Genomic DNA, 72,089 nt, shown 5'->3' with positions numbered 1-72,089 from the left:
AGTCTCTGGGTTATGAACCTGTCCCTCCAGCATGTTCTGTTGATTGTAGTAATGAGGTTGAGGTCTCTGGAGCATGTGGTGCAGAAGGATTGGAATTTCTTTAGATGTAGCATTTCTAACAGAGCTGGGTCAGACATGGCTTTATAAGTCAAGCAGAGAATGCTTCTAAGTGTTTAAGGCCTAGGATCCTCTTTGTGAGGTACTTTTGCGGCCTCTGTACTTGTAGTTGTTGCAGGTGTCTAGTGAGGTACATGCCAAATGGGGCATTGTACTCGATGACTGGCCTAATGAGAGAAGAGTAGAGTGAGACAATGACCTCTTTCTTCCTGGATGCAAAACCCTTAGTAATGAGATGTGCCACATAGAAGGACTTTCTGACTACAGTGGCAGTGTGGTGGTCAAAAGAGAGGTTGCTGTCAACCTGTGTTCCCAGATCTCTTATAACTCCTTCTGTGTTCAGTGGACTACCATTGATGTGGCAGTTCATGGCAACTGGTTTTTACAAAGAGGACAACAACATAATTTTTGGCATTGAGCTTAAGGCCGTGGTTCTGACGCCAGTCGTTGGTCTCAGTGAGGTCTTTCTGTAGGATGTCAATATCATGTAGGGAGTTAATAATGGCTCACAACTTGCAATTGTCTGTGAACTTTGTCAACCAGAGTCCCTTTGTGTTGGACTGGACTTCTGAGAAGTAGATACCAAGCAGGAGAGTCACCAGGACCGAACCCTGTGGGACTCCACTCATGACTGGTCGGCAGCCTGACCTGAAGTCAGATACTTTCACACTGTGGGTTCTATCTGTGAGCCAGTTTAGAACCCACCTAGTGATATAGAGGTTGATGCCTAGCTGAGTGAGTTTTTCTATTATTCTTGAGTGCGGAATGGTATCAAAGGCCTTGGCCATATCAAGGTAGGCTGTATGAACCACCTTGCCTTCATCTACAGCTCTGGTGACTGACTCAAAGAAGTCGACCAAGGTTTGCAGGCATGATCTACCCTTCACAAAACCAAACTGAGTAGAATCCAGAGTTTGGAGATTCCCTATATTCTTGTTTATTAGGTCCATGATTATGCGTTCCATAGCTTTGCATATCAGACTTGTCAGGCTAATGGGGCGATAGTCCCCAGGGTCTGTAGTCACTCCTCCTTTGTGGAGAGGGACGACTATATCAGTGCACCATTCGGTGGGGACAAAGCCTGAGGTGAGGCTGTGATTGAACAGGGCACACAGGTGAGGTACCAGTTCACTCTGTAGTTCATGTAGAACACAGCCAGGGATATTGTCAGGTCCCATAGAAGCTATATTCTTGGCATGTTTTAACCTGTGCAGCAGTAATACTGGGTGCCTTGCAATCTACTGGTATTGTGATTGGGCCTTTGGGGGGGGGAGAGGGGAAAAGTTGGCACTGAATCTGCCAGCTAGTATATTGGCAATATCTGTTGGCTCAGTATAGGCAGTACCACTGTGCACTAGTTCAGAGCAAATCTTGGTATTGCCATGGAGGTTTTTACATAACTATAAAAGGCCTTGTGTTTGTCTTTACTATCTGCTGCAATTCTGTTTTCATAGTTAGCTTTAGAGGATTTGATGAGGGATCTCAACTTTTTGTTGTGGCTAATAAGGAGGTTTTTACAGTCTTGAGTCTTCACCTTATTCTGCATCAGTTTCCTCCTTCTGTTGTAGAGTTTGTTTATGGCAGAAGACCACCAGATTCACTTTCTTTTTTTGGAGGAGAGTGTCTTGGTTCTATTGGGTATGGTGAGATCCATGCATTTGTGCATGTGTTCGTATAGTACATTGGTGTATGATTTAGTGGTCATGCAACTATTCTCCATTTGCATGGGTGCCGTGAAGTTAGCCACCTCTGTCCTTAGCAGCCCAAAGTTAACTTTGGAGAAGTTTTTCATGGTGGTTACCTTTGCAGTGGGGGGGGGGGTGGATTTCCAAGGTGATTAGTTTGTGGTTGGATCTAACCAGGCAGGAGATGACTATTTGTGTAGAGCAACGGTCGCCCATGTTAGTAATAACCAGGTCAAGGATGTTGCTACCTCTTGTGGGAGTAAGAACGAGCTGGTCCAGGGCATTGGAATTAATGAATTCCAGGAAACGCTGGGCAGGTGTATTGGTACATGAGTAGTTTTTCCAGTTAATGGAGGAGTAGTTGAAGTTGTCCAGTATGAGTGTGTTAGGTTGGACCCTAGTATTCTCCAGGGTGCTTAGGAATGTGGAGTGAGTGTCTTGGAACATGGTTGGGGACCTATAACAGGCTATGACCTGAATCTCTGACTTGCCCAATGTTAGCTGCACCTGAAGTATCTCTGATGTATTATGTTTTGCTACCAGTCTGGAGGTGTGTGCATCCTTTATGAATATGGAAACACCACCACCTTTGGAGCTTCGGTCCAAGTTTGGGGCCGAAAGGTGTGGAATGAGTTATAGCCTGGTAGTGCAGGGGTGCTTTCTGCTGCCTTGAACCAAGTCTCTGTTACAGCACAAATGTCAATGTTCTCCATTTTAAAGAATGCTTCGAGCAAGTGCATTTTGAGATTTAGACTTCTAGCGTTGAGCAGCATGACCCTCAGATTGCATTTGTTTGTAGCTGTTACGATGGTGATTTGGTCTTTGGAGCACCACCTAAAAAAGGCACTATAGGGGTGGCAAGAGCCTTGGCCAGTATCCAGAAGCCCAAGGGTGACGGATGCAGGCCATCTCTAGCAAAGCATCGAGGTCTATCAATCATGTCATCCCAGGCAGACAGATACTGGATCCCCTTAGAATGACACCAGAAACTTAGCCAATTGCTGAAATCAATCATTTTCTGCTTGCACTGTGGTATCATTCTGGCTGATCATTCTGGCTGATGGTAGAATGCTGCTCAGGGCTAGGGTTGTACCTGTCTGGGCTACATAATCCGAGAGCTCCTCCATGTCTCTTTTCATGTAGTCCAGGGAGGTACATCTCAGGTCATTCACACCCATATGTACAATGACAGAGTCATATTCGTACTTGTTATTGAGGGACTTGAGTGCGTGCTTTATGTGGCGGATCCTGGCAGCTGACAGGCAGCTAACTGTTACTTTCTCCTTATTCAATCTAGTGAGTGGGACATCAGTGTGCCTCACTATCGAGTTACCTATGACTAGTGTGCTGGGCATGCTGTTTTGCCTTAGGGGCTTTGGTTGAGTGGCACACTGTTTAGGAGAGTCATGTGTCTCGTGATTAGTGTTGTGTTGTGGTGGTCGAGTGCATTTCTGCCTTGGAGGTGTCTGCTATTTGGGTAGATTTTTACTGAGAGCCTCCACGAAGATGGGTGTGTGGTTTGTGTTTTTATGTGAAGCCAGTGCTGGTGTGTGTTCTGGTGGGCTATGTGTTCCATGTGGTGTGGTGCAAGTGTTGACCTTCTCCTCTTGACCAGCTATTCTGGTCTTGGCTGTGTGCGTGCTGTGCGTGGCTTCCAATTTGGATATATAAGTGCATCTCTTGCAAGTCTGAGTGTTGGGAGGTAAGAGGAGAGGGTTGTCGGTGTACATGAGGCAGTTGCTACATTGCCTTTGGATGCCCAAGTTCACCAGGTTAACAGAAGAAAGCACAGGGAACTGACCTTTAGACATGCCTGAAGGGCTGGGCATTAATAATAAGTACTGGAGCTGTTTCTTTGTAGAACGTTTAGTGCTGGTAGCACTTTTGTGTGCTACAATAATTGCTACAAGAAGTCTGGTATGGTAAAGTGCTAGACTAATAAGCTAGTACAAGTGCAGGAGAGGAGAGAACTAGCATATCTAATGGAAAAATTGAAGAGCAGACTTTGGCACCTCTCAGAAGCTTATAAACAGTCCTGGATACATCAAATCTGTATCTGGACTTGACTAGTTATAGGAAAGGCAGGAAACAAGTGCAACGTGGGCTTTTAAACCAGAAAGTTAAAATAGTTGGAAAAACTGCCCAAACGGCCAATACACTACAAATTCTGGGCTATAAACCACTTCTCTTGTGGTAGATAGGCTACCTAGAGCCTACCACTCCCACTGATACGATAGAAGGCTTCCCTCCAACACAGAAAGGCTTGGGGGGGTTCAGAAGCTTATATACAGTCCTGGACACAGCAAATCAGTATCTGGACTAAACTAGTTACAGGAAAGGTGGGAAAAGCGCAAATGGGGGCTTTTAGAACAGAAATTGAAGGAGATGGAAAAAACTGCCCAAACGGCCAATAAACTACAATTTCTGGGCCAGAAACAGCTCCTCTTGTGGTAGATAGGCTACTAGTGCTTACCACTCCCACTGACAAGCTAGAAGGCTTCCCTCCAATACAAAGAGGTTTGGTGGGCTCAGAAGCTTACAAACAGTCTTGGATACAGCAAATCTGTATCTGGACTAGACTAGTTATAGGAAAGGTGGTAAACAAGAGCAAGTGCGGGCTTTTAAACCAGAAAGTTGAAGGAGATGGAAAAAAGTCCTCAAACAGCCAATAAACTATAATTTCTGGGACAGATCAAATTCACAGTGTCTTCCAATGCCCCTTATCCATGGTAACAGGCTTCCAAACAAATTATTTACACACACACACGCGTGCGCACACATGTGTACGCACACACGCACACACATGCACACACGGACGCACACCACACACGCGCACTCGCCCAGGTAAGGCTCAAACAATGTACAAATTCCCAAAAGCATTTCTCTTGGCAAGGTACTACTGAAACTATGCTATAATTGTTCGGCTACAGAACCCACTGTTACCATAGACCAGCGGTTCCAAAACTTTGCAAGCTGGAGGACCCTTTTGATAAAGGAAATATTTTTTGCGGATCCCTATAGTTTGGATTTTGTTAATAAATAAATAATTAATATTAAAGCAATATTTGAGTTGCAAAGATTACTTTTATTTATAAAGGATTACGATTTAAACAGACTCCAGCTTCTAAAACTGTCTGATAAGCTAAACATGCACTTGAGTTAATTTCTAGAATGAGTAGTAGTGCATTAAGGCAGTTCCAAATATTAAATGTCATTATTTCTGTGAATATTGCTAAGTTATATTGAAAACACATAATCAGGCACCAGGGCCAATAACTGAACTCCAATCACCTGGGCTGTACTGAAAGCTACACCAAGAGTTCTAGCTATTATGAAAGTAAATTTCAAAAGGACAATAAAAATAAGAAACATCAAATTACTAGCATACCTTCTCTGAACCTAATTGTAAGATCACATGTTTAAGCTTAGTTATGAATTAAAAACCTCCCCAGTCAGCCCCCCACGCAGCCATTGCAGTGTCCTATTACTTGGCTATTTCTCCCCAGTTGCCATAAACATTGTTCTAAACTCTGTGTGCATACTGTTTACTGCTTTACTTCTACAATGACTACAGTTATTTGGATTTCATGTAAAACTTTTACTTCCAATTTTATAGTACAAACACTAATAGACACTTGCTAAAGAAAGAAAAACAGTCTCAAAATGAAAACAGACTTAGCATTACAAATTCTGTGACTTTCAAACTCAGTCACTGAAACAGCATTGAAACCCACATTCAAAGAAAATGCATCTGGCCAGAAGCGGATGAAGTTTACCTTTGGACTGTTTTTGAATCATAGGGCTACTTTGGAACATTTTTTCAGTAAGCAATGAAGCAAATCATATGAACCAATAAGAACATTCCAACCATAAAAGGTCACTCAAACTTCTGTCATTACAATCCACTAATATCAGTCAACATGCACAATCTCTGCAGAAGTAAAAGCCACCTGAATAATTCCACCTTAAACAGATCTGTAACTAAAGATAAGTTTGCTGCTAGCAAACAACTGTATATTTCAGTGTTTCATCTACAAATTCAGTGCCTGCTGTCCTTGAAGAATAAATTGCCTACTATGTTACAGTAAACAATGGTAAGCTGGTAATATCGCATGGATGGCAAACTTCTTCTTTCGGCTTTTTGCAGAATGTCCTTAGGGGTCGCCACAGCAGAACTCTGGTCCGCTAATGATAGGCAGTAATTTTTTTACGGGTGCCGAGGTGCCAGCTCGAGGCCCAACCTTCAACGAAGGCACGCCCAGTCTACGCATGTCTTTCAAACGCCACTCGACTGCGGGGAGGACATGCAGACTCCACACAGAAGGCGCTCCAGCCAAGAATTGAATGGGAGAACCTCTTGCTGTGAGGCAACAATGCTACCGCTGCACCACTGCGGCTTGCATGGATGGCAAACTGAAAGGTCGAAAGTTACCAGGCATCTTATCCAAAGGAGGACATATTCAAGACTGCAGCATCCCACCCCCTTGAAATGCAACACAGTATCAGCAATCCATCTACATGGTGAGGGATTAGAACACACAGCCTTCTGCATCAAAATGCAAATATGCTACCTGTTGTGCTAGTAGCACTGCTTTAAAACTCTATACCACAATGGTGATATCATTTGCTAACTAGCAGCTAGCTAAACAAAAGAGATGCACATTGTAAACAGACTTAGCATGATCAGCAGTAAACTTGTCTTCCCTTGAAGTAAACAGTTCTGTGAAAATGAACTTGAAACTAAATTCCTTGAAAAATGCACGAGACTCAGTTCCTTGAAAAAAGCAGCTTCGTAGTTGGAGTAGAAGGGATTCAGGCTCATATTTCCTGTAGCTAAAGTACTGGATTTGAGCCTAAGCAAACTACTAACCACCTACTAACACTAAGTAGGGCATTTCACTGTCTAACACACACATCTGAATCTCAAGAAATCTGAACAAAACCTACAATAAATAGGGACAGATTATAGGTATTGCTCTTATGAACTTAGAAAATAGGTAGAATAATAGGATTTATGTTAGTAAGCACTTCTGTAATCTGATTCAAAAGGATATGAAGTCAAATTTAAAAGTGAGTCATTACTTAGCAACTTCAATCATTTTCTGAGGAACAGATGAAAACATGGGGCAAAAATAAGGACATTCTGCAAAAACCTGGACAGTTAAGGGATATACTTCCTACCTCTTACACACACACACACACACACACACACACACACACACACACACACACAAGACCATGTGCTCTGGACAAAGCCACAAATAATGGGGGAACATAGTCCCAATTATAGGAATACCTGTTAAATATTGCTCTTACAGACTTAAAAAGTTGATAGAAAAAAAAAGATTTGCATTACTATAAATTTTCTGAAGGATGTGAACTCTAAATCTGAAATGTCTGCCATTATTTTCTGACATCAGTGCTCAATGACTTGCCAGGGATTTACCAGAAAAAGCACAATTTTATGAGAAACAGTCAAAAAAAATGAGGAGGCAAAAATCTGGACATTCTGCGAAAACCTGTATAGTTGAGGGCTGTACTACGGACCTCTTAAACACACACACACACACACACACACACACACACACACACACACACACACACACACACACACACACACACACACACACACACACACACACACACACACACACACACTTCTCTCCTTCTTACACACACAACTCTCTCCCTCTTACTTACACATACACACAGACACACACACAAGACCATGTGCTCTGGACAAAGCCCCAAATAATGGGAGAACATACTCCCAAAAATAGGAACACCTGTTAAATATTGCTCTTACATTCTTACAAAGTTGATAGAAAAAAAAGTTTTGCACTACTATGAATTTTCTGAAGGATGTGAACTCTAAAGTTGAAATGTCTGCCATTATTTTTTTTACTTCAGTGCTGAATGACTTGCCAGAGATTTGCCAGAAAAAACACAATTTTATGAGAAACAGACACACATACAATGCCATGTGGAGAACATAGTCCATAAAATAAACCTTTTAGATATTCAAATAAAAATCCACAAATACAGCAGCACGGCTTCAGCTAGATAAAACTTTAATGTTGACAAAAAACACACAGAGAAGGAAAATACTAAGTAGGTCAGTAAGCGCTTTCACATGGATCCACCATGCTTCCTCAAACTGTCATAACATCACCCACATTAATCATCTATTTAAAGTAAAGACCTACTACAGGTTCTAATAGTTATTAAATCAATTGTCTTAGCAACCACTTCCATAAATTAATATCCACACCCTTCACTTACAACCTAGGTAAAAAACTGAATACATAAAGCTAAAAGCATCTTAAAATGACTACATAAACAAACTGTAAAACACTTGTTATGTGTATATGTATATATATATATATATATATATATATATATATATATATATATATATATATATATATATATATATATATATATATATATACATATATACATATATATATATATATATATATATATATATATACATATATACATATATATATATATATATATATATATATATATATATATATATATATATATATATATATATATATATATATTACTCATGCTATTATAAATATATAATCTATATTAAAACATAAATACTAAATGTACAGTGTATAAATATATGTGAATATTCAACAAATAATTAATGTTTCAACTTCCTATCTTTAAGAAAAGGTTTCAAACTGATGGAATCGTTTAACCCAAAACTCTTTATCGGCTTGTAGCTGTATGATCCATTTTTGTTCAGCTTTTTCAGTGGTATACTTAATGTCTCTCATCCTTGTATCTGGATGTATGACCTACATCACAGTAAACTGAAATGTGTGTTTCTTTCCTGCCTGTGTGGTATACTTGGCTAGTGCACTTCTTGTATCTTCTATTCATGTATAGTACAAGTGCTCACTGATTCTATCTTTTAGCTGCCGATTTGTTTTACCTACATAAAACTTGGGGCATTGTGTGCAACAGACCAAATAAACAACATTACTTGTACTACATTTGGCCGAACAAGAAAACTTAAATTCTCTCAACGTCTCAGGATGGACAAAAACTTGGTTTGCATGTATATAGCTGCAATAATTACACCTATTGCAACTATATGTGCCTGTTCTACTCTGCCTAACATCTTTTATTGATGTTCCTGTTTTATCACATAAGCGTCTCTTAAGTGATCGCATATTCTTATATGTAACTGCTGGTTTGTCACCTACCACACCTTTCACCTTCTCGTTGATAGTCAAAATATGCCAATTCCTATATAGGATGTCCATGATTGCTTTGTTATCTGAGGTGTAGGGAATAGATACCCTGCATTTATTGTGATCAAAATGACTCTTGTTTTTATTTCTTTGGGTGGATCCATGTGAAAAATATGGTTGTCCAATTCCCTGCCTTTGTCCTCTAACAGTCTCAATGGTTTCTTGACATAACCCTATACTATATCCTCTTTGTGAAAATAAAGCCTGTATCTCTTGTTCTTGTTTAGAATAGATAGTGTCATCATTGGTTAGCCTGGATATCCGTAAAGTTAGTCCTCTTAATATATTCTCAAAAATGTGTTGAGGATGCATACTACTTTTTTCAAGCAAACTATTTTTCTTGCATTTCTTCTTAAAGGGCATAGTTATCAATCGCTTATCAACCAACATAAGTTTAACATCTAAAAAATCTATCGCATTGGTTGATTTATACAGAGTAAATTTTAGGAAAGATGTAGTTCCCTGTAAATATTCTATTTACGCTATAAGATCTGATTCTAAACCTCTCCATATGAAAAAAATATCATCCACAAAACGATAATAACTTGACACATATCTAACATACTGTTCATTTGTGTGTGCCAAGGTTTCTTCCCAGTGTGCCGTCACTATGTTAGCATAAGTGTTGGCACACGGGATACCCATAGCTACCCCAGCCCGTTGATGGTAAATGACTCCATCATGCATAAAGATGTTATTTGACAGAACTAACTCCATCAACATACATTGTGTATTGATATCATTCCTATTAAAACTACTATGTCGACTCAGAAATTCTTTCATATATTCTATCCCAATATCATTGGGTATGCAAGTGAATAGAAAACAAACGTCTCTGTGTCTAATACTAAAATGTCTACTATGTTAAGTAACAGTGGATGTAATGTTTTTTCCAAATAAAGGGAAATGGGTTCAGTCAACAACCATTGCCCAATACTGTTGGTCTATATGGTGGATCAATGACTGATTTATGTACCTTGGAATATCCTTTGAAAATAGGGATGACAGGTGTCTCAATGAGGAAATATTCATATAACTCTTTTGTAATGTATCTGCATGCCAAACTATAAGTTCGTTATGTATTGCAGATATAATATTTTTTACTTCTGCTGTTATCTTACAATATGTATTAATGTCTGCCAGCAAAAGCTTCATAGCTCTGTCATAATCTGAACTATTGATTATGACTATTTCTCCACCTTTATCAGCTCGACATATTTTAATAACTTGATTACTCTCTAACTCCTTGAGATCTGTATATTCCTCAGCTGTCAAGTTATAAAATCTCTTGTTAATAAAATTACCACAAGAGTTATTCACGTCAACTAAATCACACTCACATGCTTTCAAAAAGGTTTCTACTTGCATGTCAACGTTAGGTGCAAAAGTGCTTTGATTTTTAAAGTTAAAGCATTGTTCAGTTTGTGGAAAGAAGATTTTCAGCATTATATTTCTACAAAAATTTTTATGTCTACTACAATATCACACAAATTACTCTTAGTTGCTGGAATAAAAGAGAGTCCCTTACTTAGTACTTTCAGCTGATGTTCTGATAACATAAAATCTGAAAGATTGTAAGTGTTTTTTGTGTCCAAAACCTCTTCATCGTCTGGACATTGTTGTGTTTGCTCGAGTATTTGTGTTGTTTCCGGCCTCGACTCTCTGATCTCATTCTCTCTTTCTGGTTGGTTATGGGCAGTGGAAAAGTTAAAAAACTTGTATTCCCTGTATGTTTGGAACCTTCTTTTGGTCTTACTGCCAGTTAATTACGAATTTCATTAGTAGAAGTCACATTTTCCTCCCAATGAACTAATGCCTGCACCTCAACAGTTTTTTTTATACTCTCTGTTGTCCCTACTGGAGGTTCTGCACTTCCGGTATTCATATGCCCCACTTCCGTGTTAGTAAGAATTACTGTTTCTTGTGCATCAGCATTCCCATGGTTACCAAATACATTGTTATCTTGTTTTCTCAGCCAAGAGAAGACATTGCCTGCTTTAAAGTCTCTGATGTCTCTCTCTAATTTGGCAGTCTTTTGAGTTTGTAATTTCTTATCTACCAAAATGGCACCTGAAACTGCTTCTTCTACGACTTTGTCGGCAATCTGTTGTGTAAACCGTCCATATAAGGAACATTTCAGCATACCTAGTTCCTTCCATAAGTCTCTTTCTAAACCCATTGTATGCTCTACTAACATTTTGATGTAACTGAAGCTCGTCTCCATGTTCAACTGCTGCCATTATGTCAACAGTTCTGGATAAAGATCGCCGTATGTTGGCATCTTTACAATTCTTAGTCCATGAGGTATCACTTTGAAGTGAAGGCAAGCCTCAAAGTTCCTTCTCTGCCACTGGTACTTCTTTAATTTAATTAAGCCATCTGCAAGTTCTCTATGCGTTTTTATATATTCCTGCAGATCATAATCAACATTGCCTTTATCACCAGTCCCATTACTTAGTTCCAAAAATAACAATGGGTTGGTGCCAATGTTTATAAACTTTGAAAACAAATTACTATCTTTAGTAGTGCTGTACCTACTTGGATAAAAATCCAATTCAATATCTCGCTCTGTAGCCATGCTCCCTGGCAGTGCAAAAACAAACACAAATAGGAGAAAAAATGTCACTGTCAGGAATAAAGCCTCTTTGTGTCAGTCCATAAAAATCCAAATAAAAATCCACGAATACAGCAGCACGGCTTCAGCTAGATAAAACTTTAATGTTGACAAAAAACACACAGAGAAGGAAAATATTAGTAGGTCAGTAAGCACTTTCACATGGATCCAACATGCTTCCTCAGACTGTCATAACATCACCCACATTAATCATCTATTTAAAGTAAAGACCTATTACAGGTTCTAATAGTTATTAAATCAATTGTCTTAGCAACCACTTCCATAAATTAATATCCACACCCTTCACTTACAACCTAGGTAAAAAAACTTAATACATAAAGCTAAAAGCATCTTAAAATGACTATATAAACAAACTGTAAAACCACTTATTATGTATATATATATATATATATATATATATATATATATATATATATATATATCTTACTCATGCTATTATAAATATATAATCTATATTAAAACATAAAACATAAATACTAAATGTACAATGTATACATATGACATGTGAATATTAAACAAACAATTAATGTTTCAACTTCCTATCTTTAAGAAAAAGTTTCAAACTGATGGAATCATTTAACCCAAAACTCTTATCGGCTTGTAGCCGTATGATCCATTTTTGTTCAGCTTTTTCAGTGGTATTCTTAATGTCTCTAATCTTTGTATCTGGATATATGACCTGCATCACAGTAAACTGAAACGTGTGTTTCTTTCCTGCCTGTGTGGTATGCTTGGCTAGTGCACTTCTTGTATCGTCTATTCGTGTATAGTACAAGTGATCACTGATTCTATCTTTTAGCTGTCGATTTGTTTTACCTGCATAAAACGTGGGGCCTTGTGTGCAACGGGCCAAATAAACAACATTACTTGTACTAAAATTGGCTGAACAAGAAAACTTAAATTCTCTCAACGTCTCAGGATGGACAAAAACTTGGTTTGCATGTATATAGCTGCAATAATTACACCTATTGCAACTATATGTGCCTATTCTACTCTGCCTAACATCTTTTATTGATGTTCCTGTTTTATCACACAAGCGTCTCTTAAGTGATCGCATATTCTTATATGTAACTGTTGGTTTATCACCTACCACGTCCTTCACCTTCTCATTGATAGTCAAAATATGCCAATTCCTATATAGGATATCCATGATTGCTTTGTTATCTGAGGTGTAGGGAATACATACCCTGCATTTATTGTGATCAAAATTACTCTTAGTTTTCTTTCTTTGGGTGGATCCATGTGAAAAATATGGTTGTCCAATTCCCTGCCTTTGTCCTCTAACAGTCTCAACGGTTTCCTGACATAACCCTATGCTATATCCTCTTTGTGAAAATAAAGCCTGTATCTCTTGTTCTTGTTTAGAATAGATAATGTCATCATTGGTTAGCCTGGATATCTGTAAAGTTTGTCCTCTTAAAATAGTCATTTTAAGATGCTTGTAGCTTTATGTATTCAGTTTTTTACCTAGGTTGTAAGTGAAGGGTGTGGATATTAATTGATGGAAGTGGTTGCTACGACAATTGATTTAATAACTATTACAACATGTAGTAGGTCTTTACTTTAAATAGATGATTAGTGTGGGTGATGTTATGACAGTCTGAGGAAGCATGGTGGATCCATGTGAAAGTGCTTACTGACCTACTTAGTATTTTCCTTCTCTGTGTGTTTTTTGTCAACATTAAAGTTTTATCTAGCTGAAGTCGTGCTGCTGTATTCGTGGATTTTTATTTGGATTTCTATGGACTGACACGAAGAGGCTTTACTCCTGACAGTGACATTTGTTCTCCTATTTACCTTTTAAATATTGCTCTTACAGACTGACAAAGTTGATAGGTTTTGCATTGCTATGCATTTTCCGAAGGACACATACTATTTTCTGGCTTCAGTGCTCAATAACTTGTCAGGGATTTGCCAGAAAAACCTCAGTTTTATGAGAGGTACATCAAAACTATGAGGGATATGAAGCAGCCTAACAAAAAAAAAAAAAAAAAGAAAAAATAAAGAAAAGAAAAAGATACCTTAAAAATTCTTGCCTCGATCAGGTCTGCAGAAGGAATCCATCCAGCATCACACAACTATAATAATTGACTGGAGGGAATGTAACAGTTTGTTGCACTTTCCCTCCAAGTTCCAACTGCCACAACTGCCAGATAGAAAACATAGCCACTATGGCGCTATACAGCAAGCAATAACTTGTTCCTTGTCAGAAGCAAACGTGGAAGTTAATAGTTATTCCTACCCTGTTTAAAAAGCAGGGAAAGCAGCTAGTTAGCCACGAATGCGGAAGACACGAAAGAGAAGTGTATTTGTGTTTTTCTTTTTTCTTTTTTAACAGTCACTCTGCAGAATAATAAAGTGGAACTCCGCAGACTCTTAGAATTCATCATACGGACCCCTAGGGATCCGTGGACCACAGTTTTGGAATCGCTGCCATAGACTATTAGTTTAGTCAAATATAACTCATAAAAATGATAAACCCAAAATAGCAATGAGTCACTGATAATAAGTTATTCTCTGACCAACAATTAGATGGCAGTTAGAGACATATGCCACAGCTTGACAACCTAAGTTGATAATAATAATAATAATGATAATAATGATAATACTTACACACATAAATAAATAAATAAATTTCAGACACAAGCTCTTTAAAAGTAAATAACTAAAAACGTTGCTTAGGCAATAAAGAAAGCAGTGCTAAAGCACAAGAAATATGCAGAGGTGATGTCAGTGCACAAGGAAAGAAAAATAATCAGTTGTACAGGTCAGATAATTTAAAGAAGAATTTGATCTACAGCTAAATAAGTACTCTAACTTATCTTCCTGAAGGAAAATAATGGATCCTGAGCAGTGCTAAGTAGTAAAATATTATGCAAGGCAGAACTTAAGATTTTCAATGCAAACGTATATGATGTGGTCATCTCATACACTCTTATATAAAAGATTAAATACAGAATTTAATTGAATATCACTGTGACAAAGATTAGTAATAAAATGTAATGACAAATATTACTTTGAAATGCTATTTTAATGTAAAGTACATAGACATATTCTTGCGTAATAATTTGACAGACAGTAATTAATACATAACCGTATTCTTCAATGAATGTTCATTTATTAAAATCTATTTTCATTATTTATTTTTAACTGGAGATTTGACTACCATATCCTTTAAAATGGCTGTTCTTGGTCTTGTTATTTTCCCTTTGAATGTGAAATACCAAGGTACTAGGAGAAAGATAAATATGAATCTTTTAAGCTTATTTCTGTTCTTTTTAAATATTTTATAGTTTTTAGTTAGATCAGACAAGTACAGCTGACATAACCTACTTAAACTTTAGTGAGGCATTTAACATAGTACTACCTAAAAAGTTAGTAAACTAGTATAGAAAAGCCCTGGAATGGGTCCAAGGGTGGTATCATGGGTAAATCATTGCTTGTACAACAAAACACAGATGGTCACAGTGAAAAGAGCTGAAAAAGATAGTGCTTAGTCGATACCACTGAGATGAATACTAGGTACTGTCCTTTTCACTCTTGTTATAGGAACATTGTAGAAGGTTGAGAATGAAAACGTCTTTCCTGATAACAGAAAGCAATGCCAAATGGTTGATAAACATAGTAAATATAATACAGTAAACAGTGAAACTAAAAGGTCAAACAGCACAGTATAATGCTTTTTAATTATTTATTTGTTTGTTTTAAAAATATGCAATGAAATTAATAGTAAAATAAAGATGCTTCTGAATATGACAAATACATTTTAAATGGTCCTCTGGATAAAAGCATGTCGATTGGTCCTTCCTCTATGAAAATCCTTAAGGGTTTAATGAAAGGTGAACATTAATTTAGGGGGGGATTACCCAGATTTTTCAACCTTCCTTTCCAACATATAACATTTTTTCCCTTCACCCAGTTCAGCTTTCTCTTTCAAAAAGGAGAACAAGCATTCTGAGCAAGGTTCAGGCAAGTTACATTAAAAAAATGTAGCAGAAAGGGTTAAAAAAAAAAAAAAGTTCCCTCTCAGAATCTGGGATAACACAAAAGAATCAGACTGAACATTTGACCCCTCTGAATTCCCCTCTCTCCACACTGGTAACTCCATAAATCTATCCTAGTGTTTAGGTCTTCATTATTCTTTGTGGCTCAGATAACTTCATACAGTTGGGTGTTCATTGTAAAAGGTTACAACTGGCAGTGGGATTCCCTTCCTCAGTTTCAAGGAATTCCTCTGCATCCACTCAATCAAACTGTCCAGTTTCCACATGTCATGAATCAAATGCTGTCTAACAGGGGTATTAAATAGGTTCCTCCAAAGCAAAGAAGAAAATTATTTTATTCAAGAGTTTTTTCTTTGTTTTGTTTCTGGTGTCATAGAAAGAGGGAACATGGAGATCTGTCCTAGACCTTTCATTTGTAAACCTGAGCATCATAATCCCAAAGTTACAAAGGCTTCCTCTATAGTCTCTGTTACCTCTCATTCTTCTTTCCATTTTTTTGGTAACTTTGGATGTAAAAGATTCTTACCATCACATTCCAGTCAAAAGCAAATTCAGACCACCATTTTCATTTCTCTTTATCTGGTTTGCATGTTCAATTTGCTGTTTTGCCCTTTGGGTTATCTACAGACCACAACAGTCTTTACAAAGTGTCTAGATCCTTTATTATCCCATTTTAGGTTGCAGTGTATTCATGTTTTCCCGTATTTAGACAGTTTCCCAATTTTTGCGCTCTTTCACTGCTTGTCAAAAATAATAATGGGTAATAAAGCTATTTCTCAGCTTGGAGTTTCAGGTGAACACTGAGAAATATTTTCTCATCCCTTCTCACAAGATATTATTTCCAGAATGTTTTCTAGATAAAATATTTATGTTGGCTTTCTTTCCTCAAGCCATAGAGGAGAGTCACAGAAAACACTTTTGGTATTTTCAAACCATAAACAAGCATCTGCCAAATAATATCTCAGAATTCTAGTTCTGATGGCCTCTGCTATTTTTATGATTCCTTGGCCAGATTCCATATGAGAAAGATGCACTGATGTGTCAAGTCATTTTGGACTCAACACTAACATTGTCTATCACTTTAAATTCCACTGCTGGGCTTGGTAAAAAGGTAGATTGCTGAATGAATCTGTTGCCTATCAACCCAGATCTTCCCTTCTCCCTGCTAGCTCCCACTAAATTTGTAATGAAAGATGACTCAAACTTTGCTTGGAGAGCTGTGTCTAAGGGAATAAAAGTGCAAGTTCTATGGAACAAACAATTCAAACTAAAACATATAAACAAGGAGGAGTAAGGTCCTACCACACTTTCAGACCTAGGGATCTACCAACTCAGTTAAAATTGTCCCTAGAGGCTATATACATTCCATCAGAGCAAAACATTGTGGCAGACAAGCAGAGCTGGAACAGGACAGGCTTTCAAGAATGGAAGATATAGCTGATGGTCTTCCAGGAATTCATCCATCTGTGGAGAACGCATCAACTATATATTTGCCTACAGTCAAAACAGACAGCTAAAAATTTCTTCTCCAGGACTCCTTGCAGGCTAGCCTAGAAGACAAATGTCTTTTCATTCCCATGGATGGAAATATTTTTGTATAATTTTCACGCATTCCTCTGACAACTAGAGCTTTTTTCAGGATTCAGACAGACTCTCCAAAGATAACTATGCTGACATCCTCTTGGCATAGGCAACATTGGTTCTTTCTTCTTTTGAAAATGACCATGGGAAATTACCACAAGCTTCCTTGTAGAATGGACTTAAACAGTGTGGGAAGAGTTTGATAAATAAGAAAAAAAGCTGGACTTCCAAAACATCAGAAAAACTTTAATAACTCAATCACAAAGCTTTCTGGAAAATCCTTCTTCAGTGTGATACCATTTCATAAAAACTTGTCACAGTTAAATACAACAAATTAAAAAAACTCACAACCACAGCTCAATCAGAAACCATAATCAATTAATAATTTAAAGACATATCACTTAAAACACTATATTAAAAAGCATTACTACACTTTAAAATCTTCAAGTTTTTAAACACATCTGCTTATATTTTAAAACAGGTTTAACACTGTTTGCAGCATTAATCCCTGGATAACATTCTGCTTCCAGTCTAATAATCTAACTATATTCACTTATTTCAAATGTATTATTTATATCTCCACCCCTCACATTCTTAAATTAATATCTATCGCTCTAAATCTGAAATTATGTTGAGATCCGTGCTCAGTCACATGTTCAGCCAGAGCATTAGAACTAATATTTCTTCTAATATCAGACTGATGTTCAATAATCAGATCTTTCAACTTTCTAGGTGATTTGCCTACATAAAAGGCTGAACATTGCAAACATGTAGCCAAATATACAATATTCATAGTATTACATGTAGTAACACGCTTAAACGTAAACTTTCTGCCTATACTTGGTTGTATAAATTCATCACTCATTACAATGTATTTATAGGAACAACAATTGTAGCATGGAACAGTCCCTGGCCTCTTATTCATCAGAGTCTTAATGTTAAATTTCATATCCTTATAATATAATTTTTTCTTTAAATTATCACGGTTTCTATACACAAACATTGGTTTATCTCTTATAATCTTCATTAATTCTGGCATAGCCTCTAAAATTTTCCAGTTACTACATAGAATCTTTTTTACTCCATTTGTCTTCCTGTTATAAATTGTAACATAACATATATTTTTATTTGTATTATTGTTATTACATCCACCAATCTCTTTCCTGTCATGTTTTTAATGGTCACATTGAGTAAAATATGGTTTAGCTATTCCTTGCCTTTCTCTCATCACTTCCTGCATCTGCTTATTCAAAAATTCATCCCCATAACCTCTCTTATTAAACTCCTGCAGCATAACCTGCATCTGTTCAGTACACTTATAATCATCTGTATTTGGTCTACTGACTCTTATTAACTGGCTCTTCACTATACCATTAAATGTGCATGCTGCGTGCATACTGGTTTTGTATAAATATCTATTTATCATTTCTATAAATATTAGTACAAACATCATTACCATTATTTTATAACTTTGCATTTAGAAAGCAAATCTCATTATTAGAAAATTGCAACTTAAATTTAAAAAAAATCTGTAGTACCATTAAGGAAGTTGACAAATTCAATTAATTCTTCCTCATTGCCTTCCCAGATAAAAATATACATCATCTACAAATAATTTAAAGAAAGGTATCCTAGAGGCATATATTACTGGCCCATTATACATAAATTGATTTTCCAACTGGTTTAATGCAATATTTGCGTAAGTTCTGGTGATCAATGTGCCAGTCAGCACCCCTGATATTTGATGATAAATTTGATCATTAAAAACAAAAACATGACTTTTAAGAACGATGCCCAATAATTTGCAAATAGGTTCCCTCTCTCTACCATTCAATTTTTTACTAGCACACAAGAAATCATGCACTGCGTTAATACCATACTCATTAGGGATGACCGTGAATAAAAGAATGATGTCAAGAGTAAAAAATAAAAATTAATTTGAGGATTTAGCAGCATGCCATTCATTAAACCTGGTTAAAAAATACCCAGTGTCAAGTATAAAACTTTTGACATCATTGAGAAACTCACTCATAATAGACTGTAAATAAATAGATAATGGTTCCATAATCCACCCTCTCCCAGACGCTATATAGATATCATCTCATATCCTTATGAATTTTCAGGAGACCATACAGCAGTGGGATCACTGGGCAAGGAACATTAAAATAATTAAATAATTCAAGGGAGATATCACCAATTAATTGAAGTTCATACATTAGCATATTAACTCTATACACAATATTATTTACATCCAACTTGCTAATATTCTTAAAGGTACTTTAATCATTTAAAAATTCATTCATTAGTACAACATAATCCTTCTTATTTATTATTATCACAGCCTCACCCTTGTCAGCTTATTTTATTACAATATCATCATTTTTTTTTGAAGTTCACTTAAAGCCATATTCTCTTCTAATGTTAAATTATATTTTTCTCTCTCTCACACTGATCAAACAAGAGGCGGAGCTGCCATTCACATACGTTATAAAATGCAGCTACCACTGGGCAACTAATAGAAACGAAAGTGCTAGATTTTTTACAAATTTGAGCACTAGATGAATTATCATCTTTAAACATAAGTTTTAAGTTCAAATTTCTAACAAACAACTTTAAGTCGGTTATTGCATCAACTACTGAATCTCTACTTGCTGGAATGAATTGAAGATCCTTGTTAAAAAGCGCATAATGCTCAGAAGTCAAATGAAGATCCGACATATTCACTACCACTGTTTCATCTATTGTTCCTGTTGTCCTGAGTGACTGCGGGTCTGAGAACCACTGTAATTCCATTTTCCTCCCCACCTGTTCTTCTTGATCTTCCCCTCGTGGGATCCCATTTGCGTGCTTCTATCATTTCCAGTAAGTTGAACGACATTGTCATTGGAACCTGACAAAAACCCTCTGCAGAACTCAAATTCCTATTGGCTGCAGCAACATAGGAAGTATTCATATTATTGATTTATGCGATCATACTTGAAGCAGAGTTGATAAACCCAGTATTCAACATCTTCAACTGATTATTTACATGATAGAATTCTAATACCTATCAGTCACCTTTTTTATGGGAATGTGCAGCAGGTATTAAAGGCAAAGAACCCTGCTATTAGATAATCTTATATGGATAAGTAGAAAAGATTTTCTAGTTGATGCCCATCCAAGAACCGTGATTCTATAAAGGCTCAGATTCCTGTGAGTTATCTTCTGCTCTTTCTTATTCATATGTCAAGATTTATCTCTTAGCCATTTCTGCTTGTCTGTCTCTATCACCATCCCTCCTGTGTTACATATCCATCCTCTTAGTAGACAGATGGTTCCTGCATGGGATCTTAATTTTGTTTTAGAAAAACAAACAGTTTCTGTTTGAATCTGCTCTCAAGGCTAAGTTGAAGTTTTTATCTTGAAAATCAGTGTTACTTAATGTTCTAACATGTGCAAGAAGAGTATCTCAGTTACAATCTCTTATGGTGAGTTATCCCTATCTCATATTTCACAAAGACAGGGTAACTTTGAGAAAAAAACAGTATTTTATACTTAAGGTCATTTAAAAATGTACACAAAGCCAAGCTATTCATCTTTCTGTTTTCTTTCCAAAGTATAAAAATAATGAAGAAAGAATTTTTCACATTGTGGCTGTCTCGTGTACTATATTGACTGAAGAAAGTCCTTCAAGATTTCTGATCAACTGTTTCTAAATGGCTATCCCAGGTTATTATTTTTTGTTACTCTCATTATAACAAATAACTTCCACCTAAAGTCAGGGCCTACTTTCCTAGTGCCCTGGCTCTTTCTATGTCTTTTTGGAAAGGGGTAGACTTTAGAAACAGCAACTTGGTCATCTGTGCACACCTGGACTCAGATACAGCTTCCGCCTCCTCACTTATTCAGTAAACTATGGTATTAATCCCATAGTGCTTAAGGCTACTGCAGCAATGATCTAATGATGAGCATAGTATAGCTGCTGAAGTAAACTTAAGATAACAGAAGATATTCAAATGGATCACTGCTGCAATAGCCACTCCCTTCCTCTGTCATCTTCCTTTTTTGCTATTTCTTCCAGGATGCAAGGCCTTTTATTTTTATATTCCTATCTGATAGGGCTCTAGCCTCACTTTCCTATGAGATAAGAAAGCTCTGATGTTTTGGCACCCTATCTACTGGTTTTGTCTGCATGCCTAATGAATACCAATGGCTAGGACACGTGGAAGGGGCCCTAAACTTTTGGAAATCTGGACAGCAGATGCAATCTTTGGCAGAATGTCCCATGTTGCTCAAGACCACTGGAGCAGAGATCTAGTCGAACAAGTTTTGGTAAGTTTACTAGCAGAACAATATGACCAAAAGCTTATCCGACAGAGAGATGGACAGACTAAGTGGGCCAAACTGGACTAGGCATCGAAAATCTATATTTATGCCTGTGATTATTTAACAGGGAACTCTGTAAAAGTAGCCAAAGATAAACTGTGAACTCTAAAAATACTAAGCATTAAATAAAAAAAAATTCAAGTCTCAGATATAGAGCTTTCAAGATGGCTGCACACTGACTAGCAGCTTAATTTCAACTCACCCAGTGTGAAAACAGAAACTCGCGAAAGTGAGCCAGTGAATTTATCTTTTGGGGTAAATTTTAGTTACTGGCTAGTAAGTGCACTGCCTGGATGTTAGCAAAATAGAAATTTAGGGAACCTGAAAGAAAAATCAACTACAAAAGATGATAAGAAAACACTGGCTGGGAAGAAACCTGTAGATGTTCAGAAAAAAAGCAGTTCAAGCTCCAGTTTTGGTGCAAGATGTGACTTCCAGTAATTTAGATGAAAAATATGCCAAATGTCCTCAGAGCTAATTAAAATAAACAAAACACAGATGGAGCATATCAACTCAAATAACAAAAGGCTGGAAAAATGGAAGAAACTTTAAATAGATATTCAGATGAGCTGATAAAACTGCAAAAATCAGTGGTCGAAATGAAGAAAAGTCTACTTGAGTATGAGACTGCTCAAGAAGAGAGCTTTTCAAAAAAGTGGTAAAATTAGAGGACAAAGCACATAGGGAAACTATGAGATTTTCTGCTGTACCAGATACTGGAAGGAACAGACTGCCTTAATTTTGTGAAAACACAAATAAGCAACTAGATTGGTATTCCACAGCAAGAGAGGTTAACTGAAAAGACACATTGTGTGTATTCTCCAAATCTGGCCATGAGATAGCAGCCAAGTCCTCTAATAATAAAGATGCAATCCTATCAGCAGAAAGAGCTAATTCTGTCAAAGTTGTGTCAGAAGGACAAAGTACAAAAAACAAGCATGCAAAAGAGAAGTAAATTTATTTCAGGAATCAAGAAATATCGAGAAGCAGATGTGAGATTCAAGCTGCTTTATCTATCATCAGAATATTTTTTCCTGGAGGGTCAAAGTCATTTTTTGATGCAGAACAGGCTGAGGAGGAAATACAAAAGTTAATCCAACAAAAAGTGAGGTATCAAACAGAAGTGTACTCTGCTTCTTAGTCTTCTGATAGTAAAGCTCATAGAGAGACTATCCCAGTGAAACCTTTTCCAATGTTCCACAGAAAAATGCTTGAGAGACAGAAAAAAGCACAGGAGTTGACTATAAGAAGCAGGAGTACATTGGAAATTAACCAAAAACTTGATCTGAGAGATGGAGATCAACAGAAAGGAAACCAGCAACTCAGAAATGTATGAATAAATGTATTACAAAGCATCAATCACATTTGTGAAATATTGTGGAATAAGTAAATTTGGAAATATTGGATTTTTTTGACTTTGAAGGGGATTGTGAAGCATATGCCCAACTTCAAATCATTAATGTTTGGAAAACATTAAGTAAAGCGGAACAGGAAGAAAATAAGTAACTGTAAGTAAAACAATTGTGTTCTTAACAGCATTCTTATAAAACATGACATATACTGCATGTTATACAGTAAAGTATTTTCAGTTATTTTTGTGTGTTATACAGATATTAAAGTAAACAGGTGCCCTTTTACATCTTCTTTCTTTCTTTCTTTCTACTTGTTTAGTTTTAAGAAATGTAGGCACTGTAATGTAAAAATAGAAGTAAGCCTGGACAAAAGCATGTTTAATATAATATGCTTTGAACTTAGGTTGTTGAAGTGAGAGACAGGTTGTAAAAGTATACAGAGCATGATATAAGTAAAACTGATATACTTTTTCTTACTTTTACATAGGGAAATGACAGGATTACAGCCTTTGGCTTGACATAACATTTTAAGTGGAAGCAAGTAAATAAAAGAACATTGAATGCAATAAAAAGTTTCCCATTAGCAAAAATTATTTGCAGTGCAACATGAGAAGCTTGCAGCTGAAGGGAAATGTGTATCTGGTTCTCATGTTTCTATGGAGACAATCTGATAAGGGAGCAATAAAACAGAATATTTTTCCCCTAATGGATAAAAGATAAATGTTTTCTGAAAATATTAACATTGTTTTGTACATTTTGGAGAGGAAAAAGATAAGACAAAAAAGGCAGCAAGTAGAAGCACAGCCTGTGCCATGCATCTTAGCATGGATAATCTTCATTATATGTTAATTAAAGGCTGTGAGTGTAGCTGTCAACCTGGGACAAATGTTCCTATCAGAAGTGTTAAACTTCATTAACTGAAGATGTACATAGTTTTGTGCTTTGTATTAAATTAAAAGGTTATGGGGTGTTCTGGGAGTGTGCTTGTTTTTTCGTTTTCATTAAAACAAAAAGTCTTACAAGATGTGAGACATGTTCAAATGGATATGAAAAGAAACAAATGTACAAAAGATCAACCTGGCAAACATTAGTGTATGCATGTAACACAAAAGCTGAAACTAGACATTAGAAAAGCTGTTTCATGTTCAAAATAGGAATAATAATTTCTTATCATAATGGCAACACTTTCCATATTATTTTTGAATTTGAATGGTTTCACAGGTATGTACAAAAAAAGAAACATTAGTGAACTATTTTAAAAAATGCAGAGTGCAAATAGATATGTTACTGGAGACACATACGGAAAGAACTGAGCATGTGAGTTTGATAAAGAAAGGATTTCAAGATGGTTATTCAGATGACTATCTGGGACAAATGAAAAGGGGGGTACTTATATTAATTGCTAAAGGACATCCAATAGTGATATAAGAGAAAAAAAAAGATAATATTGGCAGATTTGTAGTAGTAAGAAGCAACTGGCAAGGAAGGAAGATTACGATAGCCTGTATTTATATTCTACCTAAAACTGCTAGAGTGGAACTTAAGAAAATTCTGGGAGAAATAATCATCTTTCAGTAGGGGATATTACTTATAGGTGGCGACTGCAATTTAATTTGCAACAGTGAGGCTGTATCTGGTGGGTCTAGAAGGGAAAAAATAACAAAAGAGAGTAAGTAGATTTTTGAACGACCTTATGAAAATATTTGGTATGGAAGATATGAATAGGAGCACAGAGAGAATTTATATATTATTCCCCAAGGTACAACAATTGGGCTAGGCGATACAGAAATTATATTTCACAGGAACATATGCATTTAATTGAAAATTTTGATCTGGATCTAATAACCATTTCAGATCACACACCAGTAGTAACTAAAATAAAAATGTAAGGTAACGACATAAAAAGGAGACACTAGTGCTTTTCTGCCTGTCTGTTAAAAATGAGTTTAAAGAACGGGTATTGGAGATTATTTGGGAAGATACAAATTTATTCAGAAAATATACAGAATTATTTAGAGGGACTGACAAAGGTTAAAGTATTGCAGTATAAGGGAACCTCACAGAACAGGAAGAACCACAAATGCAGAGTGCTAAAGAGAAAATAAGAGACTACCTGGATAATATGAGTGAGTTTACAAAGACTGCTGTTAATCAACAGTTTTTGATGACATCTCCAGAGCACAAAAGCTTTTAACACAACGGCTCAGGCATCAGAAAGTAGAAAGGGTTGTTGAGCTTAGGGAGACTACTATATCAAGGAAAATAACCAAAGATCCTGTAGCAGTACTGGAAATATTTTGTAAATTTTATGCAAATCTGTATAAAGCAGAAAAATGTGGAAATGAAGAAAAAGTACAAATGGAAATGTTTATGGGATAATTAAATATGTCAAGGTTAGAGGTATATAGGGCTCCATTATTGACAGGAGTTAACGTAAAAAGGATTATGGATAACCAATTTACAGGAAAGTCTCCAGGATAAATGGCATTCATGTGGAAGTTTGGAAGCCATGAGAAATAAAAATAAAATAATAAAAGATCTGGTATGTTTTAACAGTATTTTAAAATGGGGAGAAGCACCAACATCCTGGAAGAAAGCTGTGGTGGCTGTAATACCTACAGATGGTAAAGACTCATCAAATCCAACTTCATATAGGCCCACTTCAATTCTAAACCATGACTAAAAAGTGGTTATGTCTATAATGGCTAAAACAATGGAAAGGGTGATGCTTAAAATGACAGATATGGATAAGTATGGTCTTGTGGAGGGGAGGCAAATATTTGACAACATTAACAGAACAATGATGATCCACAGCGAAGCAGAATGTAAGAAAATACCACTGTTGTTGGTGGGTCTTGATGCAGAGAAAGCATTCAGCAGAGTAAGCTGGGATTTTATGAGTAGGGCAATGAAATCATTTGCATTCCCGGACCTAATAATAAGGTTAATTAGGAGGATATATAAGGGATCAGAGGGAAAAAATAAAGTGGGGGGAACCTCGCTGATAAGTTCTGTTTGAAAAGAAGAACCAGGCATGAGGTTCCTCTCTCCCTTTGTTATTTGCATTATACAGTAAACTCTCAGTTAACCAGAAACTCAAGCAACCAGAAAAAAATAGAAGTAATACAGTACAATTTTCATGTGTTTCACTTTCTGTTTCCACCTGCAGAAACATACCTTATGTTTTTAGAGTTTCAGCATTTTAAAAAGGAAGTCAGGAATAACTCCCCTCTCTCTCCAACCTAAGAACAAGTCAAACCAAACAAATAGTACAGGGTGCAGTATTAGTCAGGCCTATTTTTAACAGTAACTCCAAAGCAGCCAGAAACTACAGTTAACCAGCATCTACCAATCCTCATGGGTGCCAGTTAACCGGGAGTTTACTGTATTTAAGCCACTGGCAAATAAAATAAGGGACTCAGAAATTCAAGGATATAATTGGTATGGTAATCAAGAAAAGCTAGCTTAATTTACAGATGATATTATTTTGTAACTAATAAAACCAGAAAAGGACATCTTAGTGCTGTGGAACATATTCTTTTTAGGATACAAAATTAATGAAGATAAAACAAAGGCAACAGCTGTAAACTATGTACTCACACAATAATTGGTTCAGCAATATCCATATTCATGTGGATATCATTGATAAAATGAGGTACTTAGGGGTAGGGGTTAAAAAGGATTCAGTTATGGCAGCTAAGGATATTTGTGAAGAGACTAAATAAAAGATAATACAAAAACTGAGAAACTAGAAGCTCTGTTTTATGGCTAGCAAGATACAAGCAGTGAAAATATTTTTAGCCCGTTTAGTTTTATAAACAGGTCAGACATATTTTCATAAACCGGAGGAGAAACTGTGGACAATAATTAATAGAGAGTTGAAGAATTTTATCTGGAAGGGGAATAGGGCACGAATCAAGTGGGTTAAGTTAATCCTTTCAATAGAACAAGGTGGTTTGGGGTTACCTGATTTGAAGGGGTATTTCAGAGCTACACAGATAAGGCTCCTATTCATAGCACAAGCAGAAAGCTATTATTTAAATTGGAAAGGGGTGATGATGATGATGAAATGGGAAGAAGCTAAAGAAATAAGGAAAGAATGGGATTTTGGATGTAGATGCTCAAGGAGTATAACACTAACCATACAGAATATCGCATTCACAAAGTAGCAGAAAGTATTCTACACCAACACAGGAATGGAGAAATTAGATTCTGCCAACAGGCATGACTGCAACTAGGGATACGCAAGATAGCCAAGAGGGGGCTGTAATTTACTGGAGAAAACTGGCAAAGGAACCAAGGTATTGGGAACAAATAATTAGTGAGGGATACGTCACAACATGGGAAGAGGTCAAGAGTACATTTGGACTGCAGGCTAGAGATTGCCTTCCCTATCAAGGACTGATATCAGGGTATAGGCAAATAGAAATAAATGGGGGATCCTCAGTGAAACACCAGCACTGGAAGAGTTTTCAGTAAAATCTAGAACAGAAACTGCTGTTAAAAATGAATAATTAGTAGGGCATATAAATAATTCATAATAACTATAGAAATCAATCAGAGGAGGTTAGAAAGGATTTTGGATATAGATTGGATACGCAATTCACAAAGAAACAATGGAAGGATATATTTGTAGCTCTAAATGTGTAACAAAGTCTAGAAGATTTAGTATTTTTGCTTGGAAGTGTTTACATTGGTAATTTTATACCCCAAACTGACTCCAAACGAATTTTCTTTAGGTAGACTGCAAATGTTGGAGTGGCAATAGGGAAACAGGTAATTGGGAACATATTGTGCAATGAGTTGGCAGACTTTAAAAATTCCCTGCAGACTACTCTGTCAGAAATACTGGGTGAGCAAATGGGTGTAACTAAGGAAATGATTTTCTGAGTTGTGATACAGAATTGGAATTCCATGTACATAGTAAGGTCTTGCTGAATTTAATTCTGCTGGCTACCAAAAAAACAATTACTAGAAAATAGAAATCATAATGTAAACCAATCATACTACAAGTAGTGAATACAGTAACATAAATAAAACAATTGAAAGTGGGATCTCTAGAAAGGGGTAGGAGCAAATTGCATAGAAAAACTGGAACTGTGGGAACAATACATGCAGAATAATGTTTTGGAGGAGGAATGAAGTTTATAATGTTCGAATGACAATGAGTTTACAGTAAATTATACGTGATGTATAATGTTTGCAACTGAAAATATGACAGTATGGTATGATTTCATTTCTACAAATATATGATTTCTATATCATAAGTGATAATTCAATAAAGATGTTTCTTGTTTTAAAAAAAATCTCAGATATGGAATTAGTTCTTCAGAAATGATACAGAAAGTGGTGTAAAACAAAAACTCATTACCAAAGTCCATGTTGATGAAAGTATTCTTTGTTTAAAATATCTGGCTGTCAAGTTGTCACACAGATGTCTTGCAATAATGTATGCAGCACTATGTGACAGGACTCAGTAATGGATGTTATGCACTTTTATTGTACCAAACAAAATACAAAACAATCTTCCAGTCTCTTTGTTTTCACCTTTTATATATCTTTTTTCTTTTGAAAACAAACCACTGAGAGCAAAGACAAAGATTGCTACTCAACCCTGTGAACAGGTTCCAGTGTATAGTTTTTATCAGAGATATTTTACACTGCACATTACTAAATGCAGAATATTAAATGACACAATATAGATGCTTGCTTCTTGGTATTCCCGATACTCTCTTCAGTACAAAAAGTATCAGAGTGGAACACACAATCTCCTACAGTGCACAGCAGTAATATTGTATCTTCCTGGTGCAGTCTTCAGATCAGTACAACCATAGGGGACTGCAATTAACCCCTTATTCACAAGCAGACTAAAAAATAATCAGAGACGATAACAGTTCTGAAACAAAGTTCAGACTTAGAACTCTCTCTTCTACCTACTGCTGTGATGTCACTGTAAGGGATCTGCTGGCCTACAGTTAAAGGAAACAGATGAAAGCTAGGAAAGCATGGTCTGATTTTTATTTTATATTACAGTGCAAAAAAATAAAATAGTCTGTTTTCACACTGCCACTTTATCCACTGTTCAGTTCTACATTATCGTATTACATTGCCAGTGAGAATGTCTTTATTTTTGATCAAACCAATTGCTTCTTTATTGAAAATTCTAAATGAAAATGTTAAAGTTCACTGAAATGAAAAGTTCTGCAATAATTTCATGAGTAGATTTTGTACAGTTTCAGCAAGCAGACATAATACATTGAACTTTTTCTGCAAACTGTAGCCCACTTTGGGAGAACCAGCAGTTGTTTTCAAGGGCAAGTTACATAGACGATTGCCAACCATTTCACCACTGACATCAATATCATTACTAAGGTACTGAAGGCTCTAATCCAATCCCATTATTCTCATTACTTTAGCACCAAAGACATACCTTTGGCTTTAACTGAGACATTAAGTAAAGCAAGACAGATCCCCCAGCTTTCTACAGAACATGTACTTCAGCCCATAATAAAAGGGACTGACTCTATATTTGCTGACTAAACCTCCAATTTACAAAGGTCAGTCTAAGCAAATTGAGAAAAGAGCACCATCACTGCCTGCACAAGACACCAAGGTACTATTCAGACTGTAAAGCATGATGAAAATATTGAGTCGTATCTCCTGTTGTAGAAATAAGATTATTTAACAGAAAAAAAGAATATTTAGCAGTGACTCCACCACTTCTAGAAATGCAACAAAAATACCCAAGACTCTGATGTCCCTTGAAAGCTAGTGCAGATATTCTGGTTCTTTAAACTTGGCAGCATGATCAAGCATTTCTATTTGCTTTTAAAAACAGAAAACAGAACAAATACTGCAATAATTACTACAGAATAAAGTTACAGCTTTCCAAGATATCTTTCTATATATTATATGAAAGAACAAATACAATTCTATCGTCACTGACTGATAGGTCATCTTATAAATGCAATTTTTAAGAGCTGTTTTTGTTATATCTTTTACACATCTTAAATTCAGTTTACTAATGTGAAGAGTGTGGAATAAAAGAGAAGTAACCCACAGACAACACATTTCAAGTCATTTTACCTACCCTGGCATCACAGTTCCTTTGCAAACTGAGTACACCTCAGATGTCTTAGTGTGGTATGAATAAATAAATACACAAAGTCCCAAGTAATGTATTTCACCTTTACTTACATAACACACAGTAGTCAGAATAAAGCATTCCAAATTATTTCATAGAAATGAACAATAATCCTGAAAACTAGGTTAATGACTGTTTAAACTAAGTAAATGACTGTTCTTATATACCCATAATTTGTGGTCACTTTGTTGGCAATGTACCCTTCAGATGTCTTACTCTGGTAAAATGTATTTCAGGTTTGTTTCATACAAACGTGCACAAGTATGCATCCACACACAGACACGTACATGCACAGCAGCCACAATAAAGTATGTCAACTTACTTCACATAAGTGCACACTAGTTTAACAAACTCATAATTACCATTTAAGCTGTTCAAATGGCAATGCAGTCAGTTAGTTCCATCCACAGGCAACTTCACTAAATAAAAGTTACAGCCATTTTGTTGGCTGTAAGTAAATTATAAAACATTAAGTTAATTTAATCCTTTAGAAGCCTCCTGTACCCAGTAGTCATAGCAAGCTTGTTGACTATGTACATCTCAAATGTCTGACAGTGATAAATGTAGTTTGTGGCAAACTAAGTTGTCCCGGTCTCACGAGTAAAGGGTAGAGAGGGGGGATATAGATTAGCAATTAATGGGAGGCTTTGCATGTAGGTTAGTTAATGTAATGGTGGGATGAAAGAGTTAAAGGGAATGGGAGAAGTTAAAGGAAGTGATATAAGGGGAGGGAGGGCATCATAGTAGGCTTAAGTGGCAAGGCTTAGGGGAAGTAGGTACATTTTGGCATAAGTTGGTGGTATTACAGCTAGCTCATGTCCAGATGACCTGTAAGTATTCGGGATTAAGGTAGGCCTTGGATGGTGTGGCTGGGACTGAGGAGCGAGCTGGAATTGGTATGTTTGTTTTTTTTCTCTCTCTCTCTGTCTCTTCACTCTGTGTTTAATTTGTAGCATGAAAGGGTTATAGGTAATGGGGGTATGAGGTAGGGAGCCTTTGGGAAAGGCTGGAGTGGCTGTGTAGGTGATGTGAGGTATGGACGGTGCTGTGTGGTGTTTGACTGGAGTGGAGTGGCTTACCTGGTGGAGTGGGTGTCAGTTTCATGGTGGTCCAGTGGTGCTGTGGTTTTTGATGAGGTGATCGTTGGTGGTCTGGTGGGGGTTCGGGGTCATCTGCGGCTCCAGTCACAGTATAGCAGCTCTGGCGGGAGAGAGTTAGGCCCATGCGGTCTGGGGGCAGTCCTGGAACTTGGATACCTGCTTGCGATATGCCTCGTGGTCGTGGGGGATCTGTTCACCCCCTTGGGTTTCCTGCATGTTACCGGTGGTGGTAGTGGTGGGAGATGCTTTAATTCCTCCCTGGTTGGTTTGTGCAGCTGCTCCGTCTTGATCTGCGGTCCCTTTGAGTAATTCGCAGATCGGTAGGCCGTGGGTTTTTTCTGCATGGCTGCCGCTTCGTGCATGCACATTGGTGGTGGTGGCCATTGATGCGAGTGGGCTAATGCTCTTCTGGTAAGCAAGGAGAGCTGTGGGAGTCTGGGATTGCCAAAGGAGAGGCTATCTCTAAATATAATATAAAAAAAAAAAAAAAAAGAAGAAGAAGAAGAAGAGGTTGACAGCAGTACGAGGGGAGCACTGGACTGGCTGGGAAATCAACTATAATGGGTAAGGTACATTTTATGACAATGTTATGGGGGAGGTCTCTCACATCTTGTGTTATAGACTGGAGGACGAAAAATCTTTTTTGACCATCTGTCTTTTAATTTAATTTGACTTTAAACATAAAAGAAAGTTTGTGCTGGGAGCTTAACTTCATGCCAGTACCTATACATGACATTGCTTGTCATTCTCCAGCTGATGTGGGTATGACAAAACAACACCAAGCATGACAGTTCAAAACGTCTGGCCATTGAAGTACTGTTGAGTGGAAGAACTTTGCACTGATCTATTCTCCATAAATATTTATATTATTTTATGAAGTACAGGACAAAATATGAGAAAAACTAACATATTGTATAAAACACTAAACAGCTGACAAGTATGCTTACCTGCAAAAGATACCCATATCAGTCCACTGTCCACAGATTTGCTGAATGTTGCTGATTTTCCTCACATTTCTGCCCTGTCCCTCATAAATTTATAAATTATACAAGGATTAATGATATCAATAATGGAAGACAATAGAATTTTACTCCACTTATTTCTTCAGTAACACAACCTGAACATAAGTCTGCAAAAAAGAAGCGAGAGAAATGAGAGCTAAGGAAACAGTGCCTCCTCCAGTCTTCTGAACTGATGTACGGTGCAAGTGTATAGATACAGGCATACAGTGGCACTATGATTTTATCAATAAAGATATGTGTTTTAATAAAGTATAGAGAACATGCTTGAAGGTGATTATGTCCTGTTACTACAGTTGTTTATGGAAGGATGCGAGGAGGGGATTTGTTGTGTGCATGAATGTGTGCAGTTTGTATGACATGACATACGTGGAAGCTTGTTGCTGAATTGGGTTTAGTTGCAGTTGGTTTGGGCTGTGACTGGTGTTAATTTTGGGGAATTCTGGAATGAGGTTTGGACAGAATGGGTTGGGCGGGATAAGGCAAGTCAGTTCAGGGACAGTGTTAATGTTGTGTGTTTCTTTCATATAGATGGCTAACTTACCGGGATTATGTCAATCATGGCAAGCTATTGTGGCCCAGGCGGAGAGGTTATTTCAGGAGGTAACAATGGAACTGGAGCAAGTGCCAGGTCGGAAGAGGTGGCGCCCCATGACAAGAACCCCTGCTCGGGGAAAAAGACAGCAGACAGCGAAGCAGACGGTGACAGCGGTAACACCAGCTCCCAGTATGTCTCAAGATGAAGGTGCAAGTAATGGTTTTATTTCAGCAACGGCTGGGGAACTGTGTATTGAAGATTGTGGGGGGTGTGAGGATGAAGGAGAACTGCTAGGGGGGATCTCGGGGGGGATTACAAGTGACAGAGGGTGCTCAGACGGGGTTGGCACAGGGAGCCAAGTATGCTGTCGAAGATGCGACTGGGGTGGGTGTAGCTTCCGGGGACAGTTTGGTTGTTGACTCAGAAGGTAGGCTCTGACTTTTGGCTGCGGCCAGGGGACTGGTTAGCCAACGAAGTTTGGGACAAGAGGCTAGAGCAGTCTTTCTGACTCATCACATTCCGGGGTTGGTAAAAGAAAAAATTTGGAAAGGGGAGTATGTGGATTTGTTTGAGATGATCGATGCAGAAGGGGTCCAGCAGCTAGTGGAGGCAGAGTTGCCTATAGTAAGGACTTGCTTGTGGCTTTAGCGATGTTGGGGAGGAAGAGGGTAGGTAAACTTCGCCCTAGCATGTGGGATAATTGGGTAGTCGGCTTTATTTACTATATGGTGGTGCAGCTGGAGAGGGAAGGATCATTAGCCTTGCCTCTTCTAGGATGTTTCCTTAGCATTCTGGAGGCACAAAGGTTAAGGCTGGAGAATGCGTGGCTTTGGTATGACCAGCATTTCCGCAAACAGAAGGCTGTGGAACAGTCCCTACATTGGGAGGTGCGTCACCCGGATATATGGTTAGCTATGATGATGGATAGTTATGGTGGGTTTAATCGTAGGGTGAGTGGGGGAGATGTAGTGGGTGTGTTGGTCCTTTAATAATGATTCTTGTTAATGGGTAGGGTGCAAATTTGCATACACTTGTTCAAGATGTGTAGGGACTCATTCGGACGTTTACTGTGTTCAGCAGAACCTTTCCATGTGGAACACCAATTCTATGGTGCATGAGGGTGGATTCCTCCCCTCACAGGGGTTTCAACCAGCCCGGGGTAGTGGAAATTTTCATGGGTCCCGGGGACTTGGGTTCTTCAGAGGCACTAGAGGCAGGGACACCATTCCCCATTAAGGTGGAGGTCCTGAGGGGTATGCTTTGCTGGTTTCCCGGCTTTGGAATAAAGACAGAGATATTACAACGGTTTCATCCGGGGTTTCCTATAAAGTCCACTGTGGAAGGGGGTGGGGGGGTGGCAAGAACCTGCGTTCAGTTCAAGGTAAAGAGGACATCTTGGAGGTTTTGGTGGAAAAAGAGTGTAGGGCGAGGTGTTTCCTGGGTCCCTTTGACAGTCCTCCTTTCAGTAGTTACAAGTTGTCGCCCTTGGGGTTAGTGCCGAAGAAGCGGCCCGGGGAATTCAGATTGATACATCACCTGTCACATCCGGAGGGGAATTCAGTGAATGATTTTATTGTGGATGAGGAGGTCCGAGTGCATTATGCATCATTGGACAATGCTGTGAAAGTGATCAGGGAAGTTTTGGAGCCATGGTTGGTTAAAGTAGACATTGACTCTGATTTCACTTGTTACCTATTAGGAGTGAGGATTGGCAGTTGCTGGGGATGAAGGTAGGTGATAAGTACTACTTTGATACAGTAGCATGTGTGACCTTTGAGAAGTTCAGTACTGTATTAGATTGGATTTGAAATCAGAGAGTGGGAACGCAGAAGTCAGTACATTATTTAGATGATTTTCTGCTGGTGGGCGATGGAAGGGCAGGAGCACAGGAGGGGTTGAAGGAATTCACGAGCATGTGCGAGGAGTTGGGGGTACTGCTGGCTCAGCATAAGATGGAAGGTCCAGCAAGAGCCTTAGAATTTCTAGGATTAATGGCAGATGCGGAGCAGGGACTTTTTTTCTCTACCCAAGGATAAGATAGAGAGGCTTCGGATGGCTATACGCTTGGTACTGGTCAAGGATAAAATACGGATTTGATCAGTCATGGAGTTGTTGGGGCTTTTGCATTTTGCCTGTCGAGCTGTGCACCCTGGGCGAGCCTTTTGTAGGTCAGTGGCTTATATGTTGAAAGGGGGTAGGAGAAAATATCATTGGGCTAGGGTGACCAAGGTGGTGCGGGAGGATTTGGTGTTGTGGGATGGTTTTGTGCAACAATTTAATGGGATGTCTTTCTGGCAGGCTGACTGGGTGGGGCAGGAGGAATTTCAGTTGTTTACAGATGCAGCCGGGGATGCCGGTATGGGGGCCTACTTTGGGGAGAGGTGGTTTGCAGCTGAATGGGTTCAGAATTGGAATGAGGAATGGAGGCGTGACCTGACCTTTCTAGAGTTGATGCCTACATGGGTAGCTTTGGTGGTGTGGAAGGAGCATTTAAGGGACAAACGAGTAGTTTTTCATTCTGACAATATGGCTGTGGTGAGGGTATTGCAAAAGAAGACAGCTAAGTTGGAATTGTTGTTATTGGTAGTACGTAAACTGGTTTTGCACAGCCTGTTAATATTTTTTTCTTTTACAGGAGTGCACTTGCCTGGCGTTAAGAATGATATTGCTGATAGCTTGTCCCGATTTCAGTTTCTCAAGTTTCGAGGGTTGGCCCAGTGGGTGGAAGATGTGGCAGAAACCCTGATATGTGGAATCTTGGGACAAGATAGCCAGGCAGTTTGTGCAGCATTCCTGGGCTCCTTCTACGAGAAAGGCTTACACTAGGGCTCTTTCTGATTTTAATCAGTTTGTTTTGCAGGTGCCGGAAGGGGGGGTGTGGTCGGAGGAATTATTGTTGGGATATGTGGCTCTTGCTTGGGAGATAGGCAAGGCTTTGCAGATGGTCAAGGTGGATTTGGCTGCTATTAGCATTTTTGCTAAGGTAGCAGGGTTGCAAGATTTCTCAAAGTCCTGGACATTAGGGCAGATGTTGAGGGGATGGGGAAGAGTGGTGGCAGGATGTAGGGACACTCCATGGCCGCTTATGAGGGAAGTATTGAAAGTTTTGCTGACTGTGTTAGGGTTAGTACAGGGTGGATTTTTGGATTACTTCATGTGGGGCATGCTATGTACAAGGTTATATTTTTGCGCCTTCTGTGTTTCAGAGTTGTTAGGTTCATTATTTTGGAAGGATGTTATCGTAGCTGAGGGAGAGGTTACTACGGCATTAAGGAAGGGTAAGACAGATCAAATGGGTAGGGGATTCATGGTGGTGATCAAGCCTGACAGAAATCCTAGCCTTTGCCCAGTAACGTGGGCCAAAGAATTCCAAAGGATGTGGATGGGGAGTGTGGATGAGTTAGTTTTTTTTTGGTGGATGGGAAGGTGGTTCTGAGTAGTAGATTTATAGGTTAGGAGAGTTTTACAATGCATGGGTTTTCCTGCAAATAGATTTGCAGCTCACTCTTTTAAAATCAGCAGGGCCTCAGATTTAGCTAGAGAGGGTAGTTCAATTGAAGTTAAGAGATTGGGGGAGGTGGTCTTGAAATGCATTTTTATCATATATTAGATAATCATTGTCTTGATTAATAACCTTCTTTTCTTCTCTTTTTTTAGGGAAGCATATCATCATTTTGGGGCATTCGTATATCCACTGGGCGGAGAAGCGTGCTTTAGTCAGGGAAGATGAAAGAAATGTGGGTTTATCACATTTAGGGTGGTCAGTGACTTGGCATGGGGTTAGGGGTATTCAGTGGGATAGGTTGTTGCCTGAATTTGAGAAGGCTAAATTGAAGGTAGGGTGTCCTGGCATATTAGTAATTCATTTGGGGGGGCTATGATTTGGGCATTCTTTCTAAGAAGCATTTAGTGGATATTATCCTACAGGACTTGCTGAGGTTACAGACATTGCATCCAGGTATGGAAATTGTTTGGTCAAAGTTAATTCCTTATTTGTGTTGGAGGAATGGACATAGTTATAGGGCGAATGAAAAGGCCAAGAGGTTCATCAATCACAGATTGGCTAGGCAGTTAAGAATTCTGGGGATGCATACCATTGAACACAGAGATTTTGAGGACAGAGATGAGGGTTGGTATCGAACAGATGGGGTTTATCTTAATGAGCTGGGTTTGGATCTGTTTAATCTGCATTTGAAGCTGGTTTTAGAGGGTATGGTTGAGGCTAGGGTTTAGGAGAGGGAAAAGCCTGGGGACCAGGTTGGTGGCAGAGAAGAGGGACAGGATTGTATTCTTCTGTTCCCCCTCTAAGGAAGGTGATTATTCATTGGTTAATGGTTGTTTGGTCAGGAGGTGAGCAAGTATGCTGCCTATTAATTGTGGTGGGTGAGCAGGTACGCTGCCCTGGTGGAGGTGGTATCAGGCTGAGCAGATATGCTGCCCTGAGGTATAATCGTCCAGGGTGAGTAGTTACACTGCCCTGGGGATCATTGTTAATGAAGACAAATGATGTTGTTTTGTGTGCCTAAAGTTCATTGTGTGATAATATTCCATAAAGGTCGTCAAATGGCTTTATGTGTGTGGTGTGGTTTATTTATAGCGGGGCCGGAACAAATGTAGTTTGGGATAAACTAAGTTGTCCCGGTCTCAGGAGCAAAAGGTAAATGGGGGATATAGATTAGAGAATAATGGGAGGCTGTGTGTGTAGGTTAGTTAGTGTGATGGTGGGATGAAAGAGTTAAAGGGAATAGGAGAAGTTAAAGGAAGTGATGTAAGGGGAGGGAGGGACTCATAGTAGGCTTAAGTGGTAAGGCTTAGAGGAACTAGGTACATTTTGGCATGAGTTGGTGGCCCTCCCACCCTCCCGTTTTGATATGGATGGAAGAATTTTGGGTTGTTTAAGGCGGAGAAGAGGGACAGGATTGTCGTCTTCTGTTCCCCCTCTAAGGAAGGTGGTTATTCATTGGTTAACTGTTGTTTGGTCAGGAGGTGAGCAAGTATGCTACCTATTAATTGTGGTGGGTGAGCAGGTATGTTGCCCCGGTGGAGGAGGTATCAGGGTGAGCTGGTATGCTGCCTTGAGGTATAATCGTCCAGGGTGAGTAGTTACGCTGCTCTGGGGATCGTTGTTGATGATAATTGATGTTGTTTTGCGTGCCTAAAGTTCATTATATGATACCATTCAATAAAGGTCACCAAATGGCTTTATGTGTGTGTGGTGTGGTTTATTTATAGGGGGGCCTGGACAACAATATCTTCCATTACACCTATATCAGGTGAACCTGAGCTCATTAATAGAGATGCAGCACTCCAAAAGCAGATGCCCGACATTAGTGACAGTTCAGCTTAAGATTGCCTTTTATGCTGTCAGGGAACATGGAACTGAATTTACTGGCAAAAATCTTGTCTAATTCCATCTACAGTTGTACAGACACCATGCATGTTCAATCATCTGGTGATATCAGGCAGCTGTGCGGCTCTAAACCAAACAGCCAGAGGCAACATAAAACTTCAAATGAGCAAAGCGAAGGCATCCTCTACAAATATAAATATATATATTTTTTACATACACAGGTTTATATGACTTTCATCATGGTTTTAGATGCACCCCTTACACCCCTCTGGAAATTATATATAGCAAATACGAGATCGCAGTACAGTGGGGATCAGGGAATTTGCCCTTTTCTCCACTGTAGTGCAATCTTGGAGCTGGTATATGTAATTTGTAGGGAGTGTGGGGGCTTTGATCCAATTCCTTACTTGCCTGATGACCTAAAAACAGTTGAGTTCACAGTGTCAAGTGAAGAGTTACTGGCAACCCTTGCAACATTGTCTTTTGATTACACATTACTTTCAGATGGTTGCTGGGTTACTTTAAGCAGGCATTCACCTGACACTTGCCTTCAATATCTACCTGGTTTTGAGGATAAGGTTGAGGAGGTAATAAAGTTGGCTTGCGAAGAAATTAATGACTTTGTTACCAGAAGGGATCTTCACATGAATATTGAAATTGTCATCAAAGACCAATTGCTTGAATTAGTTGCTGATGAATACAGGATGGCAGATTTTGAAGAAGGACAAGCTGGTGGTTTTCTTCCAGCTGCCCAATGTATTCATATTGAAAGGCATGATCCACCCAGAAGTTTTAAACTAACACCTCCAGGCCCTTCAGCTGTCTCTACAGAGTCAATACCTCATGAGCTCTTAACCTGGACAGTACCCAGCCCAAGTGATGAAGAGGCTGATTGTAACCCATTGGACTTAATCAGATTTCATGGGTCTACTGTAACAAGCATTACCAAACTGCATGAAAATCATTGTCTTGTTCAGACTGCTCTTTCCTGACAATGAATGTATCCTTAGTGTTGGAGAGGGGCAAGGTAGCTTTTTAGTATATCTCTTGTCATCATGTCCAAATAGCTGGGAAATTCTTAGCGATAAAGTCCCAATTGGCAAAGGTATTACTGCCTATGTGCCTCTAGAGTTGATGGCTTTCCAGGTCCTCCAACGATGCCAGTATAGTTTCAATGTGCATGAACCAAATGACCTAACAATGCCTGAGTGTCAAGCAAGTTTGCCAACTAGAGTGGAAAGGTTCTTGTGTGGAAGGGTACATTCCATAACCAATGATACCAAACATCAAGAACAGACTACTTACTCTGACATTTTGGAGGCATTATTCATAATTTGTTAGCAAAACCTTAGTCAGGGAGGGATGTTAATCTCCAAGTACTATATGAATGCAAATGTGATGAACCTAGAAGGGCAGTGCAAGCTAGTTAGATGTTTTTCCACATGTTACTTAGTTCATTTGGCCTCAACACGAGCAGCATCTACTGAGGTTTACATCATCCTTCAGGGATACTTTCCTTCAAAAATTTCAGCAGCACGAAGTTCAACCGGAGTGTTTTCTCTCAATTGGATATCTGGCTTGTGTGAATTTTGGCTACAATGTATTGCAAGTTATCCTGTCAATGTTATGCACTCAGACTTTGAAAGCGTGTTACTATCATTAAGTCTATCTGAGTAACTTGTCTATGCTTCACTATTTCCCCCTAGGTGGATAGATGACAAGTGTTCTCTTGCTAGAGCAAATTACTTCTTTAGTATTCTCCCTGATGAAGGAGTTGAAGGTTTAACATTAGAACTACCTCGTGTATAAGAGTAGGGTCAAATTGCTGAGAGGAGCTTGAATTCCACATATACATATGGATCGATCACTGAGCATGAGAGTACACACTTGGAGAGAAATGGTGACTTTTTCATGTTTAGTTGCTTCTCTGTCAGAACTTTCAACATACACACTTCCATCTACAGCAATTCTCATGCGATGGTATGGAATTATGAAAAGCTTAACGGATGAAGCAACTAAAGTGTGATTTCCACCTCACTTACAATTTGCCATTATTGAAACAATTAATGACAACCGTTGGTGTCAATTTCGGGTTGTTCTGATCCATCCTCGTGCCACTTTCAGAGGGATATTAACAGGATGCCTGCGAACAGTTGGATTGTTCATTTACTTGAGAATGAGGAACCTATAAGATCCTTGGTGCTAGAGCCATGGGCTCAAGCTTAATGCCAAGAAATGTATACTTATCCCCTTTGGGAAAAGTCATGTACCCACCCACAAATTACCACATAGGTGGCAGTACACTAAACACCGAAAGTGTGATGAGAGACTTAGGGACACAGGTGGACAGTAGTCTCACCTTCGATAACCACATTGCCACAACAGTCAGGAAATCCTTCTATGTGGCACACCTCATCACTAAAGGCTTTTCATCCAGAAAAAAGGAGGCCATTGTCCCACTGTACTCTTCCCTCATTAGACCCATTATAGAGTACAATGCCCAGTTTAGTAAGTACCTCACAAGACACCTGCAACAGCTGGAAAGGCCGCAGAAATACCTCACTAAAAGAATCACAGGACTAAAGCAGATGCCATATGCTGACCATCTAAAAAAAACTCCAGCTATACTCTGTGGCATCTACTCAGAGGTGATCTCTGCTTAACATACAAGGCCATGTCAAACCCTGAGCTGTTGGACATGCTCCACTTAAAGAAATCCCAATCTCTCAGAGACACACACTCCAGGGATCTAAACCTTGTCATCACAATGAACAAAACATGCTGGAGGGATAGGTTCCTTACCCAGAGACTCCCCATACTCAGAAAGAGACTGCCCATACATGTCAAGCAGAGTGCCTCCTTGGCCCTCTTCAAAAGGAACCTTGACGATTGGATGTGAAACAGAAAATTCACCCAGGGGATCACGTCAGTTGCACTGCTAGATAGGGGTCCAGGGAAGTAAATACTGTGGGAAGAAATAGCCAGGGAATGGTTATGAATAGGTTTGTATAGGCCCTAGGGCCGATAGCCTAGTACCAACCTATAAACCTATGAACCTATGAACGTGGGTAGTGCAGGAGGCTTGCCCCCAGCAAAAATGTAGATTTGTTTTTTTCTTTTATTTTAAGTTTACAGAAATTAGATCATATGGTCTCGACCATATGAATTTCGAGTTTCTGAAAACACGATAAAGTCATATAAACCCACCCACACACACAGACACACACACACACACACACACACATATATATATATATATATATATATATATATATATATATATATAGATAGATAGATAGATATATGCACAGTGGATATAAAAAGTGTACACACCTCTGTTAAAATGCCTGTTTTTTGTGATAAAAAAAAATAAAACCACAATAAATCATTTCAAAACTTTTAATGTGACCTATAACCTGTACAATTCATTTGAAAAACAAACAAATTTGTTAGGGGAAAAAATATAAAAAATAAAAAATGTACAATATGGTGGTTGCATAAGTGTGCATACCCTTAAACTAATACTTTGCCGAAGCACCTTTTGATTTAATTACAACATTCAGTACTCTTGGGTACATACCTGCTATCAATTAAAGAGACTCTGAATAACCCCAAATAAAGTTCAGCTGCCCTAGTATTTTCCTGACATTTACACATTTGCCTGCTACAGCAAAAAACATGGTTTGAAGAGAGCTTACAAAGCATCAAAGGGATCTCATTGTTGAAAGGCATCAGTCAGGAGACGGGTACAAAATACAAAAAATATCCACAGCATTGTGATACCATGGAATACCATGGAATACAGTGAAGACAATTATCAAAAAGTGGAGAAAATATGGGACAACAGTGATGCTGCAAAGAACTGGACTTCCTTCCAAAATCGATGAACAGACAAGATGAAAACTGGTAAGGGAGGCTGCCAATAGACCTACAGCCACACTGAAGGAGCTGCAAGAATTTCTGGCAAGTACTGGTTGTGTACTACATGTGACAACAATCTCCCACATTCTCCATATGTTTGGACTATGGGGTAAAGTTGCAAGATGGAAGCCTTTACTTACAAAGAAAAACATCCAGGCCTGGCTAAAATTTGCAAAACAATACATAGACTCTCCCAAAAGCATCTGGGAAAATGTGTTATGGTCTGATGAGAACAAGGGGGAACCTTTTGGCCACATTTCCAAAAGGTACATTTGGTGCAAAAACAACACTTCACATTGCCAAAAGATCACCATCCCCATGGTGAAGCATAGTGGTGGCAGTATCATGCTTTGGGGTTGGTTTTCTTCAGCTGGAACTAGGGCTTTATTCAAGGTGGAGGGAATTATGAACAGTTCCAAATACCAGTCACTTTTGGCCTAAAACCTTCAGGCATCTGCTAGAAAGCTGAAAATGAAGAGGAATTTCACCTTTCAACACGACAATGACCACAAGCATACCCCCAAATCAACAAAAGAAGAAAATTAAAGTTTTGGAATGGCCCAGCCACAGCCCAGATCTAAATCCAATAGAAAACCTGTGGGGTGACCTGAAGAGGGCTGTGCACAAGAGATGCTCTTTGGAGTGCCTTTGCAAGGAAGAGTGGGCAAATATTGTGAAGTCAAGATGTGCCATGCTGAAAGACTCCTACCCAAGAAGACAGAATGCTGTAATTAAATCAAAAGGTGCTTCAACAAAGTATTAGTTTAAGGGTGTGCACACTTATGCAACCAGCTTATTGTACGTTTTTTTATTTTTTATATTTTTTCCCCTAACAGATTTATTTGTCTTTCAATTGAATTGTATACGTTATATGTCACATTAAAGGTGAGAAAAGTTTTGAAATGATTTATTGTGTCTCATTTTTTTATATTACAAAAACCTGGCATTTTAACGGGGGTGTGTACACTTATTATGTTATTTTCATTTCTTTCATTCTTTCAAATAGCAAATGTATTTTATTTTATACAGATAAAGATATACAATTATAGTAGGTAGCAACCATGGTTGTGCACTGATAACTGTTCAGCTGAGGGGAGTATTTATAGCTTTTGTGGGATGTGCTCATGAGGTCTAGGTGTGAGAGAGAGGCACTGCTTTTATAACACATGCAAAATGCATGATCACACACACTACATGAATGGGAGGCTAGGCACAGATTACTTACACAATAAGGTAATAGATTAAGAAAAAAATATGTTACTACTAGCTGACTATTCAGACAACAATTGTGAGAAGATCCCTTTAAATCATTTTTGGTAAACAGAAATTATACTTGTGGCCATCGTGGATTGGCATATACTATATTACTTTATACATCTTTCTACCTTCCTACTTTTATATATTTAAAAAAATTATAGCTAAGCAAACCATAGGGACAGAAAAGTGGGTGAGAGTAAGGAATAGTTGGGGTTAGGGCATGAGGAAAATGCTAGCTCTTGTTGTTTTCACTATTTGCAAGATGACAATGTTGGAGGATTTCCACAGGAGGCAGAAGACAATAGCATTGCAGGCAGCAGCTTTATTTCAGAAGGCTGTGCTACAACAGCTGGCCGTGCAGCCAGAAGAACTGCCACCCAGCATAGGATGGACAGGGGGCAAAAGCAGGAATAATTGGCGCCATGGGGAAAGTGTAGGAGAAGAGGAACTGACACTGGCAGGCCCTGGCTTTCCCCAGTTGCCCTTCGAGCAAAGGAAAGAAGGTCCAAGAGTATTTATAAAACATCGCACATTTCAGGTGCTGTTAAAGAGGAGATCTAGAGATAGTAATTTGTCGATGTTTTCATCCTAACTGATGCATATTGCGTTTAGAGCATCACAGAGGCAGAGGCACAAGGGGCTAAGGATTGGATAGATACCCTACAAGCATTAAATAGGAGACAACCGAGATATGTCAGGCTGAGATCATGGGCCATTTTGGTGTTAGGGTATATGTATTATATGGTGGTGATTTTAGTGAAAGATTTTACACAGGGTTTGCAGCTGATAGCTTACTTCTTGATGATTATGCCAGGAAAGAAATCAATTGTTTCATGCAAGCTTTGTGGATGGATAAATGTATTCTTACCAAATCCCTGGTACTGTTTAATGCTCAAATTCCTGGATGTATACCTAGGGTTCAGTTCCCACTTCTCAGGAGTTTGCTAACAATACCAGGAAATTAATTACTTAGAAAATGAGAGTACACCTTCAAATTATAGAATTTATAAACAATGACACTGTTGTATATCAAAAAGAATTATCTTTATTTAACTATTTCTTTATTAGCAAAATAACATCTGATTATATTACAACTGGATAAAACTGAATGATTTAATAGATAAACATTGATTCTTGTTCTGTTATCAGTATGATTGTATCTAATACAAGTTATAAACGCATATATTTCATAAAAATTAAAAATATTTAAAAAAACAAATGTTCAGTACCAGCTATAACAATTTACTTGGCATTGAAAAACATACCTTTCTTGAAGCAAAGGCATGCACCACAATAGCTTTCCCAGGTTGCATATCTTCTCAGTTTTGCAAAATATTTTCAAGAAATACCTCCCCAAGGCCCATTCACACTTTAAATGAGAGAAATACACTGCATATCTTCAGAAAAAGGCAGTGAAGTGCTTCAAAAAATGAAGCGTGGAAGGGTTGGGATATGCTGCCACCAAGCACACAAAAATGCGACGATTAAGCAACTTTTCTTTTTCTATTCTTTCTTATATCTCCACAGCCCTGGAGGAGATACGGTATAATCATGAATAGCACCAGGTGAGAGTAGCCAGCCTGGTGTAGCGTGCTTGCAGTACAAACAATAGAATAATAAGCAATAATAAAAAATATAACCATTCATTAATTAAATAACATATTTAATTTTGATAAGATTAACACAGTCAGGAGTCATCAGTCCATACTTGGTACATAAACACAGAGATTTTAATGTCAATATATTACACCAAACTACTGAAATGGAAGAAATTGTAGTACATCAATAATGCATAGAGTGGAAGGAACAGTAGTATATCAATAATGAATACGTTGGAAGTAAAAGCATTGCTTGTCACTGGAACAGCAGCTGTTTTTATTTATTGCTGCAGCTTGCAGATTGTTTATGATACCTAATTTCCCAAAGTAAAGCAGTTATTAATTCATATCACAGGAAAAGCAGTAAAAACAAGTACCATCAAGACATTGCCAGTATCCACTCATTCCATTACTAAGTAAAAATATGTAACACTGATTCATAGCCATTTCTGATTAAATTAATATATCATATGTAGGTACTAGGCTGACCTAGCCCTAATTGCCAGTTGCCCCAAAGCATTGTCTGGTTAAGTGACTTACTCAAAGTCACACAATTAGCAAATGAGGGTTGATGGAATCAGACCATGTATCACAGGAACTGCATAGCCTTAACCATCTGCTCAAACTTCCACACACAAAAAAAAAAAAAATACAATTTCTTCAGATAACTTGAGTCCATTTCCTGTTTCTATTTCTCTCTCTCACTTATTTATTTTTCCCTTACTTTTACATTATTTTTTTGTACAGATCCAAAACAGTCCAAGGCAGCTAAGTTCTCCCAGGTGAGGGAATGCACTTCACCTCCCACTGCCCAACCCCGGGATGTCTTCACATGGTGGAAGTGGTGCCCCCATCCCTGTGGGCCTGGCACATGGCAACCTAGTAATCAATAAACACCATGGGCTTCAGGTCCTGATTCAGGAAGCAGTTGAGAGGGCTGTAAAGAGGTGCCTGCACCCACTTTAATCTCCTCTCCAGTGGATACAAGACTCATTGAGCTGGTTGGCTAAATATATTCTGCTACTGGGCACCTCCCTCACACACCACTGAAGTCCAGCTTCAGGTCCAGCACAGAGTGGGAATAACTGTGGTCCTTCAGACTGGGCAAGGGCTGTCTGCTAACCATTTGTCTTGCTACCTTGCATAAGCTGCCATGCACATACTCACCCCCCTCCACCACTTCACCGCAATCACTTAACTGATTTACCTTTTATGTAATACTCCCTCCACAGTGTAGCTTTTCAGCTGGGTAAACACCTTACTGCAGGTATTTCCAGCTGAGACAATATGTCTAATTGGCATAGGCTGCTGTATTAGTAGGCCCACCACAGTGGTGCTATAGAGCAAGTAGGATCACTGCGGTAGGCCTATCCATTAATCAGAAAGATCCATCATCAGTGGTAACAGTGTGTTAGCTTTTACTACTGGCAGCAGTCCTTTCTGAATTCCAGCACATAGTAGATGATATTGTTAGTAAAGCAGGACAGAGGTTGGAGTGGAGAAGTTTAAAAGTTAGGTTGGTCAGCAGGAGGTGGGTTCAAGCAGGAATGGAGCAAACAATCAGCACTCTGGAGGGTAGTGCACTGATGTGCTGTAAAGGCAAATGTGATGAACTGACAGATTTTATTGCTAGTTGTCTGACTAGAGTAAGCAGTGTAACCATAACTTAGTGAAGCAGTGAGAAGTGAGAAGAACATATTCCAGCCTGAGTTTAAGGTTTAGTGCACGCGACTTGGTGTATGGTGAGGAAGAGGGAGAAGAATGCCTCAGGAGGTGCTACTGACTATAGTCTAGAGAATGGTATCGCATTCTGCCTCAACACTTTGAAAATAGTCATGGACATATTTTACTTTTGAATATAAGACCTGGGAAGTAATAATTACAAGCATGTTCATAGGTAAGTACTAGGCTATCTGCCCAGGGGCATTTATAAGCCTTGCCACAGAGTGATGGCTTTCGCCTCCCCATTAGATTAGTAACCTGGGCCTCTGCCTAACAGGGCTCCTGAAGAGATCCCAGGGTAGAACTAACGATTACCCATCCACTCATCAAGATTTCTCTTGAAAAGGGTCAGAGAGGAGCTCTGTCGAATATGGATTGGGATTCTATTCCAGAGTGAGGGGAGTTGATGGGACAGGAATCTATCCCTCCAGTATGCCCTGTTTATTGTTGTGCATAGGTTCAAGTCACTAGAACGAGTGGTTCTGAGGGATCTCGTTTTTTTGAGGTGAAGTATGTCTATTAGTTCAGGGTTTGACATGGCCCTATAGGTCAGGCATAGGTCACCTCTGAGAAGATGGTAAGCGACTGAGAAGAGCTGGAGCTATTTTAGTCGTGCTTCATAGGTTAATTGTTTAAGGCCCTTAATCCTCTTAGTGAGGTACTTCTGTGGTCTTTCTAGTTGTTGCAGGTGTCTACTGAGGTACATCCCAAATGGGGCATTGTACTCTATTATGGGCCTAATGAGTGAGGAGTAAAGGGGCACAATCACCTCCTTGGATCTGGATGAGAAACCCTTTGTGATCAGGTGTGCCACATAGAAGGATTTCCTGGCCGTTTTGGCTGTGTGGTTCTCAAAGGAGAGCATGCTATCTACTTGGGTACCCAGGTCCCTAATTACTTCTGTATTTAGTGGATTCCCATCTATGTGGTAGTTTGTAGGTACTTTGTTTTTCCCAAATGGGATTACTATGCATTTTTTGGCATTTAGCTTGAGGCCGTGACTTTGACACCAGGTGTTTGTCTCTGAGAGACCCTTTTGCGGGGTGTCTGTGTCAGCTGGAGAGTCAATTACTGCACCCAATTTACAGTCATCTGTGAACTTGGTTAGCCACAGTCCCTCCACATTTGCCTGTACTTCGGAGAAATATATACCGAACAGGAGGGGTCCCAGGACTGACCCCTATGGGACTCCGCTTGTAACTGGTTTAGAGTCAGACATGGCACCTGCCACTCTTACCGTGTGGGTTCTGTCTCAGAGCCAGTTGGCAACCCATCTTGTGACACGGGTTTCATATTTAAGCTGGTGAGTTTGTATATGATTCCTGAATGTGGCATGGTGTTGAACACCTTAGCGAGGTCCAGATATGCTGTGTGGACCACCTTCTCTTTATCTATGGCCTTGGTGACTGTTTCGAAGAAGTCGACCAAGTTCAGGAGGCAAGATCTGCCTTTAACAAAGCCGAACTGGGTGGGATCCAGTGTCTGGAGGTTCCCAATGTCCCTGCTAATGAGCTCCATGACAATGCATTCCATGGCTTTGCAGACCCAGCTAGTCAAGCTTATAGGGCGATAGTTCCCAGGGTCAGTTGTGGCACCACCCTTTGTGGAGTGGTACGACTGTTGCTGTACGCCATTCTTTGGGTACATAGCCTGTAGAGAGGCTGAGTTTGAATAGTGTTTTGAGATTGGGGGGTTAGTTAATTTTGCAGCTCGTGTAAGACACAACCTGGGATACCATCTGGTCTCATTGATGCTGTGTTTTTGGCCTTTGCAAGGGCTGTCTTTACTTGTGTGTCTGAGATATCTGGAGCGCCACATTCTACTGGGATGGGTGCAAGCCCCTTTGGTGGAGGGGGGGTGAAGTTTGCACTGATCTTGTCAGTCAGGATGTTGGCAATGTCAGTTGGTTCAGTGTATTTATGGCCATTATGCACTAGCTCGGAGCATATCTGAGAGTTTGCCCCTAGACTCTTGACATAGTTAAAGAAGGCCTTGTGGTTATCCTTAGAGTCATTGGCTATTTTTCTTTCGAAGCTGGCCTTGGATGATTTAATGAGGGAGCATAGTTTTTTACTGATGTTAATAAGAGATGCCTTCTTATTTTGGGTTTTTGTTCTATCTTGCAGGAGTTTCCTCCTTCTGCTGTAAAGTTTATTTATGGCCGAGGTCCACCAGACTGGCTTCCTCTTTTTTTGAGGAGTTGGTCTTGGTTTTACTTGGGATGGCTCGGTCCATGCATTCTTGAAGGTGTTCATAGAATGCTCTTGTAAAGGATTCTGCCGATGGGTCATCATTTTCCATTTGATTGGGAGCTTTGAAACTTCCCACCTCAGTCTTGAGGAGTGTGAAGTTGGCTTTAGAGAAGTTTTTTTACCTTGATTTCCTTGACTGTGGGGTGGGGGGGGGGGGTCAGGATGTGGACGTCCGGTGTGATTATTTTGTGATCTGATCTTACCAATGACGAGTTTACCTCAGGTGTGGAACATAGGTTCCCCATGTTGGTGATGACCAGGTCCAGTATGTTGTCACCTATTGTGGGAGTGGTGACCAGCTGTTCCAGGGCGTTTGAGTTTATAAACTCAAGGAAGCGTTGGGTTAGGTCATTTGAGTAGTTTTCCCAGTCAATGTTTGGATAGTTGAAGTCACCCAGTAGCATGGTGTTGGGTAGAATCTTCATTGTTCTCAGGAATGCTGCATGAGGGTCCTGAGACAAGGTGGGAGATCTGTAGCAAGCTATAAATTGAACAGTCAATTTACCCACTGTCAATTGCACTTGAATGGTCTCAGATTCCGCGTGCTGTGCTACTAGCCTGGAAGTGTGGGTGTTCTTGATGAATATGGACACACCCCCTCCTTTTGTGTTCCGATCCTGGTTTTGGGACCTAAAGGTATGGTAGGAGTTATAGCCTGGTAGTGCTGGGGTGCTCTCTGGAGCCTTGAACCAGGTTTCTGTCACTGCACATACGTCAATTTCTTCCATACTAAGGAGAGCCTCGAGTACGTGCATTTTGAAGTTTAGACTTTTGGCGTTGAGCAGCATTACCCTCAGTTTTTGTTTATTATTGTTGTTTATGGAGGCAGGTTTGTCTTTTGAGCCTTGCCTAAAAAAGCAGTATTGGGGCGGCAAGAGTCTTGGCCAGTATTCGAAAGCCATGTGCTATGTTATTAGGTCAGACAGATTGCCAGGATGCTCTCTGGCTGGTGCCTGTCATTTTTCTCACTTGAGAAGCAGCATTTAAACTCAAGCAACTTCATTCCACATAATTTAAACAAGTGGTGTGAAGTAGTGAAATACTTTTATGATGACTGACTTCTCTTTTTTAACAGTAATTTTAAAACAAGACTTGCTGAGCTTATTTGGTCTCCTTAATGCATAGTGATATATCTTTTTTACTTCATCTCACTAGAGAACTGTAAATGTACATGCAAATGATCCATGAAAGCAGAGAGACTTTATTTATGCTCCAGATGAAAAAGTATAGGTAATATATTATTTTCTGTGCTATTTGCTAACAGTAATAAATAACTGTCCCTCAAGTCAGTCTTAAGTATTGCTTTTGATTGACTTGAAAGCCTGCTTTTCAACTTGAGATTGAGGCATTTTACTGCAAAAAAGATAGCCTTTTCTTAGAAGCCCTATGTCTTTATAAATGCTGGTCTGGGTTACTGAATATTCATTTTTCCTAAAACTAAAGCTCTGAAAAAATTTCATATACCAGAGTAGTGTTTTTATTTTCTTTCTTTTATTTTTCTTTAATGAGTTATTATATGATAAAAAGAGGTTACAAAGTATATTAAGGATGCGGCGTGGTCACCCCTTTATTTTGGCAAGCCTAACAACTTTGCTTAGAAACTGAGGCTTCTCGATTCGATATTGCCTTATAGTTCAGACAGAAATCACCTGCAACAAACATCTAAGAAGGAGGATGCAGTCACAGCTTCTAAAGGCTTTCCAAATAGCTTACCTTTTCAGACTATGATTGTTTTTCTAGTAAGTTATTACAGGTTTACAAGTACTTTTGGGTGGAATTTCAAAAGCTGCAGAAATTACTGCATTCAATTATAAGTCAGCTCAATGAGGTATAACATGATACAGTGATCTACCTGGATCAGCAGTCAGATCAGTGAGATATAAGGTGATACACTGCTCTAACTGAATCAGCAAATGATACCTTTAATAATAAAATGGGATACAGAAAGTCCTTTTCTGAGGATGACAAATACACAATGGTCAAAGTTTAATTTCTTCTCTGTCAAGAGATCATTAATGATATAATTTTTTATGATCTGACCATTTCTTTTGTAATTATAATGTGTGTCCCCTTTGCCAAATTTTGTGATGCTGCATTTGCTAACATTAGAAATGTTGTTACTGCTGCATGTGGTGTATATTTTTTGCATTTCATCTTGTAAAACTTCAGAATCCTTTATTAAAATAATTATACTACCTTGCTGCAATAATCATATCCACTCACTGCTCATTTCCCAATTTATGACTGCAAAGAATATTTCCAAAAGACGTAGCCCCAGTATAGAGCTCTATGGGACACCATTTGCAACAACTGGTAACCTTTTGAAATGTCAGGGCCCGGATCATCAAGTCTTACCAAATGGAGACTGAATGGCCGAAAATCCATTCATTAAGTCAAACAGTTCCATTCCTTGCAGAAAAGGGAATATTTTGAAAGTTCAAGATTGAAATTTCTTAGAATATTCCCTTTTCTCAAAGGAATGGCAATCCTGGAGTTAGTATATACAAGTCTGGGGGGGTGTCTGGGGGCTTGCCAGCCATTTCAGAGGAGTGCAGAGCAACTTGCCCCATGCAAAAATAAAGTCTAAAAAAGCATGATGTTTGATATTCACTCTTCCTGTTTGTTTGTTTTTTTTTTTCATTTTCTTCCAGCAAAACAAGTCCTGACATTTCAATAGGGGGCCTTTCTGTGGGGATAGACTGGTAATCCCTCCATCTTGACTTGATATGTAATGCTACTAATTTAACAATTATTCCCATGTATAGAATAGTGAATAATGCCACAGCAAGTCAACATAAGCAGAGCGCACTTTCAGTCCTTCATCCGGAGCCACTGTTGCATCTTCAAAGAATGCCTTAGGATTCATAAGGCAAGATCTACCCTTAACAAAGTGACACTGATCCATTTCTAGCAGAAGTAGCTCTCTTGTGTTACTCTGAACAAGCTCTATTGTGACTATCTCTCTCTATGACTTTACATAGAATTGGGTCAGATTGATGTATCTAAGTGGTTGGGTGTGATGTGACTCTACAGCCATAGTTCAGGGGCATAACCACGTGCAAACAATTCAATTAACATGAATGATAGTCAGATTTCATTGGTTCTCTGCAGGAAACCACCAGCTTCATTGTCTAGTTTGATAGAAGTTGAGTTTTCAATTTTGCTTATCCTGTCTACTGTTTCTATAACATTCTGACATATTTCTCTACCCATTGCGGAGTCTGCACAATTCTTTTCTATATGCCAATCTGCTATATCATGTGGCTGGATTATCATGCCTTTATTAACTGAGAAATTAACACATTCTTAAGTTTTTCCTTTCACTGTTTTGAAGTAAGTAAGGAATACTTCATTACTGCTTTCAACCTTTAATAGCAAGGTAAGTTCACAATAATGTCCAGCACCATGCAGTACATGCGTAAAGCCCTAGCTACAGTCCAGGTGACCAGGGATCAATTAGTGGCCCAGACATCTAAGGCACTGGCAAGGAAGGATGAGCTTGTCCTTCCTGGAGAGTGCTTATGGGCACATCCTGTAGCTGATTTTTGACAGAAGTCAGGGAAGTGCAGCGAGGCATTATCTTCAGGCAGGAAATCACCTTGGAAGTGGGACAACATACCAGCACACCCACTGTGTGCTTATTATCAGACAGTATGGCTGTATGTTGGGGGGGGGGTCTTAGGGCAAATAAAACAATCCACCTCAGCAGCAATATGATACTACCACCAAGTGCTTAAATCTCACCGGCCTCAAACAAGGGCCTGAGAAGTTTGCAGTGGACTTGTCAGGTTGATTAGACAAAGTGAAGAAGAGAGGTTCTCGAGGTCATCCAATTTTCAGCTGCAGACGTTTAGGAATAATAAAAAGAAATAATATCATAGTCAGGTGTAGAAGAGTTGATAAAAAAAAAAAAAACATGCAACTTCTCCACTTCCAGTCATTTAATCTGAATTTCCCTGTATATTTTTGTTTCACTATTCCAGTCTGATTTCATAAGTACGTCTTTGCTACATCAATGTTTGCATTGGTAAAGTCTAGGCAACATTATTTATAGATTAATTTCATTTTAGTCTTATGGTCCAGATGAGAGTTAAGTGGTTTGGTAAAGTTACAGAGGGGATATTTGATACGAAGCAGTGTCTCCACTCACTGTTTGATTAGTTGAAAAGGTATGTCCTAATGGCAGCACAAACCGGAAACTGTTTAACATGTGTGTGGATATGCACAAGTTGCATTTTCATTTGCTTGCATATTCTAAAACAGATGGACTGATGTACTTGGTTCTATGCTTCACACCCACTGTTTGCCAGGATAGGCCCTGGACCCCATGTGATACTAAATAGGATAAAAGATGCATTTGAATATTCTCTTCTTCACTGGGAATTATTTTGGGTAATCATCTGCAGCTACATGATACTTTGTAAGCCCTCCCATTCTTCCCCATCTGCAGTCCTAATTTTGTGAACCTGCTTTGCCTCCAGGGTCAAGGATCAACAGCCATCCTATGAAACTGGTGCCTGTCTGTTTGCTCATGGGAGATGAGTAGGTTGGAGAGCAGCCACTGTTGTAAACTGGATTGTTTTTTGCCCCATCACATTGTGTAACAAATGTCTTTTGGTACTACACAGTATATGCAATGTAGCATGACGTAAGAATTTCATGGCTCCCCCTTTTAAGTGGTACTATCTTCTAAACATTTCTAAACACTGGGCCCAGCTGCTTTTCTGAGCTCAGTTACCCCTGGAACCAGATGAAGTGCCTGCCCCTGCCAGCAAAGCCTCATCATTCCTCTCTTCTCCCATGTCATCTCCAAAGGGTACTGAGCTGCTAAATTAACACAGGTCACCTGGGTCACAGTAAGGGCTTTTTCTTACTATGACAGTGGAGTTGGCTGGGAAATGTATGCATCAGATCCCAAAGGAATTAAACTGGAGTTCATAATAATGGCATGATTCCAAGAATTATAAATGATTCAGTCATCCAGCAATAAATCATATAGTTCCATGCATCTGTAAACAGTCTAGCTAACATTAAAACCAGAGATCTAAATCTGCTTCACGAAATAAATAAGACAAGGTGGAGGAATGCATTTGTCATACACTATCTGGCCCTTCTGCAGAACAAATTTCATCTCCAAACTAAACAATATGATATACTGTTTGCCTTTAAAAGGGAGATGAACAGCTGGGTAGCTGGATGGGTGTTCCTAAAGTCACCCCTGGTATGCCTGACCTGGTCTTTCTTGAAAAGCATGGCAAAGCCTAACAGTGGGTACTAGCCACAAGGAAATGGCCATGTGGGTCAGTTGCTTTGTAACTTCTATGATCCTAAAAATGTATACATGCTCCTTCTTAGTAATGGCTGTACTGCTCCAGTATGAAAAAAAGAAACTAACCTCCATCCCTTTCTTTCTCTTCCATTCTACTTTACCTTTTTTGTTTCTCACTCCTTCCATCCTTTCTGTAGATCCCATTTTATTTTTTTATTTAGTTAAAAGGGTTCACTTTTACAGAAATATTGTACTGAGAGATAACTGCTAATTTGCAGACTTTAAAGGGAAGTTTTAAATTTCTTTTTGATCTACCTAACAGTGTATTTAACTAATACAACATTCTATGAGCCAAACAGAAATATTTAACATCTACTACAGAGTATGCATGGTATCGTAATATTTTAGTATGTGCACACACACACACACACATATATGTATATGCATATATTTACAGATATAGACATATATATTTAGATACAGATAGATAGGGTCTATACTGAAGCATTGAATATCACTCATTTGATGTTTCAATACATCAAACACACTTTGCAAGCAATGATTATAAAAACACAAAAAAGTGTTTTTGCTGGGGGGCAAGCACCCTATAACCCCGTGCAGGGGGTGTACCCTCACACCCCCATCTAATTTACTAAACTAACTCCAAAAGTGCAAGGAAATAAAGAAAAACTCCTTATCCCACTATTAGTGATCTCGCACTAGCTGGCAGGAATTCACCCAGAACTGAAATCTCACACAGACACACACACACACACACACACACACACACACACACACACACACACACACGAGTGCGCACACACATGCACACACACACACGCACACATGCATTCAAACACATGCACACACACACGTGCACATATTCACACACATTCAAATGCACATTCGCAGATTCCATTTTCACTTGTTTCTACATATATTGACCAATTAAGTTAGATGTAATGCAGAACTAAGCGAAAGGCAACCATCTGACTTCTGAACAAATGAAAGGCACCATATATACAGTAAACAAACAGCAAACACTCAAAACAACAATGCAAAAAGATCAATCTTTTAAAATCGAAAAGCAAAATAACACCCCAAACAGTACTTTACACATAGGGGTTAAGACCCCTACAGCTCCCACTTCTCCTGCTAATTATATATGCTATTTCCGAGAACAGACAACAGCAGGGAAAGTGAAAATTCCCAGATCCTGCTGTAATGCAATCTCTCACACAGAACAGCTGTTAGCCAGTAAAACAGGGGGAAAAAGAACAGTTTGCTCTTAGCAACTGCAACTATACATATATATATATATATATATATATATATATATATATATATATATACATACACATATATATATAAACAACTAGGGAGTCAGCTATTTCAGCATTAAATACCCAGAATTAGGAAAGGCTGGATGAATTAGGAAAATTATATTTGCAAGTAGATACAATGTGAATACACAAACAGAAATAGAAGATACTCATATGGGGAGAACTCCATAGTTCACAAAAATACTAAGACTATAGATGATATCCTTGGCCTGGGATGCAAGTGAAGAAATAGTAGTGATATCAAGGGACCTGCAAGCAGTGAATGGGGGGAGGTGACACACAATGTGCTAGCCAATAATAAAAAGGGTATATTGAAAAATTAGTAGTACAGGGTAAGCCTGCATTATTAATAATACAAATAATGAGAAATTCAGCTCTAATTATTTCACCGTACATTTCTATTAGAATCATGGACAATGGTTTTACTGTTTGCAGGTGCTTTTCTTTTGAAGCCCCAGAATTTGTCCAGGTACAAACTAAAATATATATTTCAGGTCTGGAAAAAGCAGTACACACGACTTCACTTTTGAAAATATAGCAATGAACTACAGAAATGTTATACAATCATCATTTACGACTACTGCGACAAGGGCAATGTATGTTCACATATGTGCTTAAAGCATTGGAACAGCTCTTTCTCGATATTTATAAGCTGATTACCAGAAAAACGTGGCTGCAGAGTTGATTATAAATCTGTGAGACCTGCTATCTGACCTCTTTGTAATATCAGCATCATGAGAGTAAATGAACAGAAGCTGAAATGAACAGCAAATTCTGTTCTTGAGAAACAATTCATCAAACTGGAGACCAGCATAATACACTGGCCCTGTGGGACATCTCTTGTTTGATCACATATTGGTCCAGCAGACAGTTTAATTCCAGACCTTTCAACATTTTGAGGTGGCGTTGATCACCATTAACTAATTCTCTGCAGTGCGTGTGTATGTCTGTGTGTGTGTGTGTGTGTGTGTGTGTGTGTGTGTGTGTGTGTGTGTGTGTGTGTGTGTGTGTGTGTGTGTGTGTGTGTGTGCGCGTGCATGTTTACCATTGTGTCTGAGATTTCTTTGCAAAAGCATGATGCATAATTCCTATTACCTTGGCTTTCTGAAAAAGAGAGGTAAGAAATCTAAATGCAGAAATGTTTGCAACAGACTTAGAACTAGCACTGTGCTACATAATGACAATATGCAGGCCCCGATATATTATCATTTTATGTGTGTGTGTGTGTGTATGTATAGATATATGTATATGCATATAGTTAGTTAGTTATTTTCAGGAATGTACATACACAGCTGTGCATATGTGCAGCTACACACACGCACATACAGAAAATGCAGCATTACTAGTAAGATTAAAGAAAAAATATGTGGTCTAGAAACATACCTGATAGTTCATTAACGAAATTAATATGATTATGTACACAGAAGATAAAACAGAAAAGCAGCAGTGCCAAACTATAATAACAATTCACTAGAAAACAGAAGCAGGAACGTAGCAAAACAGTGAAAGAAAAACATAATGTTCGGCCTGCTGTTGGAGTAGAGTATTATCCGTACATCCATTCCAACCTTGAATTTTATAAAGTCAGTACACAAAAAATCTAAATGACTGTTACACCCAGTATTAAAAGTAAGCAATTAAGACCATAATCCGCATAATGAAATACAAACTGGTACACATAAAAATATGAACTACCAAGTCATACAACATTTAACAATTAAACTAGCAAAGAGGAAGGAGCCAATGTAATGTTATTTAATTGATACCTATGGAATTGTACAAGAATTGTTTAACAAGTAAAACCCATTTGCAGAACGGACAAACCATTCAAAAAAAAATCCCAGTCCTTATAGCTGCCATTCCATTAATCTGATATTTTACTTTGCAATTGCGATATCAGCATTCCCAATGCAGTACACATTTAATCCGAACTTACTTCTAACTCACCTTCCTAATTCATTAACTATAACATATTTTTTACTGTTCATTGTGTATGGGAGATGTTCAAGATCTTAGAACAGGTTTACTTCAGTCTCTGAAGAAGACCTTAAAAGGTAGCCCCTTCCTCCTTCAGTCTACAACTACTCTGGGGGAGAGGGTCTTAGGGGAAACACTGCACCTTTGGTCATTAATTATTATTTAAAAATAATGACTGTTGCCTTCTATGTAAATGCACTTGCCCACATTTATCAATATTTAAAGATTGTGCCACATTCACAAATTACAGTACAGCACAGTGGGTATTTAACAAAGTGACAGGACAGGATCAGATCTTATCCACTTCTTTGTAATCGCTTTTCTAAACCAAAATTACCAGTGTCAATAACATTAATTTGAGTTTCATCCATACCTTTGTAGGTGGGCATCCTATTAAGAAAAGGGGGAGCATTTAGCATCATCTTTTTAGCCATAAATATTCTACAATGTTGTATAATTTCAATTAAGAAAAGGGGAATATTCCATATTGCCTTCTACAGCCATAAATATTCCATAGCCTTCTTTAATTATACCGCTCATTCCAAAAACTCAGAAAGCCAGTATCCCTTTTTTCTTAATTACATTCTCCGCCAGTCAACAAAGCATCAGGGAAGACATGCTGCAACCAGTATAAAGTGTAACACTAAGGATGCACATACTGCCAAGCAAAAATGAGCAATCACCCTGACTTTGTGGTGTACTAAGTAAAATCAATTCCCATAATATGTGAACATACCAGACATGCAACTGTTCCTCCAAGTTTTCATCAGCCAAGCTACTGTACTTTTTTCTGAAGTTATGACTTGAATAAGTTGGCCCATAGTGTTCTCTTCTATCTCTAACTAGAAAACTCACTCATTATGGTTGTCTACTTGAGCCATTACCCACTTTAAAGTCTTCATTTAGCTAGATGGTAATACAATAGAAGGTCCCTATCCCAAAATTCAAAAGATCTCTCTACCCTGTTTCTATGACTTGTGCCATTCTCTAGTCCCAATGATGGAGATGAGGAAATCACCTCAACCACAATCTCAAAGGAGTGTCACATTTTTTGACCAATGCTGAAGAGGCATATAGGTGACAGCTTTCCTGGATATTCCATCACCACAAATCAGGCCAAAGAGCACCCACTTTGAAGACCTAAAGCTTCTAATAATGGAAGCAAACTGGCCTGCCCATTCTTCACTCCTCCACAATAAGTAATAGAACTGTGTATCATCAATTAACTCATCATTTATGAAGACTTGCTTCTAATGTACCTTATATTTACCAAGAGACATAGATATAACAAGGTTGGCTTGGATGTTATAGATCAGAGATTGCATTTCGGAAAGTTCAACACATCCTCTTCACTTGACAATCTCATTATATCCAAAGATACTCAAATTGTGTTATTCTCCAATATGAAAGTTGTAAGACTACGTTTAAGACTGGAAACTCCCTGAGAAGGCTTCACTGAAACAACCAAAGTCAAGATGTACATTTGTATTACTTGCATATTCTTTAGAAGATCTAATAAATACATCTTCCATTTAGTTGAGAACAGCAAGAATCAGATTATATCCATGCTCTTTTTCATTTTGTAGAGGCCAGGGTGACTCCTAAGCACCTATGCAAATCAAATTCCACAAATAAGGAAACCTGCAGGGTGACAAGGTAAAATTTTATGCAACTGCCCAGGCTTTTTGACTGGTTTGCCTTCTGAACTGATAGACTTAATAATTGATATGTTCCCAAGTGATTGGTAGCCCATGATTTATCTATTTTGTACTTACTTACTTTAAAGGTATGTGAGCTGAACTACAACAGCCCTGACAATGTGAGAACAGCAGTGAAGACATTTTCTAACTGATATTAGAAATAAACACGCAAATTCAAATACAGCAAACAATAAGTATTTTGCAAAAAAATGTATTCTAAGTCAATTATGGAGTTTTTATTATTTACAAAAACTGCTGAATTATCATAAAGGAACAGGAAAAACAAAATTAATGTAACGCAGTATGGTACGAGTAGGGCAGCAGAGATAAAAGTGAAGGAAAACATAAATATAGAACATGGTGAAAAAGAGAAATCATGAATATAGAACATGGTGGAAAAAGAGAAATCATGAGGATAGAAAAATGTATTGGTAGTAAAGTAAGACTGGTTGACATTGACCATTTTATGTTAGAATAAGAAAGTTAATGAGTGATATAATATATTTTTTATAACAGAAGAACAGAACAAAAATTCATATAGCTCTTACAGAGATATGGGTATTCTGACCTTTGCTCATAATTAAAGATTGCTTAGTGATCTTTGTCTAGGCAGCATCATACATGAACATGAAAACTGTGTTATTGGGTATTTTTTTAATTATGTTAGAAATTATTTTGGTTAGACTCTTGATTAATCACATTCGGTATAGAGTTCTTTGTTTTGTCTACAAAATCTACATATTGTAAGTGGCGATGATTGCTGGATTTTTGTGTACACATTAAATGTTGAGCTTGGAATCTTACGTTTTCAGGGTGGATTATATTTTCATATCACATTATTTTAGACAGGACATTTATCTGGTTCATTTAGAATGTGGTGAACTATACTGAGTTTTGATAAAATCAGAAAGTATGTTGCAATTCTAATCCATTTGATTTTTTTAGTGCAACACAATAATGGTTTCTACTTTGCAAGTTAGTAGCAAATGTGGTTACTTTTCTGTAGTTTTAGTGCAATTTGTTTAACTGACTTGCTTGGATATAGGTTAAAACTGAATGATCACACAGGAGGCTGTGTAATAAAAGGGAGTGACAACATGTTCTGCAATATATGGCTTGATGTTGCAGATAATTCAAGCTTTTGCTTTTTTATTGACTATGTAATTGATATGTTGATCAAATCATAATTTTGGTCAATGAAAATTTCAAGTAGTTTTACTTGCATTACATACTAACTGGTAGTGTTATTTTGAGAAGTGATTGACATTTCTTATAGGATTGCTAAGTAAGAGGAAGGAGCAAAGCTAATCAAGTTTTTTTCCATTAAGTAGAAGCGGTAACCGCTTGAGGTTTTTTTTCCAGTTATGGAAAGTTTTCTTGTATCAAAGCATATTGGTCATGATCTAAATCAAGTATTAAATAACAAACCTTTGGAGTTAGACATAATCTCATCATCATCATCATATACAATATCAGGTTATTCAGTTTGGGGAGAAATGTGTGTTATTTTATGCATATTATTTTGTTGATAATGTCAACCTCCAGAAAATTGTCTTGGAGCCGAAAAATCCTGCCATGACATCCCGAAAGATTAATCTGACAATGCCTCCCTGCCTAAATTAGTAAAACTGCTATTGTATTTCTATGTTTAATGCATCAGCAGAGATTTCTTACTTCATAGAAAGAAAGGTTGTCTACTATGTATTGCAGGTGGCATACCACGCATTGAAAATGAACATATGATGATGCAAAATGTAAATCTACTGTTTTACTAAAAATTATTTTTTTTGTGCTTCCCAAATTTTAATATCAACAGCATAACTGAAAATGAAATTTGTTATAAAACTAACATGCTTTTGAATTTCAGAGAAAACTGTAAAATCAGACATTGATTTATGGAATATGCAGAGTATATCAAATATGAATCACCTGCAATTTAGCTACTAGTGCCTTCTTCTACTGAAATATTGTTTTTAATTTATGAATATGTTAAACAGTATTGGCCCAAAATACATCTTTGTGGCACCTGCAAGATTACAGATAAGAAAGAGGACTAAGAGAATTACTGTTAAACAATTTACAGCTGTTGACCGAGATAGTTCTTGAATCATAATTCATGTCAAACACTGACAGTCTATAATTAGTAAGAATAGATGTGTTTACAGTATTGAAAGCTTCTGAAAGATTAAGGAAAAGGAATACAAGTACCCTTGATTTATTTTCTAGTTGACTACATTTAGGATAGATACCAATGCTATTTCAGTATGACTTGCCTGAATCCACATTTTGTGGGACAGAATAGATTATTTTTTATTTAAAATTCATTTATGCGTACATTCTTCTAAGACTCTCGAGACTGGAGATAAGATTGCAGTTTATACGTTCAAATGAGGTATCTTCTGTTGTGGACAAGAATTATGGAGGATTGTTTTCGATGGGGAAAAGTATGATTATTTGATGGATCAGTTTAGCAGAACTGTAAATGTGCAGGCATCAGAGTCTGTGGTGACCCTGATGTGGATCATCAGGTACTATAGTGGTAAATTATAGTTTTTAACAAGATTACTAATTATATTTGGTGATACTAGGTTGAAAGCAATGAACCCTTTTTATGACTTAAGTGGTTAGCCTCAAGATGGATTTCAATATTTTTCATTAGTGGTGGTAGGTTTTATTGTGAGTTTAAGTTACAAACTACAATATAATCAGATGCATTTAGAAGTGGGTTTCACTAAAGTCTTTTACTAGGTTTTATAGAGTTCCAGAACTGCTTTGCATTATGTTCTTGTTTGTCTGCAAGTAGTTGTGATAACTTTTCTTAGTTTATACCATTTGTTTTACCTGGTGCCTTAGGTTTCTATATTTTATATGGGTTTTAGGATTTCTTTGCCATACTTTACATGCTTTAACTCTTAGATTCAAAGTTTGTTTAGTTTCATGTGTTATCTAAGGAGATGGTGTATATTTTACTCTTTTCAAATGTAGAGAAGCTACAGGGTTAAATAAGTAAAAAATGCTTCATATACATATGCTATAGCTTTGTCTATAGTGGTAAGTGCGTTACAGGTTGCCAGTTACATTTTTTAGTAAAGAATTAAAAGTATTCTTATTAAAATGTTTCATGTTGTCAATTTAGTTACAGATAGTGTTTTGGGTACTTAGTACTATTCCAAATAGTGCGGACTGTCCCACCTTTGTTATGGTCTGAGTTGGTGGTTATCCAGCCTAGTATACTTTCTTTTCCAGTTGTTGTATCCATTCATGCTGGGACTGTTATTTGCTGCTTTGGGTCATACAGATTAATATTTAGATTGTGCTGCTCTGGCTCTATTGTTGAACTATTAACATTCCAACTAATATGTGTATCCCCTAATACAAATGGTGTCTTCTTTTAACATACAGGTAATCTAGGAAAGTATGTTTTGTAAACTGAGATAAAACTGTTAAAACAGGTTTTGGTTCTATGTTTCGGCAAAAGGGTGACAATTGCTGACATTTTATCAGCAAATAGCTAATTCAAAAGAAAGATGAATTTGTCAAGTTTTTTTTTCCCCAGGATAAGAGTACATGATATAATACTAGTTGTCAAGCAGCCTGCTCCTAATAATTTCAGTCCGCTATTAAAAATTCTCAAAATGCCTGTAATATTAAAATTAGGTTTGTCTTATTCACTCCTTGTAAAAATAAAGTTTATAATTTCAACAAAGATGAAATTAACATACTTAATAATTTGTATCTGGACAGTAAAATACAAGTTAAGAAAGGTGACAAAGTTAGCTAATTTGTCCTTGCAGACACAGAGAAGATTAAGTAGAAAATGGAGCAGTTTTTGAGTGACATTAATTTTTATAAATAAATGGACATGAATGCTGTTTCAGAGGGATATAAAGAAGTAGATGAGATTCTTGGCTTGCATCTTGAAGAAGTAATTTGTTCAAGGGACATAAAGAACTCTTAAAAAGTTAAATTTCCAAAACTTGGTGTATTTGGATTTTCTGCAAAAGGATACTAGTGTTTTTTAATTGTGCCCCACTGTTCCAGTTGCTGTTTCAAGAAATAAGGCCCTGGCATTGTATGATGAACATAAATTAATACCAACAGTGAAAACAAGAATGTCTTTCATACCATACTCTGTACACGGTTTTGAAAAATTGAAGGATGTTGTGAATATGAATTATACAATTGTCACAGCTAGTATGGTCAGTTTGTACACTTTCAACTTGAATTAGGTCTATTATGGTTTAAGAAATATATAGGAAGTAACACTGAACTTTTTTAAATGTCCTCTTTAGAGCTAATATTGAAGCATAATTATTTTATGTTTGATAGGAGATATTTTCATCAAGTTGAGGGAGTTGTTGTGAAGGTTGCAATAGTCCTCCAGCTACGACAATGCAATCCTAACACAGTGGGAAGATTTCATGTATCTGACATTGTTTTTTCATTTTTTTCTTAAAACTATTTTTACTTGATCAATTATATGATTTTATATGGTCAGGTAGTCAAAAATAGTGACATTTTTCAGGATTATTTGAATATTGCCTCCAGATTTTGAAAATGTTTCTTGACATAAGGTTCGAAAACTGGACAATGAAACCTTGATTACTTCCTCTGCAAAAAAAAAAAAACAAAAAAAAAAACCAAAAAAAAAACAAGTTCCTAAAAATTTTCTAGTATCCACCCCTCTAATCAGAAAGAAATATTGTAAGGATTCAGATAATTAGTGTTAGTAGAGTGACAACTTTTAGTATCTGACCATGAACTAGGGCTTTTACAAAGAAAAATTTTGGAAAGGTTATATTCAACAGATTTACTAAAAGGGATTTCCCAAAAAGTTATATGAGAGGAAGAGTTAAGAAATTTAGGCTGATAACAGTGAGGTGGGCCAGTAAAGACAGCAGAGATGAGAAAGGACCTGTTAATAATTACAATTTGGGCTTCGTACTGACATATACATTTCATTCACTAGTTATTAATGGCATAGTTAGTTACAAGTGGTGAATGTTCATGGGTAATCTGAGTTAAAGAAGTATAGTTAGTAAAGCAACAGTTTTTAATTAAAAAAAAAAAAAAAAACGGGTGCAGATTTGAAAATTAGGTTTGAGACAAAAAAAAAGACAAAGAGGTCGCTTGATTGAGGATTACTTTTTCTTGTAATAACTATAGGCAGTTGAAGCTTGTTAATACTGCACCTCATTACTATATCTGTACAGAAACAAGTTATCCAGCACTGAACTGCTATAACTGCAGTACATGTAATGCGGTGTATATGGCAAACTGTTTTGCATGTCAGACATTTTACACTGAGAGAAAGATTAGGAAATTAAGTTTGTGAATCTATAAACATTATTATGTTGTTAACAAAATACAAAAATAATGCAGTTTATACTAAACAACAATAATAACATCAAACATTTCATATTTGATGTCATTGCATTGTAATGGCATTCAAAGAGAAAAGCAGGTAATTTATTGGACTATAAACTTAGTTTGCATCACAATCAATTTTGTCTGTCCCATGAGCCATGCACTCCTCATGTCCATGGGACTTATTTAAGGGGTATGCTTGCTGCTCCTTGTCATTCTGGCAGCCAAAAATGGTAAACAGAACTAGGTGTCCAAGCGACCATTTGTGAAGATTTGTTTCTCTTCCTGTGGATAGCCCATTTATAGATATATATATATATATATATATATATATATATATATATATATATATATATATATATATATATATCTGTGTGTGTGTGTGTGTGTGTGTGTGTGTGTGTGTGTGTGTGTGTGTGTGTGTGTGTGTGTGTGTGTGTGTGTGTGTGTGTGTGTGTGTGTGTGCGCATAATTTAAGAGTCTATTTTGTGACTGGTTCTTTGAAATGGGCTTTAAATTTAATTAAACTTACTTGTCTGTTTTGTTTTTCATGACAGTATAGGGATTCTGGCACAATGTTTACTGGTCAGTTCTTTCCCATTAAAGTTCTGAGTCACGTCACTTCCCTTGCATATTTCCTTTCCTCTTCTTCCCCCTTTGTTTCTTTTCCCACTAACATTTAAAATAAAAATAAGTAAATAACAATATAGTTAATACTTTAATGACTTGTAAATTAATACTTTTAATGTTTTACACACTCAAAGGTCTGCAATTTCATATTTCTTCATCACAATTTAAAAAAAAAATCTGCTATTCAGCACAGATTAGGTACAGTTACCCTCCATTTACAGGAGATGGAACAATTCACAATGGACAATTTAAAACCTCTGCATTAAGCTCACCAGCACACATACCCAAGTTCAGTGGACAGCAATGTAAAATTAATAATAGATAAAGGAAACAACCCACATTAACATCAACATACCCCCTTTACTGTACATCTACATTTTTATATGAAGAAAAGGGAAACATTTAATAAAAAATACACTTAACATACAAATATACCATTTTAGTACATTTCATTAAGGTTATTTTTCTTAGAACAGCACCAGTCTTACATTAATTAGTTGACTGAATTTATTTATTTAGAAACATACAAAAAACAAACAGCAAACAAACAAAAACCAAAGACACTGGATGTCTTTTCTATGCTCATAGTTCAGAAGTCATTATAACTAAGAAATCGAGTATCCTTAAATAACTGGATTCAGGAAATATATAAAAAAATATATAAATATACAAAAGTATTTACAAATAATAAATTATATAAGTAAACAAAATTGTAAATGCATTATAACTTTTACAGGTTCTTGCACCTATTATGTCACAGGTGCAGGACATCTGGATAGACACATCAGCTAATTATTCATCATTTAATTAGTTTTCTCAGGCACTTATCCAAAAAAAATATATGTGTAGATGGGTGTCGAACACTGTATTGAATTGACACTGTTCCAACACACAGTAGGTCGATGCCAAATGGTCGACAAAGATAGGGGGGTCAACAGGTGTGCGAGACAGAAAATCCCAGGACAGAGGAATATTTCCTTTCCAGGGGATTTTGCAACCTCAGAATTAGTATATGTAATTAGCAGGGGTATGGGGGGTGCAGGGGTTTGCCTCTTGCAAAAACACTTGACATTGGTTTGCACCATCCATAATATGTTCGACATTAGGATGTCAATTTGTAGGGTTTCGGGACACTGTACATTCGATACAGGCACCTACATTCATATACACTATATATATATATATATATATATATATATATATATATATATATATATATATATATATACACACACACATATATATATATATATATATATATATATATATACACACACACATATATACATATACATATATATATATATATATATATATATATATCTCCACACACACACATACACACACACACACAAACACACACAGTATACATAATTATTCATATGGTTAATCTGATATTTGTGAATTAAAATTTTAGGTATAATCAGTGTTTATGGTAATAATCTGCCATAGTCAACCAATGTAATGCAGACATAATAAAACTCATTAACCTCCCCCCTTATTCTCCTCTTCCACCTCCTTAATTTGCCATCAATTTTCCAGTTGTATCTATGGCATCTGGCTTTCACATTACTAACAATATTTATTTTTTTAAATAGTAGCAGTGTGTGTAGCATTAATATAAATAAGACAACATTTATGTATTCATTTAATTATTATTGCATTAAAATTATTATTTAGATATACTATACACACTTGTTGTCTTCCCTCTTTTATGTGAATCTAGAAGTTTATACAGTTACAAATAAAACATTACATACTAATTACATGTTTAAGTCACTTGATGGACTACTAAACCAGTACAGTTAAAATCTTTAGGATAAATGTATTCTATATTAATTTATTGTGTTAAATCCCATCTCTGCTTCCCCTACCCATTTTATTATATATTCATGTTTACCGGAAGGTGGCCATGTTGAGGGAACTGAAGCAGAAATGGGGAAAATTTGAAGAAGTTCTTGTATTCTCTGAAACATTTTCTGGACAGTGATCAAACATTAAAAACTACATGTCAATTGTAAAAGAGACAGCAATCAAGCATGTGACTTATAGCTGGTAAAGGAAGGCTTGATGACAAAGAGGGAAAAGATGCATGAACATCTGTCATTAGAGTCAGTACTGTTTAATCCTGTACGCATGGAGTTAACGGAGGAAGGAAACACAGCTTGATGAATATTTAAATTCCTTTTTAAAGGTGGTAAATAAGGAAGGGAGATCTAGATTGTGCCATTTAACTAGATGAAGGAATAATGGAATACAGAAAGATGCTCTACAAGTAAAACATAATGCACTAGATATCAATATAGGTAAATGCAGTCTCCAGCTATTGCCATTACAATTGATGAAATAATAAAGCTGATGTTGTAAACAGGGTTAACAAAAACATCAATATGTTAGTTTCCTCCAAGGTCAGCAAAGATGCTGGTTCCAGTCTGTTTGCCATCACTTCTCATATTACACAGACAGTAAAAGAAAAAAAAATGGAGGGGTGAATTTGTTGAAATATTTAACATTTTAGATATGGATGGTATTTGTAGAAGATTAATGGACACAGACTGAATAGGCTCAAAAGTATTAGTAGGAGATTTAACTATTTGGGGTGGGTATCCACTGCAGAACCACAAAATCAAATACAGTTGGGTCCTGACATTTATTTATTTTATGGTAGCAATTTTAAAAAGAACTAGAACAGACATTTAGACTTTTAAGTTATTTTACCATCATTATTCAGGCACATTTCATGTTGGCTGTGGTGGTGCAGTGGTTAATGTCACCTCACAGCAAGAGGTTCTCCTGTTTGATTATTGGCTGGAGTGTCTTCTATGTGGAGTCTGAATGCCCTCCCTATGGCTGAAAGAGATTTAAAGACATGCAGTAGGTGCATGTGTGTGTATGCCTTCTGTGAAGGTTAGGCGCCAGGCTGGTAACTCAACACAGTAAAACTCCATTGACAATCAATCAATGTGGCAACTCTTAACAGGAGAAGCTGAAAGACAATTTATTCAGGCACATTTCATACAAAGGGACATTCATAGATGTGGTACGATCAAAATTTTTGAAAACTTATGGCCACTGAAACAAGCCTAAGATGCGATATAAGGATACAGACACTTGACTAAGTGTCATGATCGATAAGCCCAAAACAAATTTTATACAAGGGGTGATTCAGTTGTCCCCTTGGTGAAGTCATTTTGGGCAGGTAGCTGTGTTTGGTCAGCATGTAGACTTCTATACAAATATAATATTTGTGGGGACAGCTTCTCTGCAGACAAATATTGGTTTACAGAGGCTAAGATTAATACTTTACTTAATACATCAACACTTACTGATGGTTTTGTTTCAGATTCCCATTCAGAGGGAGAAAAAAATTTGTTTTGGGGCTTCAGCGGAAACAGTTCCTTTCATAGAATTAGATAAGCTAGCATGGACTCATACACCAATAAATATCAGTGTCTTAGCCTATTTACTGAAAGACTACCCAAACCATAGATGCTCGAGTTCTTCAATGGTTTCAGATTTAGATTTTCTATCAACTCTAAGCTCATCCTGATTCAGTTCATTGTAAAAACATCCACAAAAGCTAACAAGAAATTATTTAAAGTGTTTTGAAATGAAGAAATTGGGAAAGATGGGATAAGTGGCCCTTACAAAGTCCCCTCTTTGAATCTTTCATGTGACGTTAGACTTATATACCATTTATCTTTTCTTGCAGCTCATTCAGTAAATCATGGTTATCAGCAAAGATTCAAAAGTTCAGAATTCTTCACTTGATGATGCCAATCTACTCATCTGCAGAACGAAAGATCCATGGTTAGTTAAAATTGATACTGAAGCAGCTTTTTGACGTCTCCCTATTTAGGTATGCAGTTTAAAGGTGAGTTTTATTTTGATCTTGCTATGCCTATAGGTTGTTTTGCAGCCTTGCTATGCTTATAGGTCAGTTCCACTTTATTATGCTGTTGGAAACAACTTTCCCCAATGCATGTCAGGGTACACTACTTGGATGAATTTCTCATTACTAAAGAGGATCAGGTTAGTACCAGTGCTACCCAACAAGCATTTTAGACCTATTCAGAGAGTTGGCGGTTCTCTTAGTCCATGGCAAGAAGGTCCAGTCAAAATAATCACAATGTTGGGTATGGAGATAGACACTGTTGTAGTGTCCTTTTGATTACCTATGAGTAAGTTACAGAACAGTTCCCTTCAACTTTTTATTTTCCGAAAAATGTTTCAGTCGGTCATGCAATGAACTTTCAGGTTTGCTAAACTTTGCTTATTGAGCCATTGTACCAAGCAGAACTTTTATTCATTCACTCTCTGATTTGTAATGGGGTAGTCAGAAAAGACATCATGAAGTCAGTAAACAAAAGAAGGACATGATCAGATCTGCAGCTGTGTTCAAATGTTCTTATTGATTATAACAGATGTTCATTTTGGAAAGAGGGCTGGGTATACAGTGAGGTACTGCAGCTATTCATGCGTGCAGTGGGATGTGTTGGTATGGAGTCTATTTCAAGAGTCGTTTGTTTTCTGGCCAAAGTTTTGAACAGATGTTAGGACGAGAGACATTACATACCTGGAGATTATGCCAATATGGGTTATCATATTGGTATGGCAGGAGCATCTTTGAAACAGAGTGATCTTCAAATGAGGAAGTGAAGCATTTGTGAATGTTTTAAATAAAAAATCATTCAAGTCAATTTGGGTAAATTCTGTTTTAAAATTACTGGTTTGTGTCTATATTAGTTCATCGAAAGACATCTCCATCGAATCCCACTCCATTGACACGAAACCATCGAATTTCATTTCTGCGAATCATGGAATTTTTCCCAGGATGAGGAAGTAGTCGGTCAACTCCACAACTTTGCCATTTGCGCCACTGTAGTGTGATCTTGAAGTTGGTATATATAGTTGGTGGTATGGGGTGAGCAGCCCCCAACTTGGGTGGGATTGATTTAGCATTCTGTGTATTCTGTTGTACTACACAAAATAAGTTCACCCCGGAGACCAAATGAGGGTATGAGACCCAAAACTAAAGAATCAGAGTTGTTTCAGTCAAATAACTCAAAATAAACGTAGAATGATAAAAAGGTTTTAATTAACGCTTGTAAAAACAAAACTGCGTTTTCGGATTTCTTCCTCAGAAAGACACAAGTCATAATACAATACATTTCAGATACACACACCTTTTATACATCTGTCAATTAAGGAATCTAATTGTTTGTTAACTAAAATTAAACTTGATTCCAAAATAGTTGTTTGAAATATAAAATGAGACGCAATTGATGTGTTGAAAAAATAAAGGTATTAGCAGAATAATATACTTTAATACATTAATATAAAAGTTCAGTTATCTTGAATAAAAACATGTTTAAAATAAGTATCTTTAAAATGAAAATAAATTAGGGCAAAATGCTGTTTGATTTCTGTGTTTTTGATGAATGTTCAACTTTATAAAAATGAATGTATCTGTTGGGGTTGTAATAATGCTACTACCATCTAGTGGCCATAGGGATAATTACAACTTGGCAGCTCTCAATTTTAATACTGGTTTGATAGAAAGCATTTCATTTAAGCCTGGTTCTTTAGTGGCATCCAGTATAATCTGCCAGAAAAGTTCCCTATATTCCAGTTTGGTCTCCCACATGCCACCCCTGATATCCTTTGGTACTACCTCCAGTACAAAGAAGTGAAAAACAGAATTTTCACAAACTTGAGTGTGACGAAATAGTGCATTGTTTGCATTATTTCTTTTGATTTCATAAGTGTGTTCATATATTCTGGATTTTAATTTCCTTTCCGTTTTTCCCACGTAGAAGGAAAAACATGAGTGGCATGTGGCAATGTATACTACCCCTGCTGTGTGACAGTTGGCAAATGTAGAAGAACAAATAGTCCTTTTCCTGCTAGGAATAAAGATGCTGACATTGCTTTGAATATATGGGCATTGGGAGCAAGAACCACATTTGTAGGTACCTACTTTGTGTGATCCATTGTTTCTACTAAAAACACCCCCGAGCTCAAAAATATTTTTGAGGTTCATGTCCCTACGATATATGAATTTTATTGGCTGATTCTTTATATGGTCAAGATCAGTAAAATCCCTAAACTTGTCCCATTCTGTACTGATGGTATTTTTGAGTGCCCCTGAATCTCCAGTATAGTCCATAATAAATGCCTTTGAGAAGTTATTGACGTTGTCATGGTCGTTTGAGTCTGTTGTAACCTCCAAAACATCCTGTCCTAGTATAGGGGCAAATCTCCCTTTTCTGCCTTCTGTGACTACTTTGTAAATTTCTTCAGTTAAATAAGAAGGATACCCCCTTTTTTCAAACATGTCGATAATGAACTGACAATCTTTGTAAAAATCTGAATCTTCGGAGGTCATCCTACTGGACCTGATTAGTTGCCCCTTGAGAATGTTCCTTTTTTGACTGAAGGGGTGCCCACTTGAAAAATGCAAATAAGAATTTGAGAATGTAGGTTTCCTGTGTATCTTGGAAATAAAATGGTTATCACCTTTGCTGAGTGTAACATCAAGGTAAATACATTCATCATAATCAACTTTAGCTGTAAAATCCAAAAAACTTGTTGTGCCTTTGATATATTCCAGAAATTCATAAAATCTTTCCAAAGTGTCAGTCCAAAAGATAACTATGTCATCCAAAAAACGTTTGTAAAGAACCCAACTGTTAACAAATTCACTTTGGTTTATAAATAAATTTTCCCACCATGAAAGAATAATATTTGCGTAGGTGGGAGAACATTTGGCTCCCATAGCCACTCCCTTTTCTTGACGAAAAAATTCTCCCTGGAAGAACATGAAATTGTTTTTTAGAACAACTTCCATGAGGAGTAGACAAGTTCTAAATTCGTTGGTTGTAAA

Source organism: Protopterus annectens, chromosome 11.part0 (assembly GCF_019279795.1).
Source record: "Protopterus annectens isolate FY-2018-M chromosome 11.part0, PAN1.0, whole genome shotgun sequence".
In the NCBI taxonomy this organism is placed as follows: domain Eukaryota; kingdom Metazoa; phylum Chordata; order Ceratodontiformes; family Protopteridae; genus Protopterus; species Protopterus annectens.
This window is presented reverse-complemented; position numbering follows the sequence as displayed.